The 72,089-nt window shown below is 38.9% G+C and overlaps 1 protein-coding gene, 1 long non-coding RNA gene and 1 pseudogene across 2 annotated transcripts; 1 reads left to right on the top strand and 2 right to left on the bottom strand.

The window, feature by feature from the left end:
• The first annotated feature begins 3,125 nt into the window (after positions 1-3,125).
• LOC147994898 (uncharacterized) lies at positions 3,126-3,754 on the top strand. Its single transcript, XR_015686025.1, has 2 exons — positions 3,126-3,208; positions 3,574-3,754. It is a non-coding gene; the product is annotated as an uncharacterized LOC147994898 (long non-coding RNA).
• Positions 3,755-22,619: 18,865 nt separating this feature from the next.
• On the bottom strand, positions 22,620-47,048 carry LOC147994897 (uncharacterized). The gene is made up of 4 exons (XM_087659545.1): positions 46,899-47,048; positions 31,262-31,327; positions 30,670-31,011; positions 22,620-25,461 (listed from the first exon to the last, which is right to left on the bottom strand). The coding sequence occupies exons 1-4, from the start codon at positions 47,046-47,048 to the stop codon at positions 25,378-25,380; spliced, it is 642 nt and encodes a 213-aa protein (XP_087515671.1). The 3' UTR covers positions 22,620-25,377.
• Positions 28,498-29,103, bottom strand: C17h6orf62-ps1 (similar to human chromosome 6 open reading frame 62, pseudogene 1; annotated as a pseudogene).
• Positions 47,049-72,089: the final 25,041 nt, after the last annotated feature.

The following is a 72,089-nucleotide window of genomic DNA, read 5'->3' as shown; positions in this document are numbered from 1 at the left end:
ATAGGTCCCCCGTTGAAGGAATCAGAGAAAGAACTGTAAGAGCTTGAAGGGGCTCGAGACCCCAAAAGTACAACAATGTCAAGCAACCAGAGCTTCCAGTGACTAAGCCACTACCTAAAGACTATACATGGACTGACCCTGGACTCTGACCCCATAGGTAGCAATGAATATCCTAGTAAGAGCACCAGTGGAAGGGGAAGCCCTGGGTCCTGCTAAGACTGAACCCCCAGTGAACTAGACTATGGGGGGAGGGCAGCAATGGGGGGAGGGTTGGGAGGGGAACACCCATAAGGAAAGGGAGTGGGGAGGGGGATGTTTGCCCGGAAACAGGGAAAGGGAATAACACTCGAAATGTATATAAGAAATACTCAAGTTAATTAAAAAAAAAAGATAGAAATAGTAAACAAACCTACAATGCACCATAAATAACACAAGTTCACTGACATCAAATCAGTATAGAGAATGGAAGGAAACCAAAAAAATGGTTTTTGGAAGAGTGTCACATAATTAGAGATCATATTAGTCAGGAGGAAAAATGAAGAAGAATGGAAACAGTGTATTAGATGGGGAGATGGCCTATAGAGAGGGATAAAATTATAGGACATGAGCTGTGAGTAGATCCATAGATCACTCTATTCATAGGAATGTACAATTACACTAAACAATGGTTTCCAGAGAGAAGTGATAATCTTTGCAATTATGTATGACCTGGAAATTTAGGATCCCAGGCATATGTTGATTACTTGTGATTAACTTACTCCATAACTGTGCCAAATTCACTTAGATCCTGTTGATTTGTTGGAGCCAGAGCACAGGTCAATATGCCTTTTCATTGTTAAAGTTCTTGATGGTGCTCACTGATTTGGAATAAAAGTCACATAACGGGGCAACATTCCGTTCTACTCTAAATGAAGCTTCCCCTGTTTCCTTTTTTTCTCCTCTCAAAGCAGATTTCTTTCTGTGACAAGGGTCAAAATGTGAAATGACTTGTTTTCTACAAGACATAAAATATTAATTTTGAGGTATCAACATGCACTCTTCAGACAAGGGCAAAAAGTAGCCATATTCTTCACTAAAATACCACAAAAACAGACTCTAAGCTACATATTGAAATTCTTTATTATAACTTGGGCCTGGTCTGCACAATTAAAATCACTCTCACTAGCAAAGTATTGCATACTCTTACTAGGGTAGCCAGTTAAGCACCCATTAAAACATTCAACTCCTTTCCAAATCCAATGTCCACAAATCCACATTCTTCCAAACAAAAGACTAGTCAGCCCTATCTCAGCAATACCCCAGTCCCTGGCACCAACTCCTTAGTTAAGGTTTTACTGCTGGGAACGGACACCATGAGCAATGCCAAGTATTGTAAAGGAAAACATTTAATTAGGGCTGGTTTACAAATTCAGAGGTTCAGTCCATTATCATCAAGGTGGGAACATGGCAGCACCCAGGCAGACATGGTGCACGGGGAGCTGAGAGGTATACATCTTCATCTGAAGGATGCTAGCAGAATGCTAGCTTCCAGGCAGCGAGGATGAGAGTCTTAAAGCCCACACTCACAGTGAAATACCTACTCCAATAGGGTCACACCTTCTAATAGTGCCACTCCCTGTGTCTAGCATATATAAACCATCACAGATAGAATACATAAGAAAGCCCCAAAATTCTACCAGAGATTTCCTACAAATTCTGCAAAGTGGCTGGATATAAAATTATTTCAAATAAATCAGTACCCTCCTTTTATACAATTGATGAGATCAAAAGGATACAAATAGGAGAGGAAGAATTGAAAATATCTTTATTGACGGATATTCTGATTTTATGCATAAAAACTCTAAAAATTACATCAGAAAACTTCTGTAAAACTTTCCATCAAGATAGAAAATTGATGCACAAATATGAGTAAATTCCCTGTATACACAGGACAAACTGAGAAAGAAATAACCTTCAATATCCTGCTGCTTTGCTAAAGATGGTGTCCAATAGTTCCTGGAACACTATGATCAATGCTGGATGTTTTTAAATGACATTTTTTCCAGTGATATAAATAATAATGCATGTTGGCATTTCCAATGCCAGGTACCCAATGTGACATCCACATAATTCTGTTACCACTGGGTTTGTTCTCACTATCACTGATCAGTTTAATGAGACCACTGGCCATTGGCATAATTTCTTATCAGCAAAAACCAGGGAAACATTTTAGGACTCTTAATTCATTTTCATCCGTCTTGGAATACAGTGCGGTTTAGTGGTATTGTGTCTGTGATGGATTTTCCTCTCAGCAGCAGCTTGGAGTCAGAAGATGCTGGAAATTTTTACTGCCAAGAGCATAGTCACTTCCCCAGCCCACAGTGATACATGTCACAACAGACACCCCACTGGGAAGCAGAAGTAAGAGGTTGGACTGACACAGCTGTTTGCTTGTGTCACCACTTACTGTGAGCATTTTTCAGAAGTAGGCAGCCTTTGAGTGTCCCTGAAGACACCCTTAAAAAGGGAGATGGAGTTTTTGCTGTAGTCTTATTTGTCTCCTCTTGCTAATCTCCAGCAGCTTAGATTTGGCATGGGCCCACATGATTTCATTAAGATGTTTTTATCATTCACATAGAGTATTGGATCCTACTTAATGACAGTCTTGACAGTCTGGAGGGAAAAATAGAAAATATACATTCAGACTAATTAATGAACGTCTTACTAAAATATAAAGTTTCCCTCCTGCCTTTTCCCCTCCCTCAAGAAAATAGAAAAAATGTAACAGTTACTTTGTTTCCTAAAACCTCTTCCCTGTTGAAATGTCTATGCTGGTTAATGGGAGAATTGGGGAATTACCAGAATCTGCATCAAGAGGTTATGTCAAAAAATTATAATAAAAGCAAAATGGATTTGAACCACTTTACCAGTCTTTCAGCAACCTGCTAGTCTCCCTCATTCAAGACATTTTATTTAATTACAATCACTCCTAATGCCGAACACCTGTGTGAGTTATTTTAAAAATATAAGAAGCCCACAAAATTGTCCCCTATTTACACCTCTATCTGTGGCAGGGAATTTGCATATCGTTCCCCAGGGAGGTCCTTGCCTTGCTGTACTGAGATAAAAGCTCAGCTGTACTCATGCTTTCAGTGATTCCTCTCCTAAGTTCATCTCACAATGATGAGTCCTGTCCAGTCCCTGTTTTTGCTATTGCTTTGGATTCTGGGTAAGTAGAGAATGAGTTACAGGAGAAGAATGGGGATGCAGGGTGAGTTCTGACTGCCCATGTCGGCTGTCCATGTGTGGTAAGGCAGGCCCTGTTTTCTAGGATGGACACATGAGGCTCCATTACTCGATAAAGAGAAATTACAGATGAGATAGGATTTGTGCTAAGAAAATTCTAATGTATATGGGAAGGTGTATGACCTTTACGATCTTAAACTGAATTTTTTTGTAAAAAAGCGTTAGATATATTTTTTAAAAATCACAAAACATACCAGGATCTCACAGGAAATGAGTAACAAAAAGTAATTCACAAAGACTGCTTGCGAATTTTGAACATGACTTTGCACTGTTCTATTATAATTACAGGAACCAATGGTGATGTTGTGCTGACCCAGACTCCACCCACTTTATCGGCTACCATTGGACAATCAGTCTCCATCTCTTGCAGGTCAAGTCAGAGTCTCTTACATAGTAATGGAAACACCTATTTAAATTGGTTGCTACAGAGGCCAGGCCAACCTCCACAACTTCTAATTTATTTGGTATCCAGACTGGAATCTGGGGTCCCCAACAGGTTCAGTGGCAGTGGGTCAGGAACTAATTTCACACTCAAAATCAGTGGAGTAGAGGCTGAGGATTTGGGAGTTTATTACTGCGTGCAAAGTACCCATGCTCCTCCCACAGTGATACAGACCCTAACAAAAAATGTCCTTGCTTGAGGTAGCCCAGCTGGTAATGTGTTTTTTATGCGGAGAGGAGCAGAACACTCTGTGTCTGTGTGAGACGAAAAGCATGGGCAACATGAGTAATTGTTTACAACTGAGAGCTCTGGCTACACTCATTTGACTGGATGAGTGGTTTGACTAGACATCCAACTGCCAGCACTTTCTTATCTTTTTAGTTTTAATAACCATGGTATTAGCTCTGCAACAATAGTGAAATGCATATTTATAATCTAGTTTATTTTTGCAGATTTTAAACAGTTAATTAATTTGCATTAATTTATTGGCTTCTGTTGCTTCTTTTTAATGCTGTATGTGTTTTTGTTAAATTTTCATTTAACTTTTTGAATACTTAGCTGTCTATCCATATTCTCTTTTATCTTCTTCTCTTTTCTGTAATTCAGTATCTATTAATATTATATCCCAATCAAAACTCCCTTCTACTCCTCTTAATCCCGCCTTTAAAAATCACCACCCCCATTACTTTTTTTGTGTTCTAAATTTTATAAAATTATGTCAAACCTTAGCACCATAAATTATAGGATAAATGGTTAGCACCAAAGAACTAACCTCTAATCATTAGCTGACAACAGCAAAAAAAAAAAAATCAAAACAAAAGAACATGGCAGATTTACAATACTCTCCAGAATTTTATATGAAAATGAACACATTTTTTAAAAAGTATTTAGCATAATACTGTGAAAACTTGCATAAGTAAATACATGTTAAATTTACATTTAATTATAATTAATATAATAGTCTTTTACCAGTGTTAATGACAGAAATTCTAAGCAAGTGACAAGTAGGACCTATGACTGGTCTAGGGTTAGATTATACAGAAGAACCAAATAATTCACACTGTCATGCAGAAAGTAGATGTAGCACATGGATGCAGTCCAGCACAGTTTTAGTCAGTGGCACTACTTTTTCCTGTCTTGTCTCAAAACTTTTTTTTACTTTTTTTCCTCCATCTTTATTAAATTGGGTATTTCTTATTTACATTTCAATTGTAAAAATAAAGAAAGATATTAAAGACTTTTTAGATTTTATTGAAAATGAAGGTACAACATACCCAAATTTATGGGACACAATGAAAGCTGTGCTAAGAGGAAAACTCATAGCTCTGAGTGCATGGAGAAAGAAACAGGAGAGAGCATATATCAGCAGCTTGACAGCACACCTACAAGCTCTAGAACAAAGAAGCAAATACACCCAGGAGGAATAGAAGGCAGGAAATAATCAAACTCAGAGCTGAAATCAACCAAGTAGAAACAAAAAGGACTATATAAAGAATCAACAGAACAAGATAGATAAAGCCTTACCCAGACTAACCAGAGGACACAGAGAGTATGTCCAAATTAATAAAATCAGAAATGAAAAGGGAGACATAACAACCGAATCAGAGGAAATTCAAAAAATCATCAGATCCTACTACAAAAGACTATATTCAACAAAACTGGAAAATCTGGAGGAAATGGACAATTTCCTAGACAGATACAGGCACTGAAAAATCAGGAACAGATAACCCATTTAAAGAACCCCATAACTCGTAAAGAAATAGAAGCAGTCATTAAAAGTCTCCCAACCAAAAAGAGCCCAGGTCCAGATGGGTTCAGTGCAGAATTCCATCAGACCTTCCTAGTGACCTCACAGTAATACTATCCAAACAATTCCACGAAATTGAAACAAATGGAGAGCTACAGAATTCCTTCTATGAAGCCACAATTGCTCTTATACATAAACCACACAAAGACTCATGAAAGAAAGAGAACTTCATACCAATTTCCCTTATGAATATCAACGCAAAAATACTCAATACAATTCTGGCAAATCGAATCCAGGGACACATAAAAACAATCATCCATCATGATCAAGTAGGCTTCATTCCAGGGATGCAGGGATGGTTTTATAAACAAAAAACCCCATTACTTTTATTTCCTCTTAAAAAAGGATAAGACTCTTGGGTACCACCCTACCCTGGGACATCAGATCCCCACAGGACTAAGCACCTTGTCTCCCACTGAGGCTAAATCGGGCAGTCAAGGTAGTGGAAGGGGATCCACTTGCATACAATAGAATCAGTTCTTCTCATTGTTGTTAGTGGATCCACATTTATATCAAGCTCCACATCTGCAACAAATATGTGGGGAGCCTAGGTCCAGGCCCTGCATGATCTTTGGTTGGTGGTTCAGGCTCTGTTAGCCATCACGGCTTGGGTTACCTGAATCTGAGTGTGTTCTTGTTATATTCTTCATTCTTACAGCTCATTCAATTCTATCCCTTATTCTTCCACAAGACTTTCCAAGCTCTGCCTGATATTTGGCCATGAGCATCTATTTTTACTTCTATGTACTTTTGGTTAAAAATTTTCAGAAGACAGTAATGTTAGGCTCCTGTCTGAAAGTATATCATCAATACTGTTGACTCTATCCCCAGGGATGGGTCTCAAGCTGGGCCAGTCATTGAGTGGACATTGCCACAGTTTCTATTCTACTTTTATCTCTGTGTATCTTGTAGACAGGACAAATTTTGGATTGCAGGGTTTGTAGATGGGTTGAAGTCCCCCCACTTCTTCCACTAGAAGTCCTCCCTTATTATGGACAGCCACAATTCAGCCTCTTTATTCCTCAAAAATAAGGAATTTTAACCAGAGGTGTAACCACTAGCAAGTTCCATATGCCAGGAAAGCAAGCAGCTCCGAGAAATGAACAGGGATGAGATAAACTGAAATGCCCAACAAAGGGAAGAAAGAACCTGTGGAGAACATATCCAGAGGTTAAAAAACCCCACCCCATTGGGGGATATTGACACCCATTCATTGCCAAATTTTTTTTTAAAAGATAAATCTCTGAAATTTTACTCTGAATAAATATAGTAACTTTCAAAATAAACAAGTCATCATAAGATTTTTATATACATAAAGTTTAAAAAACAATAAAACAATATCATTTTTATTAATATGTAATGTTTACATTTTGACATACAAAGCTATATTTTAAAATGAATTAAAATAATATAGTACAACAGAAGTTCTTATATTTAATTTAATTTTATTTTTTCCACTTTTCTTCTTTTTTATTACTTTTTTTATTAACTTACGTACTTCTTATTTACATTTCGAGTGTTATTCCCTTTCCTGGTTTCTGGGCCAACATCCCCCTAACCACTCCCCCTCCCCCTCCCCTTCTTTATGAGTGTTCCCCTCCCCATCCTCCTCCCCATTGCCGCCCTCCCCACAACAATCATGTTCACTGGGGGTTCAGTCTTAGCAGGACCAAGCATTGCCAAATTTTTAACCCAGAATGGCTCCTGTCGAAAGGAAAAATGGGGGCCATAAAAAAGAGCGAAACCTGAAAGAAAGGCCATCCAGAGACTGCCTCACCTGGGAATCCATCCCATATATAGACAACAAACCTAGACACTATTGCAGATGCCAAGAAGTGCTTGCTGACAGGAGCCAGATATATCTGTACCCTGACAGGCTCTGCCAAAGCCTGACAAATACAGAGGTGGCTGCTCATAACCAAACATTTTATTGAGTAAGGAGACTGCAATGGAAGAGTTTGAGAAAAAAAACCAAAGGAGCTTAAGGGGTTTGCAACCCCATAGGAAGAACAAAATATGTATCAACCAGATAACCTAGAGTTCCCTGGGATGTAACCACCAACCAAACAATACACATGAAGGGACCCATGACTCCAGTGATGACTCCAGTAACAGAGGATGACATTATCTGGCATCAATAAGAGGAGAGGTTCTTGATGAATCTGTGAAGGCTCCATTACCCAGTATATGATAGTGCCAGGGTAGTGAGGTGAGGGTAGGTGTGTTGGAGGAGGAGCCCCCTCCTAGAAGCTGGTGGAGGGTGGATGAGATAGGAGGCTCCAGAGAGGAAACCAGGAAAGCAGAAAACATTTGAAATGAAAATAAATAAAATGTCTAATTAATAACAAAGGTGGAGTCACAGAATCATATTTATTTGCATTTCCCTGATAACAAAGGACATTGAACATTTCATTAAGTGCGTTTTAGCCATTTGAGATTCCTCTGCTGAGAATTGTGCTAAGCTCTGTATCTCATTCAATTTCAGTGAATTCTAGAAAGCCCTTAATATCTTTATGTTGCCCCTGACTTGGTGACCATTAAATTTTCATTGCTCAGTTTCCATGATTTTGTAGGTTGTTGTTAAAGTCCAGCATTAAACCATAGTGGTATGACAAGATACAAGAAGTTGCTTCAATTTCTTCGTTTCTGTTGACTTCCTTTCTGACCCATTATATGGCTCTTTGTGGAGAAGGCTCTACACTAGTGAATCCAAAATAAGGTACCACATACTCACATATGCACAGGCACACACATGCACAAGCAAGCACATGCATACAAACACATACAAACAACCACCACAAACATAAAAAGATCAGGTATTAATAATCATTGTCATTAATATCTACCAAGATCAATGGAACCAATCCCCATTAAAGAGACATTGGATAACAGAATGTATAGAAAAGAAGAGGATCCATCATTCTGCTTCATACAAAAAAACAGACCTCAGCAACAAAGCTAAACTTAATCTCAGAAAAAGGGCTGGAAAATGATTTTTCAAGAAAATATGCCAAAGAAGCAAGTGGAAGTAGGCATTTTAATATCTATTATAATAGACGTTCAACCAAAATTAATCAAAAGTGATCGGAAAGTGGACTTCATACTCATTAAAGAAAACTCCATCAAGATAATATATCAATATTGTTTATCTTTGCAACAAATATTAGGTCTCTAACATACGTAAAAGAACCATATTACTAAAGCAATAGTCACACAGTGAACCACACACATTAATGGTGGAAGCCTTCATTGTATACCTTGCATTCTTACCAAATATTAGAGATGGAAGAAAGAATCTAAGGCATGAAAGATACCATACCATAGGAGACATTCATACATTGGTGAAAGGAAATGCCAAATGTAAAGTTTCTAACTTAAAATATGCAGGACTTTGGGACAGTCTGCAAGAACCAATACCATGAATGATAGGAATAGAAAAGATGAAGATTTCCAATTCAAAGGACCAGAAAACAACTTCAAGGAAATCATAGAAAAAAAAACTTTCTTAACCCAAAGAAAGAGATGGTTACAAATTTACAAAAAGCTTCCAGAACACCAAATAAATTGCACCACAAAAAAAAAATTCTCCTGCCACATACTAATGAAAATACAAACATATGGAATAAAAAAATATTAAAAGCTGCAAAGGAAAATGGGCAAGTAATAAATAAAGTCAGACATATCAGAATTACACCTGACTTCTCAACAGGGACTATTAAGGCAAGAAGGTCCGGGACAAACGTCTACCAAAGCCTTAGAGAACACAGTTGTCAATGTAGACTACTACACTCAGGCGAATTATCAATTAATCTAGTTGAAAAAACAAGATATTCCATGACAAAAACCAAATTTAAATAATAGATTTCTACTCTTCCTGCCTACCCAGAATACTAGAAGGAAAAATGTACACAAGTAGATGAACTATATCTATTAAAGCAAAAGAAATTTATCATCTTGCAGTGAAAGCAAAAGAAGAGAGTCACACACAGTACCACCTCCAACATCAAAATAACAGAAACTAAAAACCAATGATCATTAATATCTTTCAACATCGCTGGACTTGATCCACCAATATAAACACACAGACTAACAAAGTGGGTATGTAAATAGGATCCATCATTGTGCTGCATACAAGAAACATACCTTAGCTACAAAGGTACACACTTCCTCAGAAAAAAAGTTTATCCAAGCAAACAGACCCGAGAAACAAGCTGAAGTAGATATTCTAATATGTAATAAAATAGACATTCACCCTAGAGTATTCAAAACTGATAGGGAATTACACTTACTATTCTTCAAAAGACAAATCCACCAAAATGGCATCTCAATTCTAACCATATATGCCTCAAAAGCAAGTATATCCGCATGTGTAAAAGAAATTTTGCTAAATCTCAAATTGCACATTGAACTTCACACAATAATAGTAGGAGACTTTAACACCCAACTCCTACCAAGTTTAACACCCAACTCCTGAACAAGTTGTTGACACAGAAACTAAACAGAGAAACAATGAATCTAACAGATGTTATGAACCAAATGGTTTTAACAGACATCTGCAGAATCTTTCACCCCCAATGCACAAAGAATATACCTTTTTCTCAGAATTTTATGAAACCGTCGACTAAATTGACCATATAATGAGGAAAAAGTCTCAACATATACAAGAAGATTGAAATAATTCCTTACATTTTATCAGACCACCACAGATGAAGACTGGACTTTGACATCAATAGAAACAACAGACCTTCTGGTTGCCGCCCTCACTGAGAGCTCAAACGCAGTCCCCCAGGAGCAACTTCAGCACCGGGGCCAGAGGGAAGACCAACATTTCTGCTCCAAGTGACCTGCTGGTGGACTCAGGACACACAGAGGCAAAATTCCTCTGGAACTAGACACTTCCAGTTTTTAGCTGGAGCCCGAACCTCACTGATCCCGGCCCACAGCTCCCTGCCCCCAAACCCTATGGGAGAGAGAGCTCATTGCCCAGAAAGGTGGGCACTCCTGAGACTATAGCGAAGGAAATAACAACAATACTGCCACCCTTACCCACATTCCTGGCCCAAGAGGGAACTGTATAGGGCGCTGGGAAAAGGAAGGTAGGGGCACTCAAGCAGCAGGTTCCCTGCAGTCCAGACACTGCCTGGATCTGAAGAGACCCAGTCCACAGCTCCCTGCACCCAAATCCCATGGGGGGGGGAGAGCTAAACCTTCAGATGTGCAGACATGCCTGGGAAGCCAGAAGAGACTACACTCTGCCCACATTTCTGACTCCAGAGGAAAACACCTTAAGCCATCTGGGACCCCTGTGCACAGGGGACCAGGGAAAAGGCAGGGCAGGCCCATCTGGAAGAGCTCAAACAGATTCCCGCAACATCAGCCCTGAGACCAGAGGTAAGATGAACTTTTCTGCTCCAAGTGACCTGCCAGGTGGACTCAGGACACAGGCCCACAGTAACAGCTGAACACCAGTAGACAGGAAAGACTACATGCCTGAAAGCAGAATGCTCTGTTCCCATAATTGGCTGAAGAAAAACAGGAAAAGAGGATTAAAGCACTCCTGACATAGGCCTATAAGATGGTCTAGCCACTGTCAGAAATAGCAGAACAAGGTAGCACCAGAGAAAATGTGATGGCGAGAGGCAAGCACAAGAAACCAAGCAAGAGAAACCAAGACTACATGGCATCACCAGAGCCGAATTCTCCCACCAAAGCAAACACTGAATATCCAAACACACCAGACAAGCAAGATCTTGATTTTAAATCACATTTGATCATGATGATGGAGGACTTCAAGACAGACATAAGGAACTCCCTTAGAGAAATGCAGGAAAAAATAAATAAACAAGTAGAAGCCTATAGAGAGGAATCTCAAAAATTCCTGAAAGAATTCGCGGAAAACACAATCAAACAGGTGAAGGAATTAAAAATGGAAATAGAAGCAATAAAGAAAGCACAAAGGGAGACAACCCTGGATATAGAAAACCAAAGGAAGAGACAAGGAGCCATAAATACAAGCATCACCAACAGAATACAAGAGACAGAAGAGAGAATCTCAGGAGCAGAAGATTTCATAAAAATTATCAACTGTCAAAGATAATATAAAAGAGAAAAAGCTACTGGTCCAAAACATACAGGAAATTCAGGACTCAGTAAGAATATCGAACCTAAGGATAAAAGGTATAGAAGAGAGTGAAGACTCCCAGCTCAAAGGACCAGTAAATATCTTCAACAAAATTATAGAAGAAAATATCCCTAACCTAAAGAAAGAGATGCCCATAAACATACAAGAAGCCTACAGAACTCCAAATAGATTGGACCAGAAAAGAAACTCCTCCTGTCACATAATAGTCAAAACACCAAAGGCACACAAAATATAAAGAATATTAAAAGAAGGAAAAAAGGTCAAGTAATATACAAAGGCAGAACTATGCGAAGTACACCAGATTCTCACCAGAGACTATGAAAGCCAGAAGATCCTGGACAGATGTCATACAGACCCTAAGAGAACACAAATGTCAACCCAGGTTACTAAATCCAGCAAAACTCTCAATTAACATAGATGGAAAAACCAAGATATTACATAAAAAAACAAATTTACACAATCTTTCTACAAATCCAGCACTACAAAGGATAATAAATGGTAAAGTCCAACATAAAGAGGCAAGCTATACCCTAGAAGAAGCAAGAAACTAATCGTCTTGGCAACAAAACAAAGAGAAGAAAAGCACACAAACATAACCTCACATCCAAATATGAATATAACAGGAAGCAATAATCACTATTCCTTAATATCTCTCAACATCAATGGCCTCAACTCCCCAATAAAAAGATATAGATTAACAAACTGGATATGCAATGAGGACCCTGCATTCTTCTGCCTACAGGAAAAACACCTCAGAGACAAAGACAGACACTACCTCATAGTGAAAGTATGGAAAACAACTTTCCAAGCAAATGGCCTGAAGAAGCAAGCTGGAGTAGCCATTCTAACATCAAATAAAATCAATTTTCAACCAAAAGTCATCAAAAAAGATAAGGAAGGACACTTCATATTCATCAAAGGAAAAATACATAAAGATGAACTCTCAATCCGAAATATGTATGCTCTAAATAAAAGGGCACCTACATACATAAATGAAACCTTACTAAAGTTCAAAGCACAGATTGGACCTCACACAATAAAAGTAGGAGATTTCAACACCTCACTCTCACCAATGGAGAGATCAAGCAAACAGAAATTAAACAGAGACATTGACAGACTAAGAGAAGTCATGAACCAAATGGATCTAACAGATATTTATAGAAGATACTATCCTAAAACAAAAGGATATAACTTCTTCTCACCACCTCATAGTATTTTCTCCAAAATTGACCATATAATCAGTCATAAACAGGCCTCAACAGATACAGAGATATAGAAATAATCCCACTTATACTACCATACCACCACATGCTAAAGCTTAGCTTTAATAACAATAAGGGGAGAAGGCTCACATATACATGGATGATGATCAATGCTCTACTCAATGATAACCTGGTCAAGGAAGAAATAAGGAAAGAAATGAAAGACTTTTTAGAATTTAATGAAAATGGAGGTACAACATACCCAAACTTATGGGACACAATGAAAGCTGTGCTAAGAGGAAAACTCATAGCGCTCAGTGCCTGCAGAAAGAAACAGGAGAGAGCATATCTCAGCAGCTTGACAGCACACCTAAAAGCTCTAGAACAAAAAGAAGCAAATACACCCAGGAGGAGTAGAAGGCAGGAAATAATCAAACTCAGAGCTGAAATCAACCAAGTAGAAACAAAAAGGACTATATAAAGAATTAACAGAACCAAAAGCTTGTTCTTTGAGAAAATCAACAAGATCAATAAACACTTAGCAACACTAATGAGAGGACACAGAGAGTGTGTCCAAATTAACAAAATCAGAAATGAAAGGGGAGACATAACTACAGAATCAGAGGAAATTCAAAAAATCATCACATCCTAATACAAAAGCCTATATTCAAAAAAAAAAACTTGAAAATCTGGAGGAAATGGACAATTTCCTAGATAGATGCCAGGTACCAGAGTTAAATCAGGAACACATAAACCATTTAAACAACGCTATAACTCCTAAACAAAAAGAGCCCAGGTCCAGATGGGTTCAGTGCAAAATTCTACCAGACCTTCATAGAAGACCTCATACCAATACTGTCTAAATTACTCCACAAAATTTAAACAGATGGAGCGCTACCAAATACCTTCTATGAAGCCACTATTACTCTTATACCTAACCACACAAAGACCAAAGGAAGAAAGAGAACTTCAGACCAATTTCCCTAATGAATATCGACGCAAAAATACTCAATAAAATTTTTTCAAACTGAATCCAGGAGCACATCAAAACAATCATCCATCATGATCAAGTATGCTTCATTCCAGGCATGCAGGGATGATTTAATATACGGAAAACAATCAACATAATCCACTATATAAACAAACTAAAAGATGAAAACCACATGATCATTTCATTAGATGCTGAGAAAGCATTTGACAAAATTCAACACCCCTTCATGATAAACTCCCTGGAAAGAATAGGAATTCAAGTCCCATACCTAAACATAGTAAAAGCCATATACAGCAAACCAGTAGCTAACATTAAACTAAATGGAGAGAAACTTGAAGCAATCCCACTAAAATCAGGGACTAGACAAGGCTGCCCACTCTCTCCCTACTTATTCAGTATAGTTCTTAAAGTTCTAGCCAGAGCACTCAGACAACAAAAGGAGATCAAAAGGATTGAGATTGGAAAAGAAGAAGTCAAATATCACTATTTGCTGATGATATGATAGTATATTTAAGTGATCCCAAAAGTTCCACCAGAGAATTACTAGACCTGATAAACATCTTCAGCAGAGTGGCTGGGTATAAAATTAACTCAAATAAATCTGTTAGCCTTCCTCTACACAAAAGAGAAACAAGCTGAGAAAGAAATTAGGGAAAGGATACCATTCATAATAGTCCCAAATTCTATAAAATACCTTGGAGTGACTTTCACCAAGCAAGTGAAAGATCTGTACGATAAGAACTTCAAGCCTCTGAAGAAAGAAATTGAAGAAGATCTCTGAAGATGTAAAGATCTCCCATGTTCATGGATTGGCAGGGTTAATATAGTAAATATGGACATTTTACCAAAAGCGATCTACAGATTCAATGCAATCCCCATCAAAATACCAATCCAATACTTCAGATATTTAGATTGAACAATTTGCAAATTCATCTGGAATAACAAAAAACCAAGGATAGCTAAAACTATCCTCAACAGTAAAAGGACTTCCAGGGAAATCACTATCCCTGAACTCAAGCAGTATTACAGAGCAATAGTGATAAAAACTGCATTGTGTTGGTAGAGAGACAGACAGATAGACCAGTGGAATAAATTGAAGACCCAGAAATGAACCCACACGCCTATGGTCACGTGATTTTCGACAAAGGAAGGAAAACCATCCAATGGAAACATGTTCAGCAAATGGTGCTTGTTCAACTGGAGGTCAGCATGTAGAAGAATGCAGATCGATCCATGCTTATCTCCCTGTACAAAGCTTAAGTCCAAGTGGATCAGGGACCTCCACATCAAACCAGAAACTAATAGAAACTAATAGAAGAAAAAGTGAGGAAGAATCTCGAACACAAGGGCACTTGAGAAAATATCCTGAACAAAACTCCAATGGCTTATGCTTTAAGATCAAGAATGGAAAAATGGGATCTCATAAAACTACAAAGCTTCTGTAAGGCAAAGGACACTGTTCTTAGGACAAAACAGCAACCAACAGATTGGAAAAAAGATCTTTACCAATCCTACAGCTGATAGAGTGCTTATATCCAAAATATACAAAAAACTCAAGAAGTTAACTGCAGGTAGTCAAAGAACCCTATTAAAAATGGGTTTCAGGTCTAAACAAAGAATTCACAGCTGACAAATACGAAATGGCTGAGAAACAGCTAAAGAAATGTCCAACATTTTTAGTCATAAGGGAAATGCAAATCAAAACAAACCTGAGTCAAAAACAATGACTTTATGAAGTTCATAGGCAAATGGATGGAACTGGAAAATATCATCCTGAGTGAGGTAACCCAATCACAGAAAAACACACAAGGTATGCACTCATTGGTAAGTGGATATTAGCCCAAATGCTTGAATTAACCTAGATGCAGAGAACACATGAAACTCAAGAATGATGTCAAAAATGCGAATGTTTCACTCCTTCTTTAAAAGGGGAACAAGAAAACCCTTGGGAGGGAATAAGACGGTAAAGTGTAGAACAGAGGCAGAGGGAACACCCATTCAGAGCCTGCCCCTCATGCGACCCATACATATACAGCCACCAAACTAGATAAGAGGGATGAAGTAAAGGCTGACAGGAACCAGATGTAGATATCCCCTGAGAGACACAACCATAATACAGCAAATACATATGCAGATGCAAAGACTTAACCTTAATAAGAGAATGGGCTGAAAGAGCTTGAAGTGGCTAGAGACCCCATATGAAAAACAATGCCAAGCAACAAGAGCTTCCAGGGACTAAGCCACTACCCAAAGACTATACATGGACTGACTCTGGGCTCCAACTGCATAGGTAGCAATGAATAGCCTAGTAAGAGCACCTGTGGAAGGGGAAGTCCTTGGTCTTGCCAAGACTGAAACCCCAGTGAATGTGATTGTTTGGGCAAGAGCAGTAATTGGGTAGGTGGGGAAGGGGAATACCCTTAGAGAAGGGGTGGGGGAGGGGCTGGGGGATGTTGGCCCAGAAACCAGGAAAGGGAATAACAATAGAAATGTAAATAAGAAATACCTAAGTTAATAAAGATGAAAGAAAAGAAACAAGAAATCCCACATACTCCTGGAAACTGAACAATTCTCTAATGAATGATCACTTTGTCAGGGAAAGAAAGAAATTAAAGGCTTTATAGAATTCAAGGAAAATGAATGTTCAACAAACCCTAACTTTTTGGACATAATAAAAGCATTGCTAAGAGGAAAGTTCATAGCAGTAAGTGCCTTCATAATGAAATAGGAGGGATCTCATACTAGCAAATCAATAGTACACTGGAAATCTAAGGACAAAAACAAGCAAGCAGACACAAGAGGAGGAGAAAACAAGAAATAATCAAAATCAGGGCTAATATCAATCAATTAGAAAGAAAAAGAACAATACAAATAATCAACAAAACCGAGACCTGCTTCTTTGAGAAAATCAACAAGGTAGGCAAACCTTTATCCAAACTAACATAAAGGCACAGAGACAATACCCAAATTAACACACCAGAAATGAAAAGGATCAGAAAACAGCACAAACTAAGGAACAAAACAAAAAGTAAATCTTTATATATTTCTTCAAAAGCATGTTCTCCACAAAACTGGAAAATATAAGAGAAATGGATAATTTTCTAGACAAATACCACCAATATTAAATCAAATACCTGAGTCCCATAATGCTTGAGGAACTGGAAGCAGTCATTAAAAGTCTTCCAATCAAACACAGCTCAGAGCAAAATTTATTTCAGTACAGAATTCTACAGACTTCCAAGTAGAGCAAATACAAATACTCCTCTAACTATTCCACAAAAATAAACAGAAGGAGAATTACTTAATTCATTCTGTGAGGCCACAGTCATCCTGACCCAAATCACTGAAAGAATCAACAAAGAAAGAGAAGTTCAGATCAATTTCTCCTTTGAACTTCAACATAAAATTTTTCAATAAAATTCTTATAAACTGAATACAAGAACAAATCAAGAACCTCAGCGTTCCAGTTGTGTGTGTGTGTGTGTTTGTGTGTGTGTGTGTGTGTGTGTGTGTGTGTGTGTTCCAATGAGGACACTGTGCTGCATCAGACTCCAGATTCAGTAGCCACATCTCTTGGGGAGATTGCTATCATCTCCTGAAGGGCTAGTGAGAGTGTCAGTTTATATGACTTAAGGTTTCTATGCACTAGTATCAAGAAGAACTATGACAGTCTGCCAAAATCCTGATTTATGAAGCATCCATCTTAGCCCTGGGGTCTCTATCAGGTTCAGCGACTGTGGATCTTAAACAGATTTTACTCTCATCATTGATCCTGTGAAGGCTGATGGTGCTGCAACTTATTACTATCAGTAGATCAAAGTGCTTAATCTCACAGTACTCTGAAGCTTGATCAAGCTTTTTCAGTTTATATCTTCCTCTTTTATCAATCAAGCATAAGTCATTAGGCTTCTGTAGAAGAAGGCTACCAATCACTAAACCAAAAATTGTAAACTGCTGTGTTTTCTACATATTTTATAATGTAATGATATCATTCTAAATCCTGTTCTGATTTCCTATTGATTTTATTAACAGATACCTGGTTCAGGTTGACCTTCTTCATTTCCTCTCCTCTGCTCTGTGACCCCCATCCCTTGCCTAGCTATGCCATATCTAGCATCATGCTGTAATTTTACTTTTCTGAAGTTGCTGTTCCTACTCTTCTTTTTCTGTTGCTGTGATGAATACCACACTGTTCACTGGCCTGTTCTCTGGCTCATTCATCTGTGTTATATAGCAACGGTCCACCTGGGTGTTGTTCACAATACCCTAGTCTTCTCATGACATTCATTAATCAAGACAGTTTCTCACAGACATGGCCATGGGACAGTCAGATTGAGGTAATTCTTCAATTGAGGTTCCTTCTTCCCAGGTGACTTTAGGTCATAACAATTTGACAAAACCAGTAATTTAGTAATCAGTCATTCAAGCTTATGTTTCTTTTTATTTGACTTTCTGATATCCAGGATTATATTCATCCTGTGGAGGCTGATGGTGCTATAATCTTATATTGTCAGATGGATAAGGAGCTTCCTCTCATAGTGCTTTAGGGCTCAACAACATCCCCCTGGCATTGACACTCTTTAGAAACTATTTAAATTTTTTGAGCTAAAAAAGTGCTTTATGATTAGTTTTCTATCACTCATGATAAATTAATATGATGAGCTAAAACCACTCACAGAGTTTGTGCATGATGTACTCAGGTTCTTGGGAGCAAGAACTGTTCACCCAGTTTTTTTGGAGCAATGAACGTATTGTCTAACACAGAAAACCTGTGTGTTCTGGCTAGCAGTGTCAAATATAACTGTCAATTGTGTCTTCTCATGTTGTATCATTGTGACAAGGCTTTGACCAATAATGAGGCATGTAAGTCTCACAGTGTGTTCCTAGGAATCCACTACCTGTGAAATCACAGTAGTAGTTATTTCCTCCATCCACATATAGACCTTCATGGAGACATGTCTGACTGGTACATTCAGAAAAGGTAAGTTCACATTGGTCTTCAAGGAATCTAGGTACATAATCACATAAGTAAGTCCCAAGAGCATCCTGACATGTGGCAACATGTAGACATGGCAGGGATCTACATTCAAAAACTTAAAACCCATTTTCTAACAAGGTCACATCAGAATGCTCTTGAGGACAGATGCATGTATATATATGTATATATTCTTTTTTTTTAAATTAACTTGAGTATTTCTTATTTACATTTCGAGTGTTATTCCCTTTCCCGGTTTAAGGGCCAACATCCCCCTAACCCTTCCCCCTCTCCTTCTTTAAGGGTGTTCTCCTCCCCATCCTCCCCCCATTGCCGCTTTCCCCCCAACAATCACGTTCACTGGGGGTTCAGTCTTAGCAGGACTCAGGACTTCCCCTTCCACTGGTGATCTTACTAGGATATTCATTGCTACCTATGAGGTTGGAGTCCAGGGTCAGTCCATGTATAGTCTTTAGGTAAAGGCTTAGTCCCTGGAAGCTCTGGTTGCTTGGCATTGTTATTCATATGGGGGCTTGAGCCCCTTCAAGCTTTCCAGTTCTTTCTCTGATTCCTTCAAATGGGTCCTGTTCTCAGTTCAGTGGTTTGCTGCTGGCATTCACCTCTGTATTTGCTGTATTCTGGCTGTGTCTCTCAGGAGAGATTTACATCCGGCTCCTGTCTGCCTGCACTTCTTTGCTTCATCCATCTTGTCTAATTGGGTGGCTGTATATGTAAGGGCCACATGTGGGGCAGGCTCTGAATGGGTGTTCCTTCTGTCTCTGTTTTAATCTTTGCCTCTCTATTCCCTGCCAAGGGTATTCTTGTTCCCCTTTTAAAGAAGGAGTGAAGCATTCACATTTTGATCATCCATCTTGAGATTCATGTGTTCTGTGCATCTAGGGTAATTCAAGCATTTGGGCTAATAGCCACTTATCAATGAGTGCATACCATCTGTGTTTTTCTGTGATTGGGTTACCTCACTTAGGATGATATTTTCCAGTTCCAACCATTTGCATATGAATTTCATAAAGTCATTGCTTTTGATAGCTGAGTAATATTCCATTGTGTAGATGTACCACATTTTCTGTATCCATTCCTCTGTTGAAGGGCATCTGGGTTCTTTCCAGCTTCTGGCTATTATAAATAAGGCTGCTATGAACATAATGGAGCACGTGTCTTTTTTATATGTTGGGGCATCTTTTGGGTATATGCCCAAGAGAGGTATAGCTGGATCCTCAGGCAGTTCAATGTTCAATTTTCTGAGCAACCTCCAGACTGATTTCCAGAATGGTTGTACCAGTCTGCAACCCCACCAAAAATGGAGGAGTGTTACTCTTTCTCCGCATCCTCGCCAGCATTTGTTGTCACCTGAGTTTTTGATCTTAGCCATTCTCACTGGTGTGAGGTGAAATCTCAGGGTCGTTTTGATTTGCATTTCCCTTATGACTAAAGATATTGAACATTTCTTTAGGTGTTTCTCACCCATTCGGTATCCTTCAGCTGTGAATTCTTTGTTTAACTCTGAACCCCATTTTTTAATAGGGTTATTTGTCTCCCTGCAGTCTAACTTCTTGAGTTCTTTGTATATTTTGGATATAAGGCCTCTATCTGTTGTAGGATTGGTAAAGATCTTTTCCCAATTTGTTGTTTGCCGTTTTGTCCTAACCATAGTGTCCTTTGCCTTAAAGAAGCTTTGCAGTTTTATGAGATCCCATTTGTTGATTCTTGATCTTAGAGCATAAGCCATTGGTGTTTTGTTCAGGAAATTTTTTCCAGTGCCCATGTATTCGAGATGCTTCCCTAGTTTTTCTTCTATTAGTTTGAGTGTGTCTGGTTTGATGTGGAGGTCCTTGATCCACTTGGACTTAAGCTTTGTACAGGGTGAAAAGCATGGATCGATCTGCACTCTTCTACATGTTGACCTCCAGTTGAACCAGCACCATTTGCTGAAAACGCTATCTTTTTTCCATTGGATGGTTTTGGCTCCTTTGTCAAAAATCAAGTGGCCATAGGTGTGTGGGTTCATTTCTGGGTCTTCAATTCTGTTCCATTGGTCTATCTGTCTGTCTCTGTACCAATACCATGCAGTTTTTATCACTATTGCTCTGTAATATTGCTTGAGTTCAGGGATAGTGATTCCCCCTGAAGTCCTTTTATTGTTGAGGATAGTTTTAGCTATCCTGGGTTTTTTGTTATTCCAGATAAATTTACAAATTGTTCTGTCTAACTCTTTGAAGAAATGGATTGGTATTTTGATGGGGATTGCATTGAATCTGTAGATCACTTTTCGTAAAATGGCCATTTTTACTATATTAATCTTGCCAATCCACGAGCATGGGAGATCTTTCCATCTTCTGAGGTCTTCTTCAATTTCTTTCTTCAGAGTCTTGAAGTTCTTATTGTACAGATCTTTTACTTGCTTGGCCAGAGTCAAACTGAGGTACTTTATATTATTTGGGTCTATTATGAAGAGTGTCATTTCCCTAATTTCTTTCTCGGCTTGTTTCTCTTTTGTGTAGTGGAAGGCTACTGATTTATTTGAGTTAATTTTATACCCAGCCAGTTTGCGGAGGTTGTTTATCAGCTTTAGCAGTTCTCTGTGGAATTTTTGGGATAACTTAAATATACTATCATATCATCTACAAATAGTGATATTTTGACTTCTTCTTTTCAGATCTGTATCCCCTTGACGTCCTTTTGTTGTGTGATTGCTCTGCCTAGAACTTCAAGAACTATATTGAATAAGTAGGGAGAGAGTGGTTTGCTGTATATGGCTTTTACTATGTTTAGGTATGAGCCTTGAATTCCTATTCTTTCCAGGACTTTTATCATGAAGGGGTGTTGAATTTTGTCAAATGCTTTCTCAGCATCTAATGAAATGATCATATGGTTTTGTTCTTTCACTTTGTTTATATAATGGATCATGCCTGGGATGAAGCCTACTTGGTCATGGTGGATGATTGTTTTGATGTGGTCTTGAACTCGGTTTGCCAGAATTTTGTTGAGCATTTTTGCGTGGATATTCATAAGGGAAATTGGTCTGAAGTTCTCTTTCTTTGTTGGGTCTTTGTGTTGTTTAGGTATAAGAGTAATTGTGCCTTCATAGAAGGAATTCGGTAGTGCTCCATCTGTTTCAATTTTGTGGAATAGTTTGGATAGTATTGGCATGAGGTCTTCTATGAAGGTCTGATAGAATTCTGCACTAAACCCATCTGGATCTGGGCTCTTTTTGGTTGGGAGACCTTTAATGACTGCTTCTATTTCCTTAGGAGTTATGGGGTTGTTTAACTGGTTTATCTGTTCCTGATTTAACTTCGGTACCTGGTATCTGTCTAGGAAATTGTCCATTTCCTGCAGATTTGTATTTATGTCTCCCTTTTTATTTCTGATTTTGTTAATTTGGACACACTCTCTGTGTCCTCTCGTTAGTCTGGCTAAGGGTTTATCTATCTTGTTGATTTTCTCAAAGAACCAACTTTTGGTTCTGTTGATTCTTTCTATGGTCTTTTTGTTTCTACTTGACTGATTTCAGCTCTCAACTTGATTATTTCCTGCCTTCTACTTCTCCTGGGTGTATTTGCTTCTTTTTGTTCTAGAGCTTTTAGGTGTGCTGTCAAGCTGGTGACATATGCTCTTTCCTGTTTCTTTGTGCAGGCACTCAGCGCTATGAGTTTTCCTCTTAGCACAGCTTTCATTGTGTCCCATAAGTTTGGGTATGTTGTACCTCCATTTTCATTAAATTCTAAAAAGTCTTTCATTTCTTTCTTTATTTCTTCCTTGACCAGGTTATCATTGAGTAGAGCATTGTTCAAATTCCATGTATATGTGGGCGTTCTTCCCTTATTGTTATTGAAGACCAGCTTTAGGCTGTGGTGGTCTGATAGCACGCATGGGATTATTTCTATCTTTCTGTACCTGTTGAGGCCCATTTTTTGACCAATTATATGGTTAATTGGTTAATTTTGTAGAAAGTACCATGAGGAGCTGAGAAGAAGGTATATCCTTTTGGTTTAGGATAGAATGTTCTATAAATATCTGTTAAGTCCATTTGGTTCATGACTTCTATTAGTCTGTCTACGTCTCTGTTTAATTTCTGTTTCCATGATCTGTCCATTGTTGAAAGTGGGGTGTTGAAATCTCCTACTTTTATTGTGTGAGGTGCAATGTGTGTTTTGAGCTTTAGTAAGGTTTCGTTTACGTATGTAGGGGCCCTTGTATTTGGGGCATAGATATTTAGGACTGAGAGTTCATCTTGGTGGATTTTTCCTTTGATGAATATGAAGTGTCCTTCCTTATCTTCTTTGATGTCTTTTAGTTGAAAATTGATTTTATTTGATATTAGAATGTCTACTCCAGCTTGGTTCTTCAGGCCATGTGCTTGGAAAGTTGTTTTCTAGCCTTTCACTCTGAGGTAGTGTCTGTCTTTGTTTCTGAGGTGTGTTTCCTGTAGGCGGCAGAGTGCAGGGTCCTCGTTGGGTATCCAGTTTGATAATCTATGTCTTTTTATTGGGGAGTTGAGGCCATTGATGTTGAGAGATATTAAGGAATAGTGATTATTGCTTCCTGTTATATTCATATTTGGATATGAGGTTATGTTTGTGTGCTTTTCTTCTCTTTGTTTTGATGCCAAGATGATTAGTTTCTTGCTTCTTCTAGGGTATAGCTTGCCTCCTCATGTTGGGCTTTACCATTTATTATCCTTTGTAGTGCTGGATTTGTAGAAAGATATTGTGTAAATTTGGTTTTGTCATGGAATATCTTGGTTTCTTCATCTATGTTAATTGAGAGGTTTGCAGGATACAGTAACCTGGGCTGGCATTTGTGTTCTCTTACGGTCTGTATGACATCTGTCCAGGATCTTCTGCCTTTCATTGTCTCTGGCGAAAAGTCTGGTGTGATTCTGATAGGTCTGCCTTTATATGTTACTTGACCTTTTTCCCTTACTGCTTTTAATATTCTTTCTTTATTTTGTGCATTTGCTGTTTTGATTATTATATGACGGGAGGAGTTTCTTTTCTGGTCCAATCTATTTGGAGTTCTGTAGACTTCTTGTATGCTTATGGGTATCTTTTTCTTTAGGTTAGGGAAGTTTTCTTCTATGATTTTGTTGAAGATATTTACTGGTCCTTTGAGCTGGGAGTCTTCACTCTCTTCTATACCTATTATCCTTAGGTTTGATCTTCTCATTGAGTCCTGGATTTCCTGTATGTTTTGGACCAGTAGCTTTTTCTGCTTTACATCATCTTTGACAGTTGAGTCAATGATTTCTATGGAATCTTCTGCTCCTGAGATTCTCTCTTCTATCTCTTGTATTGTGTTGGTGAAACTTGTAACTATGGCTCCTTCTCTCTTCTTTTGGTTTTCTATATCCAGGGTTGTTTCCATGTGTTCTTTCTTGATTGCTTCTATTTCTATTTTTAATTCCTTCAACTGTTTTATTGTGTTTTCGTGGAATTCTTTCAGGGGTTTTTGTGATTCCTCTCTGTAGGCTTCTACTTGTTTATTTATGTTTTCCTGTGTTTCTCTAAGGGAGTTCTTCATGTCTTTCTTGAAGTCCTCCAGCATTCTGATCAAATATGATTTTGAAACTAGATCTTGCTTTTCTGGTGTGTTTGGATATTCTGTGTTTGCTTTGGCGGGAGAATTGGGCTCTGATGATGCCATGTAGTCTTGGTTTCTGTTGCTTGGATTCCTGCGTTTGCCTCTCGCCATCAGATTATCTCTAGTGTTACTTTGTTCTTCTATTTCTGACAGTGCCTAGACTGTCCTATAAGCCTGTGTGTCAGGGATGCTGTAGACCTGTTTTCCTGTTTTCTTTCAGCCAGTTAAGGGAACAGAGTGTTTTTCTTTCAGGCGTGTAGATTTTCCTATCTACAGGTCTTCAGCTGTTCCTGTGGGCCTGTGTCCTGAGTTCACCAGGCAGGTCGCTTGGAGTAGGAAGGTTTGTCTTACCTGTAGTCCCAAGGCTCACGTTTGCTGGTGGGGTGTTGCTCATGAGCTCTCCGCAGGGGCAGCAACGAGGAAGATCTGTGCCGCCCTTTCGGGGAGCTTTCCTGCACCAGGGTTCCAGATGGCATTTGGTGTTTTCCTCTGGAATCAGTAATGTGGGCAGAGTGCAGTCTCTTCTGGTTTCCCAGGCGTGTCTGCCTCTCTGAAGGTTTAGCTCTCCCTCCCATGGGATTTGGGTGCAGAGAACTGTTTATCTGGTCGGTCCCTTCAGGTTCCAGCGGTGTCTCAGAAACAGGGGACCTGCTGCTGCTGTGCCCTTATACAAGGGAACCCAGAGGCCGTATACAGTTTCCTCTTGGGCCAGGGATGTGGGCAGGGGTGGGCAGTGTTGGTGGTCTCTTCCGCTCTGCAGTGTCAGGAGTGCCAACCTGTCCAGGCGGTGAGGTCTCTCTCCCACGGGGAGAGATTCGCGGGTTTCACATGTATATATTCTTATCCCATTGCAACATATAGCCTCATTCTTACAGAGAACAGAAACTTTTTCATCCACTTCCAAGTCTCACCATGTTAGCCTTGGTATTCAGTCACACTGAAGCTGGAGTAGACAGTGATTCCATCCTGGCACACAGCTTCATTGTGGTAAGGGCTAGAAGTACACTCCCTGTGATCTGTGGGGCAGATAGAAAGGTGATCAGGATTTTTATGGAAGGTGAGACCATGCTGTCAGATGTTCTCTCAATGGGAATTATTAGTAGTTTCATAGGTTAACCTTCTGTAGTCAGGAGGACATTGGCACAGACAGGCCCTTTCCTGGGGTATTCACACAAGTGGCAATTCTTTCCTTGGCAGGAACTGGAGAAGCAAGGGTCTTTTGGATCTTCACAGACTTTGTCAAAATTATTAGCTATGTCTAAACAGTAATTGTTTTGTAGAAAAGCTTTGTCGCCTGATTATGAATTCTGTCCCCTAAACTAGACTGCCTTGAGTGCGAGAGGATCTGTTTAGTGCTTCAGTAATTTAAGGTGCCAGAGTGTGTTCTCTTAGTATGTGTATGACATCTGCCCAGAATATTCTGTATTTCATGGTCCCTGGTTAGAAGTCTGGTATAATTTTAATAGGTCTGACTTTATATGTTACTTGGCCTATTTCCCTTACTGCTTTTAATATTCTTTCTTTGTTTTGTGCATTTGGTGTTTTGACCATTATGTGATGGGAGGAATTTCTTTTCTTGTCCAATATATTTGTGGTTCTTTAGGTATCTTGCATGTTTATGGGCATCTCTTTCTTTAGGTTAGGAAAGTTTTCTTCTATAATTTTGTTAAAGATACTTACTGGCCCTTTAAGTTTGGAGTCTTTGCTCTCTTCTATACCTATTATCTTTAGGTTTGATCATCTTATTGTGTCCTGGATTTCCTGGATGTTTTGGGTTAGAAGCTTGTGGAGTTTTACATTATCTTTGACAGTTGTGTCAATGTTTTCTATGGTATAATCTGCCCCTGAGATTCTCTATTGTATCGCTTGCATTCGGTTAGGTATGCTTGTGTCTATGTCTCCTGATCTCTTTCCTAGGTTTTCTACCTCCATTTGTGATTTCTTTGTTGTTTTATTTTCGATTTTAAACCATGGATGGTTTTGTTCAATTCCTTCACCAGTTTGGTTGTATTTGTCTGTAACTATTTAAGGGAATTTTTGTGTTTCCTCTTTAAGGGCTTATACTTGTTTACCTGTAGTTTCCTGTGTTTCTTTAAAGGAATTCTGTATATCTTCCTTAAAGTCCTCCATCATCATCATCAATTACGAACTTAAATCTATATCTTGCTTTTCTGGTGTGTTTGGATATCCAGTATTTGCTATGGTGAGAGAACTGACCTCTGATTATGCCACATAGTCTTGGTTTTTGTTGATTAGGTTCTTGTGCTTGCCTCTCACCATCAGGTTGTCTCTGGTATTAGCTTGTTTTGTGGCTAAGGGTTTATCTATCTTGTTGATTTTCTCAAAGAACCAACTTTTGGTTTTGTTGATTATTTCTATGGTCCTTTTTGTTTCTAGTTGGTTGATTTCAGCTCTGAGTTTGATTATTTCCTGCCTTCTACTCCTCCTGGGTGTATTTGCTTCTTTTTGTTCTAGAGCTTTTAGGTGTGCTGCTGACATATGCTCTTTCCTGTTTCTTTCTGCAGGCACTCAGCTCTATGAGCTTTCCTCTTAGCACAGCTTTCATTGTGTCCCATAAGTTTGGGTATGTTTTACCTTCATTTTCATTAAATTCTAAAAGTCTTTAATTTCTTTCTTTATTTCTTCCTTGACCAGGTTATCACTGAGTAGAGCATTGTTCAATTTCCACGTATATGTGGCTATTCTTCCCTTATTGTTATTGAAGACCAGTTTTAGGCCGTGGTGGTCCGACAGCACTCATTAGGATTATTTCTATCTTTCTGTACCGGTTGAGGCCTGTTTTTTGACCAATTATATGGTCAATTTTGGAGAAAGTACCATGAGGAGCTGAGAAGAAGGTATATCCTTTTGCTTTAGGATAGAATGTTCTATAAATATCCGTTAAGTCCATTTGGCTCATGACTTCTCTTAGTCTGTCTACGTCTCTGTTTAATTTCTGTTTCCATGATCTGTCCATTGTTGAAAGTGGGGTGTTGAAATCTCCTACTTTTATTGTGTGAGGTGCAATGTGTGTTTTGAGCTTTAGTAAGGTTTCGTTTACGAATGTAGGGGCCCTTGTATTTGGGGCATAGATAATTTAGGATTGAGAGTTCATCTTGGTGGATTTTTCCTTTGATGAATATGAAGTGTCCTTCCTTATCTTTTTTGATGAATTTTAGTTGAAAATTGATTTTATTTGATATTTTTTCTGCAAAATTCACTGGATTTTTTATTTGTAATTAAAATTTCTAACACCAAAAAACAAAACAAAAACCAAAAAAGTCCTCTACTTATGATGGTTTTTGCAGCTATGACTGTTCCTCGGTTTTGTAGCTGCTTCAGCCACACCAGACTCCAGATCTGCTTTAATGTGTATAAATGCATCTGCACACAGCAGAGTACTCTATATCAGCAACTCGGGGAAAGAGATCTGGGAAAATACATGTACTACTGAGTACCAAGAAAACAAACATGGCCCAGTGCACACGAGGCAGAGATACCTCACTCAATGAGATGCTTTTTTTCATTAACATTTCTTTCCCGTGGTTGTAATTTCTTTTTGTAACAACCATCTGGTCATTAGAATGAATCTGACAGTGCTCTGGAACAACGGTGATTATAGCAAAGCTATGAAGTTTTTAAATGTTATTTATACCTGTTACATTCACTCTCACCCTCAATACTGATGACAAATGTCAGAGGCAAAACCCAGCACAGACATGAAGACCACAACACTGAGCATCCCTGTGCTTTCAGATACAGTAAGCATTCAGTGTACAGTAGTCCTTCCTTCACACTTTAGTAAGACGCCGATGCAGTGCAGCAGTCTGCAAAGCACTTTCACACAGTCCGTGCAGAAGACATCTGATTTTTTTTAAAGTTCTGTGATACAAATGATTAAAATAAATCCAGGATGAACAAGTTTCAAAACGCATAGTGTTCTGTGCATGAGTCCATTTTCTTTAAACTCTGAAAGAAAAGTGGTAAGAAAACAAGAAAAGAAAATAGCTGCTGCATTCTCTGGTCTTCTCCATTGCTGGTCAATGCTCTTATTTACTCTGGCATGTAAGGACGGAGGTGATCCTCTATGGTGCCAACTGCCCAGTGGGTGAGCTGTTCCTGCGGCAGGTAGAGGCAGATGCTGCATAACTTGAAGATGGTGGCTTTGTTTTTTGGAGTCTGCAAATGCTGTCTGTCAATGAAGAGAAACACTGATTGGTTAGGATTGTTGACAACAATTCCTGTCTTGTCCTTGCGGCTCAGTACATGCAGAAACTGTTTCTCATAGTCACCGTGATGAAATTCAAATTTGGTCTGAACAGGCCTAAAAGGTTCATCAGATTCCTTCCACCCTTCTCATAGACTGGTATTGAGGGGCATGGTGCTGTACCACATCCTTCTGTAGAAGCTCTATAGAACTTTCCAAGGAATAGCTGGAATCTCGCACACCTTTCAGAATATTTTCTTCATAATTATTTGTCATGACTGGTATAACCTCAGACACTTCAAAAAGTGCTGACTTTTTCTTCTTCTCCTTGAACACAAAGGCAATATACATCTTGAAGTCAAACTGGTCAGCTAGAGATTCTTTTTTCTTTCTAAGCTGAGCACGTAGTCTGTTCAGAGCTTGTTTCTTCCGGGAGTTTGGGTCCCCCATTTTGAAATACAGGTGGTACTAAAGCCTTTGGAAATTGTCACTAAACTATGGGCACTTTTTCTTAAGACTCAAGTACAACAGAAACAAGTCATTTTTTCCTGCTAATATGATTGAATAGCTAAAATCACAACTGTAACCCCCAAACTGCACCTTCTGGCAATATTAGCAGACTGTCATACCACAGGGTCAAGAAACAAAAGTTGCTGTCCAGTCATGTTTGGACAATAATGTTTGAGGGTTAGATGGGAAAGGGGAAGTGAAGGAAAGAAAGAGGAGAAAAAACTTGGAACTAACTTTCTGGAAAACACATGTGGCTAAACTGCCAAAATAAAAGGCATTGAGGGGAAAATGAAAAACCTATCATCAGGATTTAGGTGTGCAGTAAAACACAGCTGACACCAGTCCAATCCGTGAAATCCATCCGGATTTTTCCCCCTTTTCAGAAAAGGGATTAAGAAATTGAGAAAAGGGAGGGAAAATTGTGATGTTGCTTCCCAAATATAGGAAAAGGGGGAGAAAAAAAAATAAAAGAAAAAAAGAAAAACAAAACTAAAAACCACCAAAACAGGGTAGGTGAATGAAACTGAAATCCCCAGTTGGATTTTACCCAGCCAGATCCATGGCTGTAGTACCTGATTAATTCTTAGTTATTTCAGATTTCACTACTGCTATGTACTCTCAGTGTTTTGCTATTGATTACACTTGGTGGTGAGCAAGGAGAAAAGTGCAAAATCAGCAGAGAAAGAAGGGGAGAGGTACAGGGTTTCCCTGCAATCAACTACAGTGTATACCGGGGGTGGACAGCTGTTGCCCAAAGGAGTCATGAGAAAAAACAGCGGAGTCATTACCAACTTCCCCATCACCCACGTTTTCACCCTCAGGCGGCTGCGAACGCTGCTGCCAAGGAGAACCATGATGGCAGAGGGAAAGGGGGGTCTATTAAATGGTATTAATAGTTATTCCGGGTCTGTGATTAGCCCTGATTAATGCCCGGGATCCAAGCACCCTTAGCCCTGTGGTGAGTTCTACATTCCCCGGGGAGCCCTCCGTATTAAATTTGACCCTGTTCAGGTTCGGGATGGTAGGGAGTTCGATTATCTTCGTGTGAGCATGGCTGAGGCAAAGGTGGCGGGTTCTCCCACGTCCCAGGCTGGGCCCGGGGAATCACCTGCCTTCGACCCCCAGGTCCCACCCCCAACCCCCGGCCTTCAGCGGCAGCGACTCGCTCTCACCACGGGAGACACTGGATCACTCGGGTTCTCACTCATTTCAACCTGGAAACGATTCCCGCCCGGGTAGAGGAGGCGGGAAGAGAGTAAGTGGGAAGGATCAGTTGGGAGGAGGGGGAAGAAGAAAATAATCGTGTTAATAAGAATTACTTCTTAAAGGAAGCCCACCCTCCCACCCCAAAAAAGAAAGGAATGAAGTTCCCGGGTTCTGGATTCGCTTTTCCCGTTCAACAGCCCATGTTTCTCGAGTTGGGGCGACTAGGTGGTTTCCCAAGGGGGCAGAGGCCGGGATCTAGGCGGCAGGGCGGGGTCCCCGCGGAGAGGAGAGCGGGACTCACAGGCCGACCGTCGGTGGGCAGTCTAGCCGCAGCCTGCGGGCGGAGCGGCGGCTGCGGAGGAGGCGGCGGCGGCGGCGGCGGGGGCGCTGCTCGTGGCGCGGGCGGGAGCCAAGTCAAGAGAACCCGACGGGCCGACGGAGCCCCTCCATGCCCGCTGCGCTGCGCTCTGTGGCCCGGCCGCGCGCGCTGCTGCCGCCACTCAGCCCCCACTTGGGCCCCATAGTCCGGCTCGGCGCCCCGGGCGGCGACCGAGGGAAAGACGCGGAGCGGGTAGGGGGGGGGGCAGTGAAAAAGAGGAAAGCGCGCAGTAGGGAGAGGGTGGGGAGGGAGGGGAGCCCTGCGCTACGGCCTGTCCGAGGAGTGAGCCCAGCAAAGTAGTCTCAGTTCCAGCGTCTGCTCCCGAGGCCTACTTCGCCCAACAGTCTCCTTCAGGAAAATAGTCCAAGAGAGCCCCAAGGAATGGGAGGAGGTCGGCGGAGCCACAGCCTCCTCCCAGTCCCCGTCCCCGCCACCCCCCCACCCCCCACCCCCCACCCCCCCACCCCCCCACCCCCCACCCCCCACCCCCCCACCCCCCCACCCCCCCACCCACCCAGCAGCGCAGTGGCTTCAGAAGCTGCGGCTGCCTCGGGAACCTCCCGGGTCCGGGGCTGAGTCGCTATGAGGAAAAGAAACAAGAACAAACAACCGATTTTATTTGATATTAGAATGGCTACTCCAGCTTGCTTCTTCTGACCATTTGTTTGGAAAGTTGTTTTCCAGCCTTTCACTCTGAGGTAGTGTCTGTCTTTGTTTCTGAGGTGTTTTTCCTGTAGGCAGCAAAATGCAGGGTCCTCCTTGCCCTTGCGTATCCAGTTTGTTAATCTGTGTCTTTTTATTGGGGAGTTGAGGCCATTGATGTTGAGAGATATTAAGGAATAGTGATTATTGCTTCCTGTTATATTATATTTGGATGTGAGGTTATGTTTGTGTGCTTTTCTTCTCTGTGTTTTGTTGCCAAGACAATTAGTTTCCTGCTTCTTCTAGGGTGTAGCTTGCCTCCTTATGTTGGGCTTTACCATTTATTATCCTTTGTAGTGCTGGATTTGTAGAAAGATATTGTGTAAATTTGGTTTTGTAATGGAATATCTTGGTTTCTCCATCTATGTTAATTGAGAGTTTTGCAGGATACAGTAACCTGGGCTGGCATTTGTGTTCTCTTATGGTCTGTATGACATCTGTCCAGGATTTTCTGGCTTTCAAAGTTTCTGGTGAAAAGTCTGGTGTGATTCTGATAGGTCTGCCTTTATATGTTACTTGACCTTTTTCCCTTACTGCTTTTAATATTCTTTCTTTATTTTGTGTGTTGGTGTTTTGACTATTATGTGACAGGAGGTGTTTCTTTTCTTGTCCAATCTATTTGGAGTTCTGTAGGCTTCTTGTATGCCTATGGGTATCTCTTTTTTTTTTAGGTTAGGGACGTTTTCTTCTATGACTTTGTTGAAGATATTTACTTGTCCTTTGAGCTGGGAGTCGTCACTCTCTTCTATACCTATTATCCTTAAGTTTGATCTTCTCATTGAGTCCTGGATTTCCTGTATGTTTTGGACCAGTAGCTTTTTCTGCTTTACATTATCTTTGACAGTTGAGTCAATGATTTCTATGGAATCTTCTACTCCTGAGATTCTCTCTTCCATCTCTTGTATTCTGTTGGTGAAGCTCGTATCTACAGCTCCTTGTCTCTTCTTTTGGTTTTCTATATCCAGGGTTGTTTCCATGTGTTATTTCTTGATTGCTTCTTTTTCCATTTTTAATCCTTCAACCGTTTGATTGTGTTTTCCTGGAATTCGTTCAGGGATTTTTGTGACTCCTCTCTATGGGCTTCTACTTGTTTATCTATGATTTCCTGAAATTCTTTCAGGGATTTTTGTGACTCCTCTCTATGGGCTTCTACTTGTTTATTTGTGATTTCCTGGAATTCTTTCAGGGATTTTTGTGATTCCTCTCTGTAGGCTTCTACTTGTTCTCTAATGGAGTTCTTCACGTCTTTCTTGAAGTCCTCCAACATCATGATCAAATACTATTCCTGAACTCAAGCAGTATTACAGAGCAATAGTGATAAAAACTGCATGGTATTGGTACAGAGACAGACAGATAGACCAATGGAACAGACTTGAAGACCCAGAAATGAACCCACACACCTATGGTCACTTGATTTTTGACAAAGGAGCCAAAACCATCAAATGGAAAAAAGACAGCATTTTCAGCAAATGGTGCTGGTTCAACTGGAGGTCATCAGGCAGAAGAATGCAGATCGATCCATGCTTATCACCCTGTACAAAGCTTAAGTCCAAGTGGATCAAGGAACTCCACGTCAAACCAGATACACTCAAACTAATAGAAGAAAAACTAGGGAAGAGTCTGGAACACATGGGCACTGGAAAAAATTTCCTGAACAAAACACCAATGGTTTATGCTCTAAGATCAAGAATCGACAAATGGGATCTCATGAAACTGCAAAGCTTCTGTAAGGCAAAGGAAACTGTGGTTAGGACAAAACGGCAACCAACAGTTTGGGAAAAGATCTTTACCAATCCTACAACAGATAGAGGCCTTATACCCAAAATATACAAAGAACTCAAGAAGTTAGACTGCAGGGAGACAAATAACCCTATTAAAAATGGGGTTCAGAGCTAAACAAAGAATTCACAGCTGAGGAATGCCGAATGGCTGAGAAACACCTAAAGAAATGCTCAACATCTTTAGTCATAAGGGAAATGCAAATCAAAACAACCCTGAGATTTCACCTCACACCAGTGAGAATGGCTAAGATCAAAAACTCAGGTGACAGCAGATGCTGGCGAGGATGCGGAGAAAGAGGAACACTCCTCCATTGTTGGTGGGATTGCAGACTGGTACAACCATTCTGGAAATCAGTCTGGAGGTTCCTCAGAAAATTGGACATTGAACTGCCTGAGGATCCAGCTATACCTCTCTTGGGCATATACCCAAAAGATGCCCCAACATATAAAAAAGTCACGTGCTCCACTATGTTCATTGCAGCCTTATTTATAATAGCCAGATGCTGGAAAGAACCCAGATGCCCTTCAACAGAGGAATGGATACATAAAATGTGGTACATCTACACAATGGAACATTACTCAGCTATCAAAAATAATGACTTTATGAAATTCGTAGGCAAATGGTCAGAACCGGAAAATATCATCTTGAGTGAGGTAACCCAATCACAGAAAAACACACATGGTATGCACTCATTGATAAGTGGCTATTAGCCCAAATGCTTGAATACCCTAGATGCCTAGAACAAATGAAACTCAAGACGGATGATCAAAATGTGAATGCTTCACTCCTTCTTTAAAAGGGGAACAAGAATACCCTTGGCAGGGAATAGAGAGCCAAAACAGACACAGTAGGAACACACATTCAGAGCCTGCCCCACATGTGGCCAATGCATATACAGCCATCCAATTAGTCAAGATGGATGAAGCAAAGAAGTGCAGGCCGACAGGAGCCGGATGTAGATCTCTCCCGAGAGACACAGCCAGAATACAGCAAACACAGAGGCATATGCCAGCAGCAAACCACTGAATTGAGAATAGGACCCCCATTGAAGGAATCAGAGAAAGAACTGGAAGAGCTTTAAGGGGCTCGAGACCCCATATGTACAACAATGCCAAGCAACTAGAGCTTCCAGGGACTAAGCCACTACCTGGACTGACCCTGGACTCTGACCTCATAGGTAGCAATGAATATCCTAGGAAGAGCACCAGTGGAAGGGGAAGCCCTGGTTCCTGCTAAGACTGAACCCCCAGTGAACTAGATTGTTGGGGGGAGGGAAACAAGGGGGGAGGATGAGCAGGGGAACACCCATAAAAAAGGGGAGGGTGGAGGGGGATGTTTGCCCGGAGACCTGGAAAGGTAATAACACTCGAAATGTATATAAGAAATACTCAAGTTAATAAAAAAAAAAAAAAAAAGAAAAGAAACTAGATCTCGCTTTTCTGGTGTGTTTGGATATTCCGTGTTTGCTTTGGTGGGAGAATTGGGCTCCGATGATGCCATGTAGTCTTGGTTTCTGTTTCTTGGGTTCCTGCGCTTGCCTCTTGCCATCAGATTATCTCTAGTGTTACTTTGTTCCGCTATTTCTGACAGTGGCTAGACTGTCCTATAAGCCTGTCTGTCAGGAGTGCTGTAGACCTGTTTTCCTGTTTTCTTTCAGCCAGTTATGGGGACAGAGTGTTCTGCTTTCGGGTGTATAGTTTTTCCTATCTACAGGTCTTCAGCTGTTCCTGTGGGCCTGTGTCTGGTGTTCACCAGGCAGGTCACCTGCAGTAGAAAAGTTGGTCTTACCTGTGGTCCTGAGGCTCAAGTTTGCTCGTGGGGTGCTGCCCTCGAGCTCTCTGTGGCAGCAGCAACCAGGAAGATCTGCGCTGCCCTTTCCGGGAGTCTCCGTGCACCAGGGTTCCAGATGGCGTTTGGTGTTTTCCTCTGGTGTCAGAGATGTGTGCAGAGTGCAGTCTCTTCTGGTTTCCCAGGCGTGTCTGCCTCTCTGTAGGTTTATCTCTCCCTCCCACGGGATTTGGGTGCAGAGAACTGTTTATCGCATTCATAAATGTAAATGTATAAATTCTCCAAAAAATAAGATACTTATGAGTTGGGTTGAAAGACAAGGCTCATCTCTTTTCTGATTTCAAGAGCCATATCCATCTTATTGTATGTCAAATTCAAACCATATTAATACAGATGTTCTTTTTCTACAGTGTAGGTTGTACACATCCATAATTAATCCAGGAGTTTACTTCTGTCTCCTTTCATATCGTTTAGCATGGCGATAGTATTTTCTTCTAATCTTCTCACCATAATTTCTTTTAACTTATTCTTACTACTCTACAATTGGCAATTTTCGAAGCTCACAGACTGGTTTCTTTTTTTTTTTTTATTTCTAACATATTTTTGTGTTGGGATTTATGCATTTCAATTTATGTTATTTGTTAAATTTTTGTTGCTGTTTAACTTCTTTAATCTTTCCTGAATAGAAATGTTAAAATGAAAGACGGAATACTAGAGCCAGATAAAAAGGTAAAGAATTGGAGCATTCTAAGGATGCCTAAGACAAGTTAATAAGAAAATGTGAATAGAATGTGTGTTATAATTAGTTTCACTTGTCAACTTCAAAAACCTAGGAAGAGGGAACCTCAGGTGACTATTGTTTTCATCAGACTAGTAGATGTACATGTATTTGGAGTACTTTCTTGATTGCTAATTGATGTACAGAGGCCCTGTCCACTGTGGAAATGTTATCCCTAGGAATATTGGCTTGAACTGTACAAGAAAGGTAACTGAATCAGGAATCAAGCTATTAGGCAGTGTTCTCCATGGTCTCTGCTATTGTCTCATTCCTGCATTCAGGTTTTTGCCTAATAACCCTGCCTGGAGCTCTTAATATGGCTTCTGTAAATGTAGCACTGTAACATGTGAGGCAAAACTTCCTTTCCCAAATAAGTTTTGGTCAGTTTTTGTATCACAGAAACCAAAACTAAACTAGGACAACATCTGAAGTGTAAGAACATTGTGAAAAATATTATCTATTAACCTCAGGCAGAGGAGACGCAGAAGAATCTAATAACAAAGACATAAGGTATTTTCCTTTTTTTTTATTTTCAACTTTTTTTCTGGAGCTGAGGACCGAACCTAGGGCCTTGAGCTTGCTAGGTAAGCACTCTACCACTGAGCTAAATCCTCAACCCTATTTTCAACTTTTTAAATTGTATAGTTTAATGTGTTTACATTTCAAATGTTATCCCCTTTCGCGGTTCCCCCCTCTCCTGTACTCCTCCCACTTCTTCTATGAGGATGCCCCCCCCTACCACCCTCCCACTCCCACCTCTACACTCTGGCATTCCCCTACACTGGGAAAGGAGCCGACACAAGACCTACACAGGACCAAGGGCTTCTCCTTCTATTTATTCCAGACAATGCCATCCTCTGCTACATATGCAGCTAGAGTCATGGGTACCCACATGTATAATGTTTGGTTAGTGGTTTAGTTCTGGGAGCTCTGGGGGTTCTGATTGACTGATATGGTTGTTCTTCCTATGAGGTTGCAAACCCCTTTAACTCCTTCAGTTTTTTCTCTAACTCCTCCCTTTGGGGTTGCCGTGCTCAGTTTGGTGGTTAGCTGCAAGCATCTTAATCTGTATCAATAAGTCTCTGACAGAGCCTCTCAGGAAACATTCATATCAGCCTTGTGACAGAAAGCACTTCTGCATCAGCAATAGTGACTGGGTTTGGTGGCTCCATATAGGATGGATCTCCAGGTGAGGCAGTTTCTGGATGTCCTTTCCTTCAGTCTCTGCTCAAATCATTGTCCCTGTACTTGTTCCCATGAGTATTTTGTTCCTCCTTCTAAGAAGTACTGATGCATCCACATTTTGGTCTTCCTTCTTCTTCAACTTCATATGGCCTATGAATTTTTTTTTTTTGAGTATTCCAAGTTTTTGGGCTAATATTGACTTATCAGTGAGTGCATACCATGTGTATTCTTTTGTGATTGGGTTATCTCACTCAGGATGACATTTTCTTTCCTTTTTTTCTTTTTTTTTTTTATTAACTTGAGTATTTCTTATATACATTTCGAGTGTTATTCCCTTTCCCGGTTTCCGGGCAAACATCCCCATTCCCCCTTCCCCTTCTTTAGGGCTAGGATGACATTTTCTAAATCCATCCATTTGTCTAAGAATTTCACCTTGATTTTAATAGTTGAGTAGTACTTTATTATGTAAATGTAGCATGGCTCAGCCATTAAAAGTTAGGCTCACAACCATATGAGGTATTTTCAATTAAAACATAATAGAAACTTTGTGAAATCTTCAGAAATAGATGTGTATCCAAGTTGAGGAAGAGTATAGAAACCAGGTGTACAAAAACGTAAAACAGACCTTCTTGTGCCATATTATACTATAAATTCTAAGTATATTAAACAGAAAAGTACATTGAAAGGTACAGAGAAGAAACATTAAGGGTTGGGGATTTAGCTCAGTGGTAGAGCGCTTGCCTAGCAAGCGCAAGGCCCTGGGTTTGGTCCCCAGCTTCGAAAAAGAAAAGTAAAAAAGAAGTAACATTAAATCACATATAAAGGCAGGCTATGACAATAAAAGCAGATTTATTAACAGAAATCTTAAAGACAAGAGAGCACAGAATGGTGTGTTCAGGATAACAACTGCCAATCCATAATTCTGTACTCAGCAAATTCTCAGTTATATTTGAAGGGGAAAAGCAAACTTCCCATGATTAAAACAAGTTTAAGGGAATCACGACCACTAAGCTGATTTAAAGAAAATATTTCTTATACTAAAGGGAAAGACAAACACATGAGATCATTAGGTACTTTCAAATAATAATTAAGATAGAGGGAAATAGGAAAATGTCAAATATTATAAATTAAATTACAGGCAGAAAGTAATATTCAACCCACAGTAAGAGTTCTAGATATTAATATTTCAATCTCTCAATCAAAAGAAACAGGCTAGTACACTAAATTAATAATATAAAAGGACACATCTATTTGTTGGCTTCAAAAAAGGCATTTTACCAGAAAAGAAAACCAAAAGTTTAAGGTGAAGAGAGGAAAAGAATCATTTGCTGTAAATAGGACTCAGAACTAAGCACATTGAGATGTTCTCATATTGAACAAATTAGATGTCAAACCAAAAGGCTCAGTAGAAATGAAGAGTTTCACTTCGTACAGATTAAGAAAATAATCCATAAGGTGGATAATACAGTTGAAAGCATAGACATATTGAGCAAAAGTACATAGTTTTCATTAAAAAAATACTAATAAGTGTAAAAACTAAGATAAAGTCCACAATAATGGTAACTGGTTTCAACTCTTAACAAAAGACAAATTATCCTGACCAAACAAAGAGTATCATTTGATGCAGTTACGCATCAAATAGGCAGAACAAATATACTACATGTTTACAGATTCAAACACTTAATGAGAAGTTCCTCAAGCAGCATAAAGAAATTCTCTAAAATAGACTATTCAATAGGTAAGTAAGCAAGTTTTCACTTATATGGAAATATTAAAACCAACTCTTGTACTCTCTATCACTATGGTGAAATAAAAGTGGAAATGAACAAAAGAAATCTAAAACATGCACAAAATCAAGAAGTTGAAAACACACTAGTGAATGATAAAGGGATCATCAAAAAATAAAAAAGGGAACAAATCTAGAATTGAACAAAATAAAAAGTATAAAAATATATAGGAGATAATGAAAGCAATCTTAAAACACAAATTAAACTATAAAATTGTGCCTACAATAAAAATTAGTGTGTATTGAATGTATAAGAGTAGTATTGCCTACTGTGTGACACTAATATTTTCAGGTGAACCTTCTGCAGGGATATTTTATCAGCATTTAATGATGATGGCTATTACTATATTAATGATAACATATTGCTGACGTAGTGTAAATTAAATATATTTGCTGGTTGTGCATGGATGTTAATACCATCAATTCTGACAATTATTTTAATACATAATGACAATATTAAGTTTAATAAAAGCTGATAATTTGGGTCTTTGTCATTTGCTCAAAGAAAAAACTAAGTAAATGTGAATGTGTTCAGTGCATTAAATTTTTTGTATAATCCCCACCAATATTCTAATGATCTTCTTCACTGAGATAGTAAGAATGATCTTAATGTTTATATAAATATGAGAAGCTCCCAGAAAGCAAAGTAAATTCTGAACAAACAGTTTAATTACTGAAAATAGTAGATAACTGATTCCTCATGATAATAAAGAACCAAGGAAACAAAAACAGCATGGTCCTAAAACAATACAGATATTCAAGGAAACCTAAGGACCCAGATTTACATAGATTCAGAAACAAGATTGTGGACAAAGATGTAAAAAACATGATTAGAGAAAAGATAATCTCTTAACAAAATGTTGCTGCCAAAACTTGATATACCCATGTACAGGGCTGATACAAGAGCCAAACAACTTACTATAGAGAAGTCAACTCTCAAATATATTAAAACTATTGATATATGATCTGAAATGTGAAACCAACTCTGGACAAGTTTTCTTAATACATTCCCAGATATAAATATGGCAAGGGATGCCAGATGATGATTCCAGTTGCTCCAGAAACATGATAACAATTACCATTTAGGAACTTAAAACAGTAATACCCGCACAGCAAGGCAAAAATTCACTGATGTATGAAGAGGAGAAAGTGTCTGCTAGCTATACATATGGCAAAGGAGAGGTGTTTAAAATATTAAAAACTCTGAAAACTGAAAAACAATAATAATCAATCAATCAATAAATGAACTAAGAAAATGAGTAGACAATTTTCAAAAGTTAAAAGTCAACAGCAGCATATTAACACTTGAAAAAATTGTTTCATCTCAATAGCCTTCATAAAATTTCAAACTAAAGCCACATTTAAACCTCCCACCTGGTTAAAATGACAGTTATTAATAAAACAATTGACAACAGATGTGACAGTGATGTGGACAGAAGGATAATTTGCACATGTATGCAATACATATATATGTATATACTATAAACTATAATATTATATCTTACATATAATATTATATATATTATATCATAAACTAGCCTGGCCATGACACTAATTAATACATTGCTCAAAAACTAAATTTAGATGTTCCCATTGCCAGTGCTATAGCTCTTGGAAATTTACCTAAGAGACACAGGTAAAAATATCAGTGTTTGTGGCAGTCGGCTCAGAATATGAAATTGATCGGCCCAGGAGCAGCAGGATCCCTGCCTGAGACACCGCCAGAACCTGAAAGAAACAGACCGGATAAACAGTTCTCTGCACCCAAATCCCGTGGGAGGGAGAGCTAAACCTTCAGAGAGGCAGACAAGCCTGGGAAACCAGAAGAGACTGCTCCCTGCACACACATCTCGGACGCCAGAGGAAAAAGCCAAAGACCATCTGGAACCCTGGTGCACTGAAGCTCCCGGAAGGGGCGGCACAGGTCTTCCTGGTTGCTGCCACTGCAGAGAGCCCGTGGGCAGCACCCCACGAGCGAACTTGAGCCTCAGGACCACAGGTAAGACCAAATTTTCTGCTGCAAGAAAGCTGCCTGGTGAACTCAAGACACAGGCCCACAGGAACAGCTGAAGACCTGTAGAGAGGAAAAACTACACGCCCGAAAGCAGAACACTCTGTCCCCATAACTGACTGAAAGAGAGGAAAACAGGTCTACAGCACTCCTGACACACAGGCTTATAGGACAGTCTAGCCACTGTCAGAAATAGCAGAACAAAGTAACACTAGAGACAATCTGATGGCGAGAGCCAAGCGCAGGAACACAAGCAACAGAAACCAAGACTACATGGCATCATCGGAGCCCAATTCTCCCACCAAAACAAACACGGAATATCCAAACACACCAGAAAAGCAAGATCTAGTGTCAAAATCATATTTGATCATGATGCTGGAGGACTTCAAGAAAGACATGAAGAACTCCCTTAGAGAACAAGTAGAAGCCTACAGAGAGGAATCGCAAAAATGCCTGAAAGAATCGCAAAAATCCCTGAAAGATTTCCAGGAAAACATAAATAAACAAGTAGAAGCCCATAGAGAGGAGACACAAAAATCCCTGAAAGAATTCCAGGAAAACACAATCAAACAGTTTAAGGAATTAAAAATGGAAATAGAAGCAATCAAGAAAGAACACATGGAAACAACACTGGATATAGAAAACCAAAAGAAGAGACAAGGAGCTGTAGATACAAGCTTCACCAACAGAATACAAGAGATGGAAGAGAGAATCTCAGGAGCAGAAGATTCCATAGAAATCATTGACTCAACTGTCAAAGATAATGAAAAGCAGAAAAAGCTACTGGTCCAAAACATACAGGAAATCCAGGACTCAATGAAAAGATGAAACCTAAGGATAATAGGTATAGAAGAGAGTGAAGACACCCAGCTCAAAGGACCAGTAAATATCTTCAACAAAATCATAGAAGAAAACTTCCCTAACCTAAAAAAAGAGATACCCATAGATACAAGAAGCCTACAGAACTCCAAATAGATTGGACCAGAAAAGAAACACCTCCCGTCACATAATTGTCAAAACACCAAACGCACAAAATAAAGAAAGAATATTAAAAGCAGTAAGGAAAAAAGGTCAAGTAACATATAAAGGGAGATCTATCAGAATCACACCAGACTTCTCGCCAGAAACTATGAAGGCCAGAAGATCCTGGACTGATGTCATACAGACCCTAAGAGAACACAAATGCCAGCCCAGGTTACTGTATCCAGCAAAACTCTCAATTGACATTGATGGAGAAACCAAGATATTCCATGACAAAACCAAATTTACACAATATCTTTCCACAAATCCAGCACTACAAAGGATAATAAATGGTAAAGCCCAATATAAGGAGGCAAGCTATACCCTAGAAGAAGCAAGAAACTAATCGTCTTGGCAACAAAACAAAGAGAAGGAAAGCACACAAACATAACCTCACATCCAAATATGAATATAAAGGGAAACAATAATCACTATTCCTTAATATCTCTCAATATCAATGGCCTCAACTCCCCAATAAAAAGACATAGATTAACAAACTGGATACGCAACGAGGACCCTGCATTCTGCTGCCTACAGGAAACACACCTCAGAGACAAAGACAGACACTACCTCAGATTGAAATGCTGGAAAACAACTTTCCAAGCAAATGGTCAGAAGAAGCAAGCTGGAGTAGCCATTCTAATATCAAATAAAATCAATTTCCAACTAAAAGTCATCAAAAAAGATAAGGAAGGACACTTCATATTCATCAAAGGAAAAATCCACCAAGATGAACTCTCAATCCTAAATATCTATGCCCCAAATACAAGGGCACCTACGTACGTAAAAGAAACCTTACTAAAGCTCAAAACACACATTGCACCTCACACAATAATAGTGGGAGATTTCAACACCCCACTCTCATCAATGGACAGATTATGGAAACAGAAATTAAACAGTGATGTCGACAGACTAAGAGAAGTCATGAGCCAAATGGACTTAACGGATATTTATAGAACATTTTATCCTAAAGCAAAAGGATATACCTTCTTCTCAGCTCCTCATGGTACTTTCTCCAAAATTGACCATATAATTGGTCAAAAAACGGGCCTCAAAAGGTAGAGAAAGATAGAAGTAATCCCATGCGTGCTATCGGACCAAGACGGCCTAAAACTGGTCTTCAATAACAAGGGAAGAATGCCCACATATACGTGGAAATTGAACAATGCTCTACTCAATGATAACCTGGTCAAGGAAGAAATAAAGAAAGAAATTAAAAACTTTTTAGAATTTAATGAAAATGAAGATACAACATACTCAAACTTATGGGACACAATGAAAGCTGTGCTAAGAGGAAAACTCATAGCGCTGAGTGCCTGCAGAAAGAAACAGGAAAGAGCATATGTCAGCAGCTTGACAGCACACCTAAAAGCTCTAGAACAAAAAGAAGCAAATACACCCAGAAGGAGTAGAAGGCAGGAAATAATCAAACTCAGAGCTGAAATCAACCAAGTAGAAACAAAAAGGACCATAGAAAGTATCAACAGAACCAAAAGTTGGTTCTTTGAGAAAATCAACAAGATAGATAAACCCTTAGCCAGACTAACGAGAGGACACAGAGAGTGCGTCCAAATTAACAAAATCAGAAATGAAAAGGGAGACATAACTACAGATTCAGGGGAAATTCAAAAAATCATCAGATCTTACTATAAAAACCTATATTCAACAAAATTTGAAAATCTTCAGGAAATGGACAATTTCCTACACAGATACCAGGTATCGAAGTTAAATCAGGAACAGATAAACCAATTAAACAACCCCATAACTCCTAAGGAAATAGAAGCAGTCATTAAAGGTCTCCCAACCAAAAAGAGCCCAGGTCCAGACGGGTTTAGTGCAGAATTCTATGAAACCTTCATAGAAGACCTCATACCAATATTATCCAAACTATTCCACAAAATTGAAACAGATGGAGCCCTACCGAATTCCTTCTACGAACCCACAATTACTCTTATACCTAAACCACACAAAGACACAACAAAGAAAGAGAACTTCAGACCAATTTCCCTTATGAATATCGACGCAAAAATACTCAATAAAATTCTGGCAAATCGAATTCAAGAGCACATGAAAACAATCATCCACCATGATCAAGTAGGCTTCATCCCAGGCATGCAGGGATGGTTTAATATACGGAAAACCATCAACGTGATCCATTATATAAACAAACTGAAAGAACAGAACCACATGATCATTTCATTAGATGCTGAGAAAGCATTTGAGAAAATTCAACACCTCTTCATGATAAAAGTCCTGGAAAGAATAGGAATTCAAGGCCCATACCTGAACATAGTAAAAGCCATATACAGCAAACCAGTTGCTAACATTAAACTAAATGGAGAGAAACTTGAAGCAATCCCACTAAAATCAGGGACTAGACAAGGCTGCACACTCTCTCCCTACTTATTCAGTATAGTTCTTAAAGTTCTAGCCAGAGCAATCAGACAACAAAAGGAGATCTAGGGGATACAGATCGGAAAAGAAGAGGTGAAAATATCACTATTTGCAGATGACATGATAGTATATTTAAGTGATCCCAAAAGTTCCACCAGAGAACTACTAAAGCTGATAAACAACTTCAGCAAAGTGGCTGGGTAAAATTAACTCAAATAAATCAGCTGCCTTCCTCTATACAAAAGAGAAACAAGCCGAGAAAGAAATTAGGGAAACGACACCCTTCATAATAGACCCAAATAATATAAAGTACCTCGGTGTGACTTTAACCAAGCAAGTAAAAGATCTGTACAATAAGAACTTCAAGACACTGAGGAAAGAAATTGAAGAAGACCTCAGAAGATGGAAAGATCTCCCATGCTCATGGATTGGCAGGATTAATATAGTAAAAATGGCCATTTTACCAAAAGCTATCTACAGATTCAATGCAATCCCCATCAAAATACCAATCCAATTCTTCAAAGAGTTCGACAGAACAATTTGCAAATTATCAGGAATAACAAAAAACCCAGGATAGCTAAAGCTATCCTCAACAATAAAAGGACTTCAGGGGGAATCACTATCCCTGAACTCAAGCAGTATTACAGAGCAATAGTGATAAAAACTGCATGGTATTGGTACATAGACATACAGATAGACCAATGGAATAGAATTGAAGACCCAGAAATGAACCCACACACCTATGATCACTTGATTTTTGACAAAGGAGCCAAAACCATCCAATGGAAAAAAGATAGCATTTTCAGCAAATGGTGCTGGTTCAACTGGAGGGTAACATGTAGAAGAATGCAGATCGATCCATGCTTATCACCCTGTACAAAGCTTAAGTCCAAGTGGATCAAGGACCTCCACATCAAACCAGACACACTCAAACTAATAGAAGAAAAACTAGGGAAGCATCTGGAACACATGGGCACTGGAAAAAATTTCCTGAACAAAACACCAATGGCTTATGCTCTAAGATCAAGAATCGACAAATGGGATCTCATAAAACTGCAAAGCTTCTGTAAGGCAAAGGACACTGTGGTTAGGACAAAACGGCAACCAACAGATTGGGAAAAGATCTTTACCAATCCTACAACAGATAGAGGCCTTATATCCAAAATATACAAAGAACTCAAGAAGTTAGACCGCAGGGAAACAAATAACCCTATTAAAAAATGGGGTTCAGAGCTAAACAAAGAATTCACAGCTGAGGAATGCCGAATGGCTGAGAAACACCTAAAGAAATGTTCAACATCTTTAGTCGTAAGGGAAATGCAAATCAAAACAACCCTGAGATTTCACCTCACACCAGTGAGAATGGCTAAGATCAAAAACTCAGGTGACAGCAGATGCTGGCGAGGATGTGGAGAAAGAGGAACACTCCTCCATTGTTGGTGGGATTGCAGACTGGTACAACCATTCTGGAAATCAGTCTGGAGGTTCCTCAGAAAATTGGACATTGAACTGCCTGAGGATCCAGCTATACCTCTCTTGGGCATATACCCAAAAGATGCCTCAACATATAAAAGAGACACGTGCTCCACTATGTTCATCGCAGCCTTATTTATAATAGCCGGAAACTGGAAAGAACCCAGATGCCCTTCAACAGAGGAATGGATACAGAAAATGTGGTACATCTACACAATGGAATATTACTCAGCTATCAAAAACAACGACTTTATGAAATTCGTAGGCAAATGGTTGGAACTGGAAAATATCATCCTGAGTGAGCTAACCCAATCACAGAAAGACATACATGGTATGCACTCATTGATAAGTGGCTATTAGCCCAAATGCTTGAATTACCCTAGATCCCTAGAACAAACGAAACTCAAGACGGATGATCAAAATGTGAATGCTTCACTTCTTCTTTAAATGAGGAAAAAGTATACCCTTGGCAGGGAAGCGAGAGGCAAAGATTAAAACAGAGACTGAAGGAACACCCATTCAGAGCCTGCCCCATTGTGGCCCATACATATACAGCCACCCAATTAGACAAGATGGATGAAGCAAAGAAGTGCAGACCGACAGGAGCCGGATGTAGATCTCTCCTGAGAGACACAGCCAGAATACAGCAAATACAGAGTATTTCTTATATACATTTCGAGTGTTATTCCCTTTCCCGGTATCCGGGCAAACATCCCCCTCCCCCCTCCCGTTCCTTATGGGTGTTCCCCTCCCAAACCTCCCCCCATTGCTGCCGTACCCCCAACAGTCTAGTTCACTGGGGGTTCAGTCTTAGCAGGACCCAGGGCTTCCCCTTCCACTGGTGCTCTTACTAGGATATTCATTGCTACCTATGAGGTCAGAGTCCAGGGTCAGTCCATGTATAGTCTTTAGGTAGTGGCTTAGTCCCTGGAAGCTCTGGTTGCTTGGCATTGTTGTACATATGGGGTCTCGAGCCCCTTCAAGCTCTTCCAGTTCTTTCTCTGATTCCTTCAACAGGGGTCCTATTCTCAGTTCAGTGGTTTGCTGCTGGCATTTGCCTCTGTATTTGCTGTATATGTATAGTCTGGTCTTCGCAGTTGAGTTCTCCCTCCATTCTGCACGTGACCTCCTCAATTTGATCAACAAGAGGACCAACATTACTCCTGTAATTGAAGATGCTCAGCACCTGCACAAATACTGCATGCTTATCACAATGGTGCATAAACATTTGCCGAAGTGGCCCAGCGAGACCAAGCCCGAATCGTGGCCTGGAATGCCCACACTTTCCTGCGAAATTCAGGACACTTTTTGATTTCCATTAAGGTCAACTGCATTGACTCCACAGCTTCAGCAGAAGCTGTGTTTGCATCTGAAGTGAACATGAAGACCCAGGAGTAGCTGAAGCTAGAGCCTTATGAAAGAGATCACTCTGTCGTTTTATGTGTGTGCAGGCCACCTCCCAAGGCAAAAAACTAAAACGTAGCTATCTGGATTGGAGAAATGTGTGTTGGTACTGTTGCATGAATGGCTTTTGACTTTTTGCAGAGGATTCTTTTGTTTTTCTATTTATAGACTCATCTGTCAAAAAAAAAGAAAAACAGAATACTAAGTCATCTTTCAAATTTAAGAAACACAGTATTTATAGAACAATATACGTGTTCCAGTTCTCACTCAGGATACCTTGGGATTCTGATATTTCACTGAGTTGCTAGTTGATCCAGTTCTGCATGTGTGACTAGTGCTTGATAAGTTGCCTGAGGCCCTACTACTACGTTCATGTCTGAAGGATTTTTATAGTGTGTTCAAACTCAATGCAAAATGCATTTGCAGTCAAAACATAAGGTCTGCCATTCAGCTCTTGCTGTTACTCCTACTCTTACTTCCAAGTAAGTAAGGATAGCAATGATAATGTACTTAGCTCAGTTCAGTACATACTGTCTTGTTCTTCAGGTTAATTCTCTTGTAATCTACATAATTGTTAGATATTTGTTTTGTGTTTTTAATACTGGTGTCTCGTGTGACATCCAGATGACCCAGACCTGCTCTCTCTATCTGCATCTCTGGGAGAAAGTGTCACCATAACTTGCCAGGCTTGTGCAAACATTTTTAGCCTTTTAACTTGATATTGGCAGAAAGCACAGAAGGCTGCTAAGGTTCAGATCTATGTTGCAACTGGTTGGCAGATGGGGTTCAATCAATGTTTAGAGGCAGAGTATATGGGACAGATTTCACTTTCACCCTCAGTGCTGTGGAGGCTGAAGATGCTGCAACTTATTGTCAACACTGTCATGGCATCCCTCCCACAGTGATACAGATCATAGCATAAGATAAATCACTCAGAGAGTCAGTAGTGTAAGTTTGGGCTGCTCCAGTTTCACTTTCTAGTGTCCGCATCATCTAAACGTAATTTTATGTCATAACAGGAAGTTGAGGGCACTGTGTCGTTTTGTTAAAAACATCCAGGCAAGCCTTTATAATACCAATATTTATACTGTTTTTCTAGTATTTCAGCAGCATGTAAATATCTATTATTTTTTCCACCCCAGATAGTTACCACATTTTAGTTATCTGTATTGCGTTATCATTGAGTTTGTACAGCCAACTGGAAGGATTCATAGATATGAAAATGAAGGATTCTTTAACACAATTATTCTATAGTCTGTTCCTCCTTGGATGTTACAGCTTATTTGCCCATACAAGTTGATGCTGTCTAAGTCTGTGCTTCTGATTCCCAAACCTAAAAGGGCAGAATCTGTGATAGCTTGCATGAGGCTGAACCACATATGACCAGATACTTGGATGCTTAGTTCTCAGTTGATAAACTGTTTGGGGAGGATTAACATGTGTCCTTATTAAAGAAAGTAAATCACTCCAGTAGACTATGAGTCTTTAAAAGCCTATGTCATGCCCCATGTTGCTCTCCTACTCTTTGCCTGCTCCCTGTAGAGCACACTATAGTCTTCAACAAATTCTCCAGCATCATAGCTGCCTGTGTGCTGCTAGGCTTCCTGCCATTATGATAATTTATCCTGATAACAATGGCCTGTATTAACATAATGCTTGTTTAAAATATTAACAAATTTTCTGTTTTTTTATCTGAATTCCAAAGACACTACCCATACAAATTACTCAAATGTAAAGAGATGATGAGGATTGATATATTTGTACTGTTGGAACTGAAAGGATGATTAATATAATGTCAGTAATTATTATCTTAGTAAGTTCATAAGACCCATGATATGTAAACAATGGTAAAATCAAACTGAAAGTTACATACGTCCATCCACAGCACATTGAACAAATATTCCCATTTTCAATAGAACATCAACATAGCAAGAAAAGAAAAACCAAATATCGCCCAAATTCTGAAAGAACAATCTTTAGTTCCATGTTACACACTGAAGAGCCATGGAGTTATCATAAGATCACTAATAGCCTTAGGTAGCCATAAGCTTAGGTTTACTCTTGAGCCACTGAACTGTGTGTGATGTGTAGAAATTCTGGGGAGTATGTATTAGCACATCCAAACTTAGATAGCATTGACTGCCATAAAAGTCACTTGAATAAACCCAAATTAGAGTAAATAAGTTTATTTACAGTTACTTATAGAGCTATTAAAAAGTTTTAAAGTCTCATAAGTGTCCCACACATAAGTGTCCCACATATATCTTACCAAGTTTCTTTTATTAAAGGCAGATTCAATACAATTTGTGTGAAAATTACAGTTTCTAATAACAAAGCACAGATAAAACAAGACTCATGGAAACTTGAAAATTTATGTGGACAAATTCCTCACCCTTATCAGGGAATCTGCTGGTCTTTTCAAATTCTATCACTGAGTGAAAGACAGCTTTGACTTTGCCTTAGTTTGAGTTTGTGAAGAAGCACCGTGACCAAGACAAGTCTTATAAAGGCAAGCATTTAATTGGGTCTGGCTTACAGATTAGAGGCTCAATGCATTATCATCATAGTGGGAAACATAGCATTATGCAGGCAGACTTGTTGCTGGAGGGGCCAAAACTTCTACATCTTGATCTGAAGGCAGCCAGGAAGGGACTATTCCACACTTGCAGAGCATGAGCCTTAACACACAATGGCACACTTTTTCCTACAAGGACATATTTACTCATGAATATTTGCAAAAATTATATTGACAAATTCTTTACCCTTATCTATACCTCTTAATAGTGCCACTTACTATGGGCCTAATATTCAAACACATGAGCCTATGGGGGACATACCTATTCAAACCATTACAGCCTTGTTTTTATCTATCACATAAAGCAACCCAATGGTGACTTGTTCCAAGTTGAAGTTACTCTGTTTATAAATTGAAGGATAAGTTTCCCTATACCCACACTTAAACCTTGTTCCAGGTATACAGTGCTAGGGTACCAGGAGATTGGATGACAATATTTTGCATTTCTAAAAATTATTAAACAGAAAACCTATTTCACAATATGAATAAGTATAAATTATCATTCTATAAGGAAGAATTTATGAATAGAGGATCTTCTTTACTAGATATTGATTCACTCACACATATGGGTGGTAGGATGAACTTTTTGGAAACTCTCTGTCACCTTATTGGGGGAGTGGACATGTTATTATCATCTTCATTCCTATTCTTACCTGACTAGAAAAGAGCAAAAATCATAAAAGATGAGAGGAAGACCTCATGTGGCTTGCAGATCCCTGGGCCACTTCTACCATTCTGTATTCTTGTGGTGATCCAATAATAGCATCGCTAAGAGTTGGGCTCCTCTGGGGAAGGACTATGTAAAATAGGTTTAGTTAGTGTTTGCAATGCAGGGTTTATAGATGTAAATATTTCTGTTTTTCAAATCAGTTGCAATACCAGGCATGAGAATATGCACTTGAACTAACTTCCATGGAAGTTCTGAAAACAGAGCCTACATATATTACCAAGCAAACCAGTGAAGCTGATAAGATGACATATTTTCCTCATTGCTATTCAGAATTGAGAGGGCCAAGGGAAGCCATGTTTATCTTACACTATCAAGGCTGGATTAAAAAAATTGACATTGATAAGAGAAAATTCTAAACAAAAAATACATGTAAGAAGATGTGAGACTAAGAAATGTTTCTAGTAATCCAGTTCAATTGCTTGAAAAAAATGAAACATAGAATAGAGTGTATCACTTTATATTACAGCCTCATTATTTGAACTTACATGAACTGACAGCCATTTTAAAATGTTTTACAGATTTCAAAGCAATGTGGCAATTATTTCCTGGTGCAACTGTAGGCCAAGGGCTACTTTCTCATAATTAACAATGGTCCTTTTATTCTCAGTATGCTGAATAGACAGATGTTACTACAAATAATCTCACTTCTCCAAAATGATGGAAAATTGATCTTGTTAAGGTGTGTGTGTGTGTGTGTGTGTATACTTTTTGTAGTACAAAATCTACATAAATTGTAGTGTTACTTGCACATGACTTTGAGTAATCATTGGTTTCTATACCTATTTAAAAATAACTAAAACTATGAAACAGTAAATTACTAAAGTGACAGCCATGTTTGTCTCACCTGATATTTTCAGAGGTTTTTACTACTAGCAGCATGGAATAGTTTTTATTCAAGAGTAGGTGATAGCTCTAGTACCAGACAGTGCATAAAAATGATAGAAATGACACGAGCTAGACATGATCAAGTCTTTGAAGTCAACGAATTATGTTCAGTTAAGTCCAAAGTACATGTATGACAAAAACAATTATCTTTCTATTGTTTCCTGTATCACTTTAAAGACAATAAAGGAAATATTCTTATGCTTTGTGGGGAATATGAAAGTTCTGATATATGTATGCAGTGCTTATAAGCAGTACTTATAAACTTATGAATATTCTCCCACGATTTTATTCATACTTTAAAATATATGGATATATGTTTATATTAGATTAAAAAATAATTTTCTTACTGAATTGCCATAAGCTAGAAACAAGCTAGAGATATCATAGAGGAGAGAGTCTCAATTGAGATAATGCATGCATACTGTCAAGCTATAGACAAGTCTGAAAGGTGTTTTCTTAATTACTGATTGATGTGGGAAGGCTCAGTCAATTTTTGATTGTGTGCTTTGCCCATGGGCTTGAAATCATTAGTCCTGTTAGACAGTAGGTTGACCAAGCTATGGGAAACAAACCTATAAGTAGCACCCCTCCATGGACTCTGTTTCAGCTCCTGACTCTACAGGACTGTCAGGGTTTTTCTCTTCATTGCTTTTGATGATGAACTGTTACATTGAAGTGAAATAGTCTTTCATTCACAAATTGCTTTTGGTCATGATGTTTCATCACATTCAAGTAGTTCTTTGTTTTAGCATCAGTAATTATTGATATAGCAAAGATAGGTGTTTCCTTCCTAACACTGTTACTTACCTTTTACTCAGTATTTACTACACTCCAGATCACTCTTTGGAACTGGTATCTTTATATCATTTGGTGTTTGATTTCTCATGAGCACAAGATAATGGAGCTAATAGTTCTGTTATCACAAAAATGAAAATCACCACCACTTCTTTGATATCCTTCTGTGTCAGACACAAAATATATTAAAACATTAAGTGAAAGTATGAAAAAAAAGCTGTGACCACTGTCCATAGGCTTTCATTGACTTTATCATCAATCTTAGCCTTGCTGTCAGAGCCTTGTCATCTCCAGGCATCAGTCCTGTATTTGTCTCCATATACCAGTTGCTCTGTTTTTGTTCAGCAATCTAATTCCCACCTTCTCTCAGCCCTATACTTCTTTCTAAATTTATTTTCTTATAGTATGTAAAGGTTTTCTGCAACCATAAACTCAAGAACTGCATCTCAGAAGACATTCTCTTTCTACATTTTGTTTATACACACTGTCCCACCTACCTTTTATGAATGAAAGGTAACATATTAATAAAATATATAATCAACAATCTTTTCCTACTCTTTCCTCCCCCCTCTAACCCATCCTAACACAGATTTGACTTCTTGTGTTAAATATTGGTAGTCAATGGGGAAGGTTCACTTTATATCATATCCTCTGTTCAATCAGCCTGCTATTCTTATCTCTCTGAGGGTTGTAAATGCTACCTTCCAAAGTGTAGAGTTTCTATCTTAAAGCAGGAAAAATCAATTTGAGGGGTAAATTTTGAACTTAGTGCTGTGTGTCCCTGTGTGTGTGTGTGTGTGTGTGTGTGTGTGTGTGTGTGTGTTGAAACAACATCTAGCTTAGAAGCAAACTATGTGTAGCTTATGTTGTTCTCAATCTCAGAATTGTCCTGCTTCATTCAAAACCAATAATAGCTTTTGGAAAACTCTCATGCAGAGCAGTATAACAATGATAGCAGATATATTATATATTGTCTCCCCTACACCTTCATATATGCTGTGAGATAAATTAATATTGCCAATAATTTATGAACTCTCATAGGTGACATTAGACATGAAATTCTAGTGAAATATTTGGTTAAGTGTCTTAATAAAGATTGTTCAATCAGAACTAGGAATCTACTAATATCTTACATATTAAACCTAGGAGAAGATATCATAATTTGTGTTTTATCATAGGGAACTCTTGAGTACTTGAGAGTTTATTAAAAAAACTCTAAACTCTAGAGAAATAACAAAGATGATTTATAAGAACCAATATATTATTTTACAAGGTAGTGTTATGTGAAGTCTCTTTGGGATGTACTTAGAAACCAATACATTATCAAATCTCAAATACATATTGAAAACAGAATATATATGGAGATATAATACATCAATACTGCCCTTATTTTATTCAATGTATATAGCCTATGATTGGACAACATATACATACATATGAGGCTATAATAAAGCATTTTTGAAAAACATTTCTTACTATATAGGTTAGGCTGGTTGTGAATTTGCTCTTTAGTTTGCATATAATTTGTGACTCTCTCGCAACTCAGCTTTAAATTAGAACTCCTCCTAAATTCTTAAAAACAAGACTCTTGCCGTTCTGTCCCATGTATAGACCAGAAACCAAGGACGGATGCTTAAGATACTCTAAATGCTTTAGGATGAGGACATAGTGTTTTTTGAAACAGACCTCTTGTCTCAGATACTGAATTGTTGCCTGAACTTGAAGCCAAATAATATTTCATGAAACTATTTAAAACTGTGTACTCAATCTATTTCTCTAGTGTGTTTTCAAACTGCTTCTGTTCAATTTACATTTAAGAAAACTGTAACTTGTCACCAGTTCAGTAGCAGAATACCTGGATATTCTTACTTTTTCTCTCTTCCTGTGATTTCAAAGGCTCTTTGAAGAAATTTCCCAAGGAAAAGAAGAGGGAGACTGTATAGGAACACCATGCCAGTCTTACTTCACTTTTTTAGCAGCAGTAATGAACATCATGATCAATTACAACTTGGGGTAGAAAAAGGTTTTTCTTTTGTTTGTTTGTTTGTTTCACAGACTGCAGTTTGTTATTGAGGGGAGTTTGGGCATGAGTTCAAACAGGGTCTTGAAATAGAAACAACAGAGGAATGGAACTTACTGGTTTGATCACCTACTTTTCTTATAAACTCTAGGCCAGTCTGCTTAAGGACAGAATTTACCGCCCTGAGGCATAACTCTCTATATCAATTAGTAATCAAAAATATTACTAAAATATACAAACAACCCAATTTGATCAAGGCAGTTCTGTGCTTGCAATTTCCTCAGGTGGCTCTGTTCTGTGTCAGGTGGCAAATGAAGCAACTAGGTGATCTTTATTCTAGTTCTTTCAATATTTTTTGATAATGTCTCTTGGCTATACCTAAATCTCTTTTTCATACTAAGTTTACTTGGAGGATGTTATAATTTGATATTTCTGTGTAGTTTTCACTTGACCTTTTGTATAGTCATATCTTTTTCACAATAAAGAAATATTCTCTTAGGAATTGGATAAGATGCCCTGATGGAATAAAACACATGTTTAGCGAACACGTTAATTTAAGGGTACAGTTGGTCTAGGGAGAACGTTGTTTATAAAGGAAATAGTTCATGTTAATACAGTGAAACAGGACAGGCAATAACACAAGAAACCTGGAAATGAGATAAGTGTGAAGGGTAGAACTACATGCAGAGTGATGAATGGAGTTGGTATTCTAGATATAGAGGAAAATATACCCAATGCTGGTACACAGGAATGTGAAAGCAAAGCTTTCTGAGACAGAGATCAGCAAGGTTAGCTGAAGCTGACAAATTACCAGTCAGTAATGGATCTCCATATCCACCTGTCCTTACAAACCACACCTGCTACTTTTTTGTGTATGATAGTATTTTACCACTTCCTCTTATCCCTGAATGCAATTCTGTTTGGTGATCCTGATAATTTATCATGCTGATGTCTTCAATATCTACATAGGAAATCCCTCTACTAAATAATTCTCACCATTATTAAACCTAAAAATCCAGTGAAAGTTTCTATGAATTCTGGAATATTGATATATTGGCCCTATCACTTGTCAAATAGCAATAGATGTAGTCCTTTAAAAATTTACATACCATAGACCTCTATATTCCCAGAAGTTCAAAATTGTGTTGCCATATATTTTTCAAATACAAAATCTGATCTGAGATGCCTATGGGCAATGGCCTGTACTTAGTTACTGAGGCAAGCCAGTCATGTATATATGCACAGACATGACAGTTTATGGATTTGCATATGTCAACAGTGAAGTCCTATTCCCAGAGAACTTAATAGGCTCATAACACCCTGTGCTATAATCGGCTGCAGTCAGGATACAGTGTAGACATGAGAGCTCTCATTCAACTCTTAGGTCTCCTGATGCTCTGGCTACCAGGTAAGTAACAACAACTCTATTTATCTCAATACAGTCAGTGTTGTCTGGGTCCTTAGAGAAGTCTTAATAACATCATTAATTCTCTGGTTATCCTTATTTATATTTCCGGTTTCAGGTGCTCAATGTGACATCCACATGACTCAGAACCCAGTATCTCTGCCTTTATAGGGGACAAGGTCACCATCACTTGCCGGGCTAGTCAAGACATTAGTACATATTTAGGCTGGTACCAACAGAAACCAGGAAAAAGTCCCAAGTTTCTGATGTATTATTCATCCAATTTACTATCTGGGGTCCTATCAAGGTTCAGTGGCAGTGGTTCTGGGACAGAGTACTCTCTGACTATCAGTGGCATTCAGCCTGAAGATGCTGCAACTTACTTCTGTCAACAATGTTACAGGTACCCACCACAGTGACAAAGATCATAACAAAAACTACCCAGAAAGGCAAGCATTTGGGACACCTGCACCTGACAGTGTGTCCAACTGCCTAAAAGGTTCCTCAGATTCAAAGAGGATTTGAAGGTCACCATGAGGTTTGAGTAAATCCTAGGGATGACACTGCCCTTTACTATGGTATAGCTTCAAAATTCTAACTAACATAGAATTCAGCTGACCAAATATTATGATTGTTTTAATACAAGGAAATAGAGTCAAAACTAGAATAGTTTTATTCTAGGGTATATTGGTCAGAAAGTCAATACTAAAAACAAGATTTCCTGGTGCTACCCCTGAAGCTAGAGTCATCTCCCATTGCAAATATGGGCTCCTTCACCCTTGAGCCCTCACCCCAGAAAAATGTGGTATTTCATGTTTTCAACTTCCTTAAGCAAGGTTTCATTATTTTTGTACTAGTACAAAGAAACCTTAGATCCAAATAGACTACTGGATGAAATATATTTAATATATATACTGAAATACATATGTTAATGTCATATAAAATACACAATAATCTTAAAGTATTGTTATTTTCAGTACTACTGATATGAAAAGCAAAAATGAGTTTCAGTTTACTATTGTTGCACAGTCCTTACATTAGCTTTGTGTTATTTGGATATGAGAATATAAGTTTACCATTGGAATGATAATGTTCATGTATGGATCAAATTCTTATTATAGATCATAGGAAGATTTTACTGGAATTTAAGGTGGCCTTAGTAAAGCTTTTCTATTATATATTTAGAAGATGTGGAAAGGCAAAAGAATTACAATGCAAAGTTACAGATTGAAGAAATGGGAATCAATTGTGCATTAAATACTTGAGAATCTTCTTAGATTCAGAGTAATTCATCAGTATAACAAGCACTCATCACCTCATGTGCTTTATTCTAAAGACTGAAATCAACAAAAATATGACAGCAAAAATTCTATACATTTATAGTTCAAGTTGTGATGGTAATCTTAAAGTCTGAGCCACCTCTACAGGCCAGACCCATATTTAAATAAATTGTCAATTATTTAGAATAAATCCATGGAGTATGATGCCATATTTACAAATTGCTATATGTAGAGCATTATTCAATTGAATTAAAGGTCTTCTAGGAACCAGAATACCACATCACACTCTGTGACATAGTTTTAATATATGAAAATGCTAGTTCTCTATAAATCCATGAGTGTTAATTATTTTATGAAAGAAATTGAAGAAAATGATGTGACTATAGCAAACATGAAGAGATACCAGAGTGAGGAGTTGCAGGAAAAGGCAGGGTCATGATGCTGGGATAAGTGCAGTCAACAGAGAAGAGGAAGAGAAAGAGGGTGTAATGATGACACTGCAGGACCTACATGGACCCATTCTCTTTACAACAAAACATATTTTGCTGACCTTATCAAAATGGCCATTTATGATATAAAAGAGAGCACAAGTCATAACAAATTACTTGCAAAACTCTGTTGACTAGTTTATCTCAATTTGACACAAGCTAGAGTCACTTGAAAGGATAGAACCTCAATTGAGAAAATGCCTCTAAAAGACATGATTGTAGGGAATACTGTAAAGCATTTTGGTAATTATTATGGTGGTCCTGAACTCTATTAGAAATCAGTCTGACCAAGTCATGGGGAGCAAGTCGCTAAGTTTCACCCATCCAGTGCCTCTGTATTTTCTTCTGCCTCCAGATTACTGCTCTGACTTTCCTCAGTAATGGATTGTTTGTTACCTTAAAGTGAAGTGTAAGTGAACTAAACCCCTTTCTCTCCAAGCTGCTTTTGGTCATGGTGTTTCATCACAACAAGCATAATCCTAAGACAAGCACTGCAAAAAATAATCAAATTATTAAAAGTTGTACAGTATGACATACAGCATAGGGAACAGAGAAATATGCTCATGGATTGTGTTTGAATAACTATATTCTTATAATTTGCATTATTATAGTCACAAAATCATGCGATCAACAGTATAGACAACAAGACTAGCAAAAGTCAATACTAGTAGATATGTCAACTTAATAGGGAAAATTTCACAAGCCTCAGCCCTAGTTGAAGAGCTAGAGGTAATGTTTTCTGAGAGTGAGAGAGTCAAGCTTTTCCAAGGAAAACCTGTTTGTTGGCTATTAAACCCCAAGTAGTGAGCCTTAAACACATATACATAAGAGCAACACTAAATGTACTTATTAGTGTGTGTTAGTGTATGTATGTGTGTATGTGTGTGTGTAAAACAATAATAATTATGTAACTAAAAGTAATTTATTTGAAAAAGAGTGGGGAAGAACAAGATGTTGGAAGTGGGGAATGATCAAAATGGTGTAAACACAGTTCTAAAGTATGAAGTTCTTTAAAAAAATTAAAACGTTATTTAAAGCATCTAGTGTATAAAAATATTGATTGGAAAATAGAAATTTATTTAATTAGTATTTATGCTGATTTTCCCTTGAAATTATAGTATGAATACCTAATTTAGAAAAATATCTGAATTTCAAAATATGTGGAAGATAAATGGAAGATGTCAATGGATGGCTATGATTTGTTTTAAATGTTCCATAGTCAGGGCAACTATGAACCACATTGCAAGGCTTCTGTTATTGTCCATTGAGTCCTATTTATACTCCCTCCCAAGGTTCTTATCTCACCATGTCTTAGGAAAACTCCATGTGAGTCTTTATGCCGGTTGACATCTCTCTGGCAATCAGTTCCTGTCTGAGGAAGCAGCAAGAAGCCGCCCGAAGCTGCAGGAATCTCACTAGAAGTTCTTTGACAAGTTTCTTTCTATAGCATCACTGCAAATGGAGCTCAGCAACACAATGTAAGATGAAACAATATATGTATGTCTTTAGTGAAAAATTCGTTATTATGTATCCTTTCATGTGCTTGTTTTGTCAAACATCCTTTCACCTGTTTCTGCTTCAGTGAAATATTTCTTCATGTATCTGCCTTAGTGAAACATCTTTTTACCTATGTCTACTTTAGGAAAACACTCCTTGACATGTCTGGCACAGCACACAACATCTGACACAACTGACTTTCCAAAGAACCTATGTTTCTACTACAAGCATTGGCTGAAAGGTTCCACCCCTTTGATTCATCTACTGTCTAATCACCAGCCAACCTAACATATTTTTTGAATTATTTTCATATTAAAAGCAGTCTGCTTCAAGGTTCTACTTTGGACATTGTCAAGAAAACTAGAAAGTAATAGGTTAGTCGTATAACAACTCTGTGTGAGAAACCAAACCTACCCCATCTTGAAACCAGCCTCTATGTTAAGGGAAACTTGACTTATAGCTAAATCCAGACTACACTGAAGTACCAGGAAGGACCCCAAGGTTTGTCCTTGGCACATACCCCAGAGTTACTCCATAACTATTTCCTAACAAGAGTCAACCAAAGATTAGTCTGATTGTTTCAGATGTACTTTCAGAACATTTCTGATTCTTCCTGATTTTGTTTCAGAGCATCCACCTGTAGGCTTACAATAGGAATATAAGATGCTTGCCAGCATAAACCCCTCACCTGCTTGTTATTTCCTATAAAGCCTTGTCCTGTTGACAACTTGGGGATTCACCCTCCTATCTGCTGTGTTAGTGAGGATTTTATGGCCTGGGTTTAAGCTTATAAATAAAAAAAAACCTAGTGTGATTATATCAGAGTTGGTTCCTGGGTGGTCTTCTGGGGTTTACGAACACTGAACAGGCCCAACAGCTATGAATTTAATTGTTTTTGTATGTTGAAAGTTCTTAGTCTAACAGAGTTATTTGGAGTCTGCGTTATTTGGAGCAACAGTTTTTGGACAGTTGAAGGAAAAACAAAAGAATACCTAGCATGGAAAACAATGTTTTACCCATTAAGGAAGTGATGAGAAAATGAAAGAGACTATTGTGCCACAAGTGCAGAAAATTAGTATCTTTAGAAGTCTTCATGAGGTAGCAGAGAATCCAGACAGATGGCAATTTAGATAGGACCACTTAGTACATAGCAGGTGTTAAGTCAAACACTGGATGTTTTCAGGAATGAGCTGCTAACCACTGTAATATCCTTTGCACAGACTCTCTGCTCTTTACTTCAACCAGCTTTTCTATTCTTACATTTAATTATTGTTTTATTTCTACTAGGTAAAGGAAGAGGATAGATAGAAAACCAGAGGATGTTAGTTAGCTCCATTTTTGATGTCATGGGGGACTTTCAGCTAAATCAGTAAGTCTATTTAAGATGAAAGAACCAAGCTGACTTAATATTCCAGAAGCATTTCTGTGAGTGGTTTGGCTTCTGCATGACCAGTAATTGCAAAGGTCTTGTCAGAAGGGAAGCGTGGAAGTTGAGACTGTTAAAATAACTGTTTCACCATCTTTAATCATGTTCACCTATCAGGTATATTGTTCATAGCCAGTTTTTTTTTAGGATATCTCATCTCTAAAGCTTCCTAAGTGCTGTCCTAAGTGTCTGTTCTAAGTGCTACTTTTTTTCTTTTTAAAAATTGGTTATTTTATTTATTTGCATTTCAAATGTTGTTCCTCTTCCCAATTTCCCCTCTGCAAACCCCTTATCTCATTCCCCATTTCCTTGATTCTATGAGAGTGCTTCCCTACCCACCCACCGACACCTACTTCACTGCTCTAGTATCCCCCTAAACTGTGGCATCAAGTCCAGTTTGTCATTAATGCCAGATAAGGCAATTCTCCGCTACAAGTGCAGCTGTAGCCATGGGTTCCTCCATATATACTCTTGGGTTGGTGATTTAGTCCCTGGGAGTTCTGGGGTCTCGTTGGTTGGTATTATTATTCTACCAATGGGCTTGTAAAGCCTTTTAGCTCCTTCTGTTCTTCCTCTAACTCTTCCCTTAGGGTCCCTGTGCTCAAAAAAATGGCTTGCTGAGAACATTCCCATATGTATTCTTCAGAAGTTGGTAGACCCTCTCAGGGGAAAACTGTTCCAGGCTCTTGTCAGCAAGCATATCATAGCATCGTAATGATGATAGTTTCTGAGTTTGGTGTTTGCAGATGGGATGGATCCCTAGGTGGGGTAATCTCCTTCAGTCTCTGCCCTTCCTTTAGACAGTTGCAACTCTGTGTTAATAGTTTTGTGATATGTAGGTGGCCCCATCCCTTAACCAGTGCCTGTGCCTAACCTGTGGATATGGTCTCTACTGGTTATCTCTCCCCTTTGTTGGGTATTTCAGATCATCTCATCCCTGTTGTGTTTTGGGAACCTCTTGTTTCTCTGGCATCTAGGACCTTCTAGTGACTACACCCATGTCACCATTGCCTACCATTACATACCTCAGTTAAATTTCCTGACCTTCTGTACTTCCCCCTCCCCTATCTGTTTCTCCCATGACTGATCTTGCCCCCATTTCCCTCCCCCTCCTCTCTTCCTCACAAGTGTTACCCTCCCTTTATAAGTAGGACTAGGGGCTGGAGAGATGGCTCAGCCGTTAAAGGCTAGGCTCACAACCAAAAATATAAGTAGGACTAGGCATCCACACTTTGGTTTTTCTTGTTGAGCTTCATATGGTGTGTGTGTTGTATAATGGGTACTCCAAGCTTTTTAAAAGCCTAATAACTACTTACCAGTGAGTAAATATCATCTGGGTTACCTCAGTCAGGGTAATATTTTCTGCTCCTTTAATTTGCCTGCAAATTTCATTTTAATAGCTGTCTAGTACTCCATTGTGTAAATGTATGGGCACATACCCAAAAGGTGCACCAACATATACTAAGGCCACATGCTCCATTCTATTCATAGCAGTCTTATTTATAATACCCAGAACCTGGAAACCAACCAGGTGTCCTCAACAGAGGAATGGATACAGAGAATATGCTACCTTCTTTCTTGACAGTTGTGCATTTCCCTTCTATCCAGATCACAGCATGAGGTTTGGCTAAGATTTGATGATTGATGCTGCTGTTAAATCTGCATCCAGGAGGGATCTCAAACACCACCGTAAAGCAACTGCAAGATGGCTACCACTTAATCTGGTTTTTTAACAGCCACCTGGAATCCTGTAAATCTAAAAGTGAGGCACTCACAGCCCCCCATAGATGACAGAGGTAGAAAACTCCAGATCCCAGTCTGTTAGGTCAGTTCTTTATTTCCTTCTCCAAATTAGAAAAAATATTTTGAAATGTTTTAAATTGAAAAAGCATTATGCTATTTTGCATATCCCCCATCAGCCCACACTGTGGCATAGCTGTAGGTAGGTCTCTGAGTAACTTTGGACTGTTTTGTGGGCAGGGCCTCTAGGGCTCTATCCATGCAAACAGAATGTGTGCAGAAGAGGGGCACCCAGAGGCCTCTCTACAAACATGACACATGGTATTAGGAAGAAGAAGAAATGTAGAGGTACACCTATTGTGTGCACCCCACAGAGTGGGAGCTGCCAAGATGTACATGTGTGTGGTGAACAGACTGTCACAAGTGACTTTCCAAAGAACCTATGTTTCCACTTCAAACATTGGCTGAAAGTTTCCACCAATAGAATAGCTCTTTGATTCATCTACTGCCAAATCACCAGCCAAAATATCACACTTGTTTGAATTATTCCAGCTTTTCTCATTAAAAGCAGTCTACTTCAAGGTTCCACTTTAGACATTGTCAGGAAATCTAGAAAGAAAGAGGATAGAAGTATAACAACTGTGTGTGAGAAACCAAACCTACCCCGTCTTGAAACAAGCATTCATTTTAAGAGAAACTTGACTGATAACTGAACCCAGGCTACACTGAAGTAACAGAACTGGCCCAATGGTTTGTCCTTGGCACATACCCCAGAGTTACTCCATAGCTATTTCCTAACAAGAGTCAACCAAAGATTAGTCTGATTGTTTCAGATGTACTTTCAGAACATTTATGATTTTTCCTGGTTTTGTTTCAGAGCACTCACCTGTAGGCTTACAATAGTAATACAAGATGCTTGCCAGGATAAATTCGCTCACTTGCTTGTTATTTCCTATAAAGCCTTGCCCTGCTGAGAACTTGGGGACTCACCCTCCCATCTGCTGTGTTATTGAGGATAGTGTGGCCTGGGTTCAAGCTTATAAATAAAAGACACTAGTGTGATTATATCAGAGTTGGTTCCTGGGTGTTTTCTGGTGTTTATGAACAATGAACCGGCACAATAGGTATGAATTTAATTGTTTTTGTATGTTGAAAGTTCTTAGTCTAACAGAGTTACTTGGAGTCTGCGTTATTTGGAGTAACAGTTTTTGAACAGTTGAATGAAAAACAGAAAAATGTCTAGCGTGGAAAACAATGTTTTACCCATTAAGGAAGTGATAAGAAAATGAAGGAGACTATTGTGCCACAAGTGCAGAAAATTAGTATCTTTAGAACTCTTCATGAGGTAGCAGAGAATCCAGACAGATGGCAATTTAGATAGGACCATTTTGCACATAGCAGGTGTTGTCAAACCCTGGATGTTTTCAGGAATGAGCCACTACACATTGAAATGTCCTTTCAATGGACTCTCTGCTCTTTACTTCAACCCACTTTTGTGTTCTTACTTTTAATATTTGTTTTATTTCTACTAGGTAAAGGAAGAGGATAGATATAAAACCAGTGGATTTTAGTTAGCTCCATTTTTGATGTTCATCAACATTTTCTACACTACCAGGAATATTATTATCTTCATCAAAGTCTTCTGGCATGGGTGTTTTACTAGTCAATATTTGTCATGGGGACTTTCAGCTAAATTAGTAAGTCTCTTTAAGATGAAAGCACCAAGCTGACTTAATATTCCAGAAGCATTTCTGTGACTGGTTTGGCTTCTGCATGACCAGTAATTGCAAAGGTCTTGTGAGAAGGGAATCATGGAACTTGGGACTGTTAAAATAACTGTTTCATCATCATCTTAAATCATGTTCAACTATCAGGTATATTGTTCATAGCCAATTTTTTAGGACATCTCATCTCTGAGGCTTCTGTTATCAGCAGTACCTGTTCTAAGTACTACCTTCTTACTTTCTTTTTAAATATTGATTATTTTTTTAATTGGTTATTTTATTTATTTGCATTTCAAATGTTGTCCCTCTTCCTGATTTCCCCTCTGCAAACCCCTTATCTCATTTCCCATTCCCTTGATTCTATGAGAGTGCTTACCCACCCACCCACCCACACCTACTTCACTACTCTAGCATTCCCCTACACTGTGGCATCAAGCCCAGTATCAAGGGCCTATTTTCTCATTGATGCCACATAAGGCAATTCTCTGCTACATATACAGTTGTAGCCATGGGTTCCTCCATGTATATTCTTGGGTTGGTGATCTAGTCCCTGGGAGTTCTGGGGTCTTGTTGGTTGATATTGTTATTCTACCAATGGGCTTGTAAAAACCCTTTATCTCCTTCATTTCTTCCTCTAACTCTTGCCTTAGGGTCCCTGTGCTCAGTAAAATGACTGGCTGAGAACATTCACATTTGTATTTATCAGAAGTTGGTAGACCGTCTCAGGGGAAAACTGTTCCAGGCTCTTGTCTGCAAGTACTTCATGGCATCATAACGATGATAGTGTCTAAGTTTGGTGTTTGCAGATGGATGGATCCCTAAGTGGGGTAATCTCCTTCAGTCTCTGCCCTTCCTTTAGATAGTTGCAACTCTGTGTTAATATGTTTGGGACGGTTAGGTAGCCCTATGCCTCAACCAGTGCCTGTGCCTAACCTGTGGATATGGTCTCTACTGGTTATCTCTCCCCTTTGTTGGGTATTTCAGTTCATCTCATCCCTGTTGTGTTCTGGGAACCTCTTGTTTCTCTGGCATCTAGGACGTTCTAGTGACTACATCCAATTACCCACTGCCCATCATTACATACCTCAGTTAAATTTCCTGACCTTCTGTACATCCCCCTATGCTATCTATTTACCCCTATGCCTGATCTTGACCCTATTTCCCTCCCACTCCTCTCTCCCTCACAATTCTTCCCCTCCCCATACTTCCCCTTTATAAGTAGGACTAAGCAGCCACACTCTGATCTTTCTTGTTGAGCTTCATGATCTGTGCATTGTATCTTGTGTATTCCAAGATTTTGCCTAATATCTACTTATCACTGAGTAAATACCGTCTGTTTTACCTCACTCAGGATAATATTTTCTGCTCCTTCAATTTGCCTGCAAATTTCATTTAAATAGCTGTGTAGTACTCCATTGTGTAAATGTATGGGCACATACCCAAAAGATGCGCCAACATATAGTAAGGCCACATGCTCCATTCTATTCATAGCAGTCTTATTTATAATACCCAGAAGCTGGAAATAACCCAGGTGTCTTCAACAGAGGAATGGATACAGGGAATATGGTACCTTCTTTCTTGACAGTTGTGCATTTCCCTCCTATCCAGATCATAGCATGATGTTTGTCTAAGATTTGATGACTGATGCTGCTGTGAAATCTGCATCCAGGAGGGATCTCAAACACCAGCATAAAGCAAAAGCAAGATGGCTACTGCTTAATCTGCTTTTCTAACATCCATTTGTAATCCTGCAAATCTAAAAGTGAAGCACTCACAGCCCCACATAGATGTGAGAGGTAGAAGACTCCAGATCCAAGTCTGTTAGGCCAGTTCTTTATTTCCTACTCCACATTAGAAAAAGTATTTTGAAATCTTTTAAATTGAAAAAGATTATGCTATTTTGCATATCCCCCATCAGCCCAAACTTTGGCATGGCTGTTGGCAGGTCTCTGAGTATCTTTGCACTGTTTTATGGGCAGGGCCTCCAAGGTTGCAGCCATGCCCACAGAATGTGTGCAGAGGAGGGGCACCCAGTGGCCTGTCTACAAACATGACACTTGGTATTAGGGAGAAAAAAAAGGTAGAGGTCTACCTGCTTTGTGCTCTCCACAGAGTGGCAGCTGCCAAGATGTACATGTGTGTGGTAAACAGATGGGAGATAAAGAGGTACTGAACAGTTGGAGTAATTGTGAAAAGAGGCAGAAATGGAGAACTGAGGGTGTAGAAAATTGACCTGTTATGGGTGGCCTGCCTTGCTCCTGAGGCCATGGTGGAGTCCCAGCTTATGCTGCTACTGCTGTCCATGTTTGAGTGCTTGGCCATGCAGCTTCAAGGGTCAGTGTCAGTGTCCCAGACCTATATTAGTACTGAAGACCATGGGGACAACCTTGATTTGGGCTGTCTTCTGAGACTGTGCAGAACTTCCCCACCCCACCCCAGCCACCTCAATTACTGCAGCACTCAGAAAAGCAGACCCTGCACCTCACCTGAGCAACATAATAGAGCTGGCTCTGGTCTGGAGGCAGGCTGCAGGGCATGAAAATATGAGTGTTGGCCCTACCCCTTGACAGCTGCAGCCTTGGGTGAGCTATTCAGTGCAGTGCTGGAGATATTGCAGTGGTGAAGATGCAGGGGTTTTGGCAGTGTGATCAACTTAGTTACTACCCAGACCCAGATTCAGGACTTTAAGTTGGCCCACCCCAACATCTACATCATCTATGAACTAATGGAGCATGTGAAAAGTTCAGTTCTGCAGATCCAAAGCTTCAGGATCTCCATGACTTTATATGGGTTGGATCTGCAGGTGGGGAGTCTCTGGATGGCCTTTCCTTCCATCTCTCCTTCACGTTTTGTCTCTATATTTCCTCCTGTGAGTATTTTGTATCCCCTTCTAAGAAGGACTGAAGCATCCACACTTTGGTCTTCCTTTTTCTTGAACCCCATACAATCTGTAACTTGTATCTTAGGTCTTCCAAGCTTTTGGGCCATTGTCTAATTATCATTGAGTGCATTCCATTTGTGTTCTTTTGTGATTGAGTTACCTTACTCAGGATATTTTCTTGTTCCATCCATTTGCCTAAGAATTTCATGAGAAAAATAAAAACTAGAATATGTATAGGAAATGAATGCATTTAATGACATGTATGACTTACCAAAGTTTCAAGTCACTTTGTACCAGGATATTTGATCACACTGTGAAACCCAAGATTCTGTTATTTACTGGAAAATCCACTTTTCAATTTTAGTATGGCTCAGCCCTAGTGCACAAATTTCATCCAAGAGCTTTCTGTTTATTGTAAATAGGATTAAAAAATGTGAATCAAGACCAAGAGGCAGAGCACAATACAGGTGACATGAAGTGAACATAGAAATAAGACATTGATTCAAGAGGAAGCCACAGGATCTGGTATCCCAAACTTGTTCCTTATACATGGGATATGTTCTTCTATCTGGGCTGCCTTTTCTAGTCTCAGTAGGAGAGGAAGCACCTGGCCTCCCAGAGACCAGAACTGCCAGAGTAGGGTGATACCCAGTGTTGGGGTGTCTCCACTTCCTCAGAGAAGAAGGGGACTGTAAGATAGGGTATGATAATGGGAGGGGTGCCTGGGAGGTGGCAGGGAGCAAGCTGCAAAGTGATTGTATAAAAATACATTAAACTGAATAAAAATAGAACGTCAGGAGGTGGATAGAGAGACACACAAGAAGTAGAAGGGAGGAACACCCAGTTTGAGGAGATTTTAAGATAGTATGGAGAAGGAAATTTTTCCTTTTGGACATTTTGACATTTGAGAACAAAAGTCACCTGGGTACATTCTCTTGCTCTCTGAGATAGCAGGTGTTTACTCCAGCATCTGGCTCCTTTATTTTTACTGCTAAATGTGAATATTTGAGATATTGTTAAAATATCAGATAAACAATTTTAACAGATGTGAAATAAAGTGAATTATAGGAGCAGTAATCAAGTCTCATAACTTAAAAGACAGACAGACACACAGACAGACAGATGAAAGATAGAGAACATAGAGCCCAGGGTCAGATAGATTCTCAGTGATACATTTTCAGAAAGTCAAAGAAGAGTTAGTGATAATATTGCTTGAATCAATTCTGAAATAGAAGCTGAAGTCTCACTTTTGATGAACACTCTCCTAAGTTCTCCTCAAAATGATGAGTCTCGTTCACTTGTTGTTTCTACTAATGTTCTGGGTTCTTGGTAAGGAGAGGATAAGAAGGAGGAGGAAAATTGTGATGGAGGGTTTCCTAAGTGGGCTGTCCATATGTAATGAGGCAGGTTCTACTCTCAGGGATTGGCATGTGAAAAATTCCAGATGAAACAGGAGTTGTGGTATCATAAAGATTGTAATATAGATGGGATGAAGTGGTATGTATTATGACCTTCAACTTAATTATTTTGTTAAAAATTATTTCAAAATTACTTTGAGCTGAGTAATGTAAAATGATTCACAAATATTGCTTGGGGAATTTGCATACAAGTTTGCTCTGTTCTATTTTAATTTCATGAATCAGAAGTGATGTTGTGATGACACAGACTACACACTATTTGTCAGCTACCATTGGACAATCATCCTCCACCTTTTTTAGGTCAAGTCAGAGCCTCTCAGACGCTGATGGAAACACCTATCTGAATTGTTTCCTACAGAGGCCAGGCCAGTCTCCACAACTCCTAATTTACTGGGTGTCTAACCAGGAATCTGAGGTCCCTGACAAGTTCAGTGGCATTGCAACAGAAACAGATTTCACACTCAATATCAGTAGAGTGGAGGCTGAGGATTTGGGAGTTTATTACTGCATGCAATATACTCATATTGGCAACACCTCAAGTGCCACCAATATCTGGCCTTCTAGTTGTAATAGCTATCAAATTGCCTCTGCATCAGCAGAAATTTATCTCAGTGTAATTTATTGTTGAAGGTTTTTAACCACATAATATTTTTCATTAATCTCTTGAGCTTCATTTTGTTGCTTCCTTTAATGATATGCGTGTGTTTGTTAAATTTTTGTTTAACTTTTTAAATGCTTTGATATCTATCCATATTCTCTTTTGTGTTTATAACTATCATTAAGAACTTATTTTAATATCTTTTTTTGCTCCATCTTTATTAAATTGGGTATTTCTTATTTATATTTCAATGGTTATTTCCTTTCCAGGTTTCTATGCCAACATCCCCTTAACCCCTCCCCTTTCCCTTCTATATGGGTGTTCCCCTCCCCACCCGCCCCACATTACTGCCCTCCACACAACAATCCTGTTCACTGGGGGTTCAGTCGTGGCAGGACCAAGGGCTTTCCCTTCCACTGGTGCCCTTACTAGGCCACTCATTTCTATGTATGTAGTTGGAGCCCAGGGTCAGTCCATAATAGTCTTTGGGCTTAGTCCCTGGAAGCTCTGGTTGGTTGTCATTGTCGCTCATATGGGGTCTCAATCCTCTTCAAGCTCTTTCAAACCTTTCCCTGAATCCTTCAAAGGGGGTCCCGTTTTAATTTCAGTGGTTTGCTGCTGGCATTCGCCTATGTATTTGCCTTATTCTGGCTGTGTCTCTGAAAAGAGATCTACATCCGGTTCCTGTCAGTCTACACTTCTTTGCTTCATCCATCTTATTTACTTTGGTAGCTATGTATATGTATGGGCCACATGTGGGGCAGGCTCTTGTTCTTGTTCCCCTTTTAAAGAAGGAGTGAAGCATTAGCATCTTGGTCATCCTTCTTGAGTTTCATGTGTTCTGGGCATTTATGGTAATTCGAACATTTGGGCTAATATCCAGTTGAATATCTTTTAAAAGAATTGTATAGATTTCATTTTCAAAGGGATATGTAATCAGAAAGTAGCTATGTTCATTTGGAGATTTAGTTTTACTGTCTTTTTAATGGTTTTTAAGGTTTCATATTATTATTTTTTAATCAAGAAGAATGGTCAGCTTGTTAAGTTTTATTGATATATTTAAGTTTATTTTGATATTTTATTATATATGGATTTATATTTATATATCTATAAATTTATATAGATGGAGAACATGCCACCATAGTTTGGAATTGGCTATGGATCTGTATATTTTGCAGTCTGTATAATTCTTCACTAGTTGTTATTAACATCAACAATGTTTGTAAATGTGTCCATTGATCTAAGCTTTAAAATGTGGAGTCTTGTCTGCCTACAGGAAGATGGATCAAAGCAGTCTAGTTACCTACAGTTCTGTGCAATGCAGATTAAGGCAGGTCATTGAGGACACAGCTGAGTAAGTTGGTCCTTCACTGTTTCCTCTGTCTGGAGGATCCAGGTTGTTCAATGTCTTAAGTTGGGAGATTATATGTGTCTATAACTCTTTGTTGAATGAGAGCACAATATATACTAGGAGCCTTCTGTGAAGAAGTGCAATAGTGAGAATTTTCAGGAGCTCCCTATGTGCCTGTGAGGCAAGATTTACCAGCAACAAAGACATCAGGGGTATGTGTAGGAACAGACAAATCATCACTTGTACATTCTTACAGCTACAGAAGATTCATTTGCTTCTAAGCTGTTTTCATACAGAGGCTTGAAGTAATAGACACAAGGTACTTCATATCTTTCTTACAAGGCTGCTTGACTTCTTTCTTTACCTTAGTGTCTTTAAGATGTCTCATTTTATTCCATGGATTTTCTCATATTCTCATATTTCTCTAGTTTGACAGTATTTATCCTTTGACTGAGTTGTTATTGTTTAAATCACATCTCATTAGTCACTGTACCAGAGGTCCCAAGAGACTTTGTAGATATTCTCTCTCCTAACTTTTATCAAATCATATTGAACATAGATGAAAAGCATGGAGCGTAAGTAATGAATTTTTCTGACACATTTCCTCCAACAAAGTCACACCAATTTTAAAGATACACTTCCTAATTGTGTCACTCCGCATAGGCCAATCATTCAATCACATCAGTCTATGGGGTCCAAACCTATTGAAATCACTACACAGACAAAATATTGAAATGTCTGAGACTATATCATTAAATAATGCCAAAAACAAAATTATCTATTTACAGATAATTTTTACCCAAACACAAAATTATATACATTTCTCACCTTTTCCTGGTGGGTCATGGATGAATGACCACATATTTGTATACAGAAATATCAACAGAAATACAGAAATTGAATATACCTTTCAATCTTTCTGACAACTATGAATGAAAGCTGAGTATCACACACAATAAAATAAATGAATGTTTACTAACCAAAGTTGTCTAAAGTCAGTGTAGAATGCAAAATTGGTCAAGACATAAATGGAGAAATATACTATCATACCATCTACAAATAGCAATACTTTGACTTCTTCCTTTCCAATTTGTATCCTCATCATGTCCTTTAGTTCTCTTATTGCCCTGGATAGAACCTCAAGTACCATATTGAACAGATAGGGAAAGAATGGGTTGTTTTGTCTTGTCTCTGATCTTAGTACAGATGCTTTCAGTTTCTCTCCATTTAGTTTGACATTGGGTATTGGCTTGTTGTACATTGCTTTGATTATGTTTAGGGTTGTGTCCTGTATCTTTGATTTCTCTAATATCTTTAACATGAAGGGCTATTGGGAATTATCAAAGTTTTCTCAACATCTATTGAAATAATCATGTGATTTTTTCTTTCAATTTGTTTATATGGTGGATTACATTGATGGATTTTCATATATTGAAATACCCATGAATTTCTGGGATAAAGCCTAGTTGATCTTGGTGGATGATGTCTTTGATGTGTTCCTGGAATTTGTTTGTGAGTGTTTTATTGGCCATTTTTTGCATCAGTGCTCATAGGAGAAATTGGTCTGTAGTTCTCTTTCCTTGTTGAATCTTTGTGTGGTTTTGTGACATTGGCCTCACAGAATGAGTTTGGCAATTTTCCTTCTGGTTTTGGGTTTTTTTTAAATAGTTTGAGGAGTATTGTAATTAGCTTTTATTTGAAACTGTCATAAAATTGTGCATTAATCTCTCCAGACCCTGGGATTTTTAAGTATTAAGTAAAAATGAAAATAAATATATAACACATCCAAAACATAGGGCACAATGATGATGGTTCTAAAATGCAAGTTCATAGAACTAACTGCCTTCATAAAGAAATTGAAGATCTCATATTAGCAATTTAGTGACATATCTGAAAGCTCTAGGAAAGAAAATGAGCACTAACTCCAACAGTAGAAGGCAAGAAATAATCAAAATCAGGGCTGAAATCCATAAGATACAAAGAAACAACCAAAATGCACATAATCAATGAAATAAAGTATTGCTTTTTGAAAAAATTAGCAAGACTGAGAAATTCTTAATTAAATAAAGTAAAAGATAAGTAGTAATAGGAGCCAGATTTCTGCCCTGTGCATTCAGATGCTGATTATTGTAATCAGATATCTGTTTATAGTCTATGTGTTGACAGCATCAAGTATTTACTGTTAAAATGTTGTATGATATTATTT

Source organism: Rattus norvegicus, chromosome 4, assembly GCF_021556685.1.
Source record: "Rattus norvegicus strain SHRSP/BbbUtx chromosome 4, alternate assembly SHRSP_T2T, whole genome shotgun sequence".
NCBI classification, from domain to species: Eukaryota; Metazoa; Chordata; class Mammalia; order Rodentia; family Muridae; genus Rattus; species Rattus norvegicus.
This window is presented reverse-complemented; position numbering and strand designations above follow the sequence as displayed.

Bases quoted from the DNA above. Each gene is read 5' to 3' on its own strand.
- LOC147994897 (XM_087659545.1), bottom strand. From the start codon at position 47,048: ATGTTCACTTCAGATGCAAACACAGCTTCTGCTGAAGCTGTGGAGTCA. The intron at 31,012-31,261 runs GTGGGTGGGGGG...GACAGGCCGTAG, and splicing joins TGAAGCCACTGCGCTGCTGG to CGCAGGGCTCCCCTCCCTCC. The intron at 25,462-30,669 runs GTGAGTCCCGCT...TCTGCCCCACAG, and splicing joins TGCCCACCGACGGTCGGCCT to ATCACAGGGAGTGTACTTCT.